Source organism: Dreissena polymorpha, chromosome 12 (assembly GCF_020536995.1).
Source record: "Dreissena polymorpha isolate Duluth1 chromosome 12, UMN_Dpol_1.0, whole genome shotgun sequence".
Lineage (NCBI taxonomy): Eukaryota > Metazoa > Mollusca > Bivalvia > Myida > Dreissenidae > Dreissena > Dreissena polymorpha.
This window is the reverse complement of record NC_068366.1, coordinates 55,511,428-55,583,516: the sequence shown is the minus strand read 5'-3', so window position 1 is coordinate 55,583,516 and position 72,089 is coordinate 55,511,428. Positions and strand designations below refer to the sequence as shown.

At 33.1% G+C, this 72,089-nt stretch overlaps 3 protein-coding genes and 1 long non-coding RNA gene across 10 annotated transcripts; 2 read left to right on the top strand and 2 right to left on the bottom strand.

Annotated features, from left to right (window-relative positions):
• Positions 1-27,211: 27,211 nt before the first annotated feature.
• Positions 27,212-33,652, top strand: LOC127853434 (baculoviral IAP repeat-containing protein 7-B-like). Its single transcript, XM_052387968.1, has 9 exons — positions 27,212-27,311; positions 27,964-29,001; positions 29,161-29,313; positions 29,441-29,519; positions 29,949-30,077; positions 30,373-30,554; positions 30,944-31,085; positions 32,881-32,976; positions 33,225-33,652. Exons 3-9 carry the CDS (start codon positions 29,233-29,235, stop codon positions 33,413-33,415), a joined length of 900 nt encoding a protein of 299 aa, XP_052243928.1. The 5' UTR covers positions 27,212-27,311; positions 27,964-29,001; positions 29,161-29,232; the 3' UTR covers positions 33,416-33,652.
• Positions 33,653-37,271: 3,619 nt separating this feature from the next.
• Positions 37,272-42,393, bottom strand: LOC127852632 (baculoviral IAP repeat-containing protein 3-like). The gene is made up of 8 exons (XM_052386585.1): positions 42,324-42,393; positions 41,302-41,402; positions 40,260-40,407; positions 39,759-39,913; positions 38,941-39,019; positions 38,467-38,586; positions 38,125-38,273; positions 37,272-37,890 (listed from the first exon to the last, which is right to left on the bottom strand). Exons 1-8 carry the CDS (start codon positions 42,391-42,393, stop codon positions 37,870-37,872), a joined length of 843 nt encoding a protein of 280 aa, XP_052242545.1. The 3' UTR covers positions 37,272-37,869.
• A 1,378-nt stretch (positions 42,394-43,771) lies between these two features.
• LOC127853302 (uncharacterized) lies at positions 43,772-51,305 on the bottom strand. 2 transcript variants are annotated; one of them, XR_008036557.1, is made up of 4 exons: positions 51,188-51,305; positions 50,168-50,372; positions 44,143-44,317; positions 43,772-43,917 (listed from the first exon to the last, which is right to left on the bottom strand). It is a non-coding gene; the product is annotated as an uncharacterized LOC127853302 (long non-coding RNA). The 2 variants fall into 2 exon arrangements; XR_008036556.1 differs by lacking the exons at positions 50,168-50,372; positions 51,188-51,305 and adding an exon at positions 46,170-46,624.
• LOC127853301 (baculoviral IAP repeat-containing protein 7-B-like) lies at positions 45,827-71,152 on the top strand. 6 transcript variants are annotated; one of them, XM_052387711.1, is made up of 9 exons: positions 45,827-45,939; positions 49,430-50,088; positions 51,228-51,379; positions 51,654-51,732; positions 52,061-52,189; positions 52,585-52,760; positions 52,969-53,116; positions 53,409-53,510; positions 53,637-54,281. In XM_052387711.1, the coding sequence occupies exons 2-9, from the start codon at positions 49,464-49,466 to the stop codon at positions 53,825-53,827; spliced, it is 1,602 nt and encodes a 533-aa protein (XP_052243671.1). In that variant the 5' UTR covers positions 45,827-45,939; positions 49,430-49,463; the 3' UTR covers positions 53,828-54,281. The 6 variants fall into 6 exon arrangements, 5 of the variants coding, with proteins under 5 accessions (XP_052243671.1, XP_052243670.1, XP_052243669.1 ...); XM_052387710.1 differs by lacking the exon at positions 45,827-45,939 and adding an exon at positions 45,998-46,221; XM_052387709.1 differs by lacking the exon at positions 45,827-45,939 and having other exon boundaries at positions 49,101-50,088; positions 53,640-54,281.
• The last annotated feature ends 937 nt before the right edge of the window (positions 71,153-72,089 follow it).

The window sequence follows — 72,089 nt, the reverse complement described above, 5'->3', positions numbered from 1 at the left end:
TACAAGCACTAAATGAATATTTTATATCAAAGGCGTTTGATAAAAAAACTGTGCGAAAAGAGTCCTTGAATATGGCTACCCGAAATGTTAGACCGCGTCATCTAATTTTGCGATGCTTTTAACAAAAACTTTGAAGCCGCATTAACACTTCGACTTCCGCTTTATCACATGAATACGAATAAATCAAGAAAAAAATTGAAACGAAAGTCATTATTTTGTTGCGTATTGTACTCTTATTATTCGCAAAAGTGGGTGGCAGTTTTAAGTATAACCTATCGTGGTACTTTTCTTTTACGTGCACATAATGTGTGTAATGTGTTTTATTGCCATATTTATTACAATAACATCGTGTCTGATAGCGGATGATTGACAGATGCATAAGCTCATATGATTACCTATATATCTCTGTGTGGTGTATGTGTTATGGGACTGTATGAAACAAGAAATAAGGATTGTTTAAAAAAATGTTTGTGTGCACCCTAAGTGTTGTTTTACAACTACAAATTCAATGAATGCAGGGTGAACTGTGATTCATATGGATAGTTTTTTCAGTGGCAACAATTAAGATTATATTGGCTAAAAAAGTTATTTAGTGGCGACATAATTTTGAACTAGACTAGCTACATTAGGTCGCGAAAGAAAATTAGGCTAAGCTTATTTAACTTGAAATCTAGTTATTGTATCTCGATTACATTGACACCTTAACGCTTAACGCTTATTGTGTGGAGGTTTTAACCTAACACCGGTTTACATCTATTTTTTTATATATGGATATATTGCTACTTGACGTTATATATAGTAATAGATTTCCGGTAGCGTGGGCGAAGTTTAATAACTTATGACATATGGAAATGTCCGAGTAACGCCGCATTAGTAAAAAGTATAAAAGCGCACGTTTTTTTTCACAGAACAGTCAGTTCTGCTCCCGACTTCCTCGAGTACACATCGCTCAATACGCGTTTAAAGGTATTTTTATTATGTTATTAGCATGTATTATTATATTATGTGCCGAGGAACTGCTGGCCGAAGAGTAGGCTGGATTCAGAGTTTGATGGAGCACAGTGGAACAGATCTTTAAGTGCAGAACCACATGCAACATCAACTAGACCTCTTCTACAACTTATTTGGCTTTAAGAAAGCTTTCGACCTCGTGTGTCGTGTGGAATGATGGCATATGACATGTTATGAGAGGATTTAACATTGACGAAGGACTGGTGCAAATAATTCAAGAACTCTACGGGAACGCCAGCAGCGCGGTACTTTTCAACAGACAGCAGGGGGGGGGGATCTTCAGGATATAAGTGGGCGTCCGTCTGGGATGTCAGATCTCTCCCGTCGTGGTCAACATTTTCCTGTTCAACAATTCCCTTGAGAAGATAATGCCTCTCCATGACTACGACACCTTTATCTCCATCGGTGGAGGACCCATCTCACACTTGAGATTTGCTGATGACATTGACTTTATGGGTGGCACCGCAGTGATCTTCAAGATATTACCAACATACTCTATAAAAGAGCAAAAGCATACGGGTTGGAAGTCAACACGGAAAAGTCAAAGATCATGGTGAACAGCACGACCAACACCAGTGCATACATTAAGATTAACGGCAGGAAGCTAGTATAAGTGACAAGCTTTAAGTTCGTGTGCAGAACCCTTTCAAAGGATGCTACCAGTACTGCTGATGTCTGAATAAAAATTGTCATGGCGACCGCAGCGATGGCCAGACTGTGCATGTTGTGGACAAGCAGTTCCATCAGCGTCCCCACCAAGTGAGGCTCTAAACGTGTCTCGTTATCTCCATCCTAGTCTAAAGCTGCGAGACCTGGACGCTTCGCGCGAAAACAAAACGCAGAATACAGGCATTTAAACATAAATGTATCCGAAGACTGCTCCGAATATCATATACAGAGCACAATACCAACGAATACGTCCGGAACATGACTGCCAAACGTGTTTGTCCACAAGAGCCCCTAACGGCGACCGTCAAACGACGACAAGTGGCTTGATTTGGATACGTCTCCAGGCACGACTCTCTGTGCAAGACTGTTCTTCAGCGCATGCTAGCGGGTGGTCGACGTCGAGGCCGTCAGAAGAAAAGCTGTATTGATAATGTAAAAAAATGAACATCCATCCCATGGATAAATTAATCTAAGCAGAGCAGACCTTACTGGAGGAGGATTTCTGTATCGTCGTCTCTCATTACCCCATAACGGCTAAACCAGTCAAGGGTTTGCTGCTGCTGATGATTTACCTAACGTTAGAGACTTGCTATCCTCGTCAAACGTTCTTAAAACCTTGAAGAAGGATTCCTATCCGTCAGTGGCGCAGGTCGCTAATAATTGATGCATGATTTAAGTCACGTACCCTTGTACAAACATTAAAAAACTTTATAAGACTCCGTACCTAGGGTACAATGATCAAATGTGAAGAATGCCGTTTAATTCAATAAAATTCTTCTTCAAAGGCGCATTCTTCGCTGAAATAGAACTAACACGTCTCGTTGGTCATGGCAATAGTGAAGGAATTCCCACCGCATCCGATTAAAAAGTATAACACGTTTATAATTCTTATGAATTCATCAACAACTGATCAGCGATGAGAAAAATGGGAATTTTAAGTGATATGCAATGGGTTGCAATCCTCCTGATTTTACAAGTTGGCATTGGGATAACAATTTCTACCTAAATAGCTTGGGCGCTATAAAGAAATAATTAATATTATAGTAGACATCAGTGCACAGGGTCAAACTCTTATTTTTTCAGTTGGTGTGCTGCTCGACACGTTATTTTCGGTAAGAACAATATTGCATACCGTATTGACTTATACAAAACACCAGGTCACATATAGGGCTCCATACACAGGTATGGGATCAAACAATCATTAAAACCATACTATTAAATTAAGTACATCCGCAAAGCGAAACCAAGTTTAAATGAGTATTTGTAATTTTATTAACAGTTATGATATTGTTTGACATAAGTTCAACAATAGGTACTGTTGATCTTCTTTAGTAAGATCGAGAGAGTTCAGTCAGTTTTTCACTAGTAACTCATGGGCCCTGAGAATCTATCGCTATGAATTTACGAGAATACAGTTATATTTTCCCAATTTAAATCCACCCACTCAATGTAATGGAGATACTTAGATATGCCATTTTGTTCTTATGGTGTTTTGTTTTCAAATATACAGGTACTTAGTTGCACTTTGACATCTGTTTTGTTTTACACGTAATACCTTGCTAGGGTTGGTGGTGTAAATTTAAATTCGGTACTTATTTTTGGGATTTACAACTCCTTAACAAAGCTCAAACACTTCCATAAAGTTTTATTCAAAGAATTATTACTCTAAACTGATTTTAGATTATAAAATTAACCGATCGACAGTTATTGGTCTAATTATCAGAACCATATCTTAATAATTCGGTCGGTGTATCTTTTCTCAAAGCATTTTGTTCTGTATATCTATACAAACACAAATGAATAAAGCGAATGAACTTACAACATATTTAATTGACAATTGGTTGGGTGGTTTAATTATACCCCACAAACGAAGTCTCTATGTCGGTCGGTCTGTATGTCGGTCCGTATTAAGTGCCCGCTCTCTTATTAAAGTTGTTTTCATCCGATCTTCACCAAACCTGGTCAGACAGTGTATCAAGATAATGTCTAAGTCAAGTTCGACTATGGGTCATGTCGGATCAAAAACTAGGTCACGGGATCACTTAGTGCGTTTAAAACATTGAGCATGGTGTCCGCTCTCTAATTCAAGTAGATTTCATCCGAGCTTCACCAAACTTGGTCAGAAGTTGTTTCTAGATGATGTGTAGGTTATGGTCGAACATGGGTCTTGGCAGGTAAACAACTAGGTCACGGGGTCACTTACTGCGTTTTTAACATTGAGCATGGTCTCCGCTGTTTTTGTGTGAAGACAACATGCAAACTATTCTATTTCAATGCGGCATGTGGGGTTATTCGTCACGTCTGTGACTCAGCTCTAGTTTGATTTAATATAATAAGACGACTATATATTATATCTTTTACCAATTCGTAATTTTAACATGTTGAACTTACTTATGCAGTCGGTTCACATTACCTTTGTTACAGTAAAAAGAGCCGTTATTTTAATATGTACATCGATGTCAAACAGACATGGTTTCGTTTAGAAATACGGAGCACAACACAAAAACGAAACGTAGTTACAGAAATATTGTTTATTTGAATGAACGATAGAAACCAACAAAACACTGCATGCACTTTGCTTTTATACTCAGTGGCATGGCAATTATTGTACCTAATACTTTTACAATATTATCCGCACATTACATGTTTATTGGCATATACATACACATACGAGTTAATAAGAAATAACAAGTTTTAAGTATAGTAATTAGTTAATTTGTAGTACTTGGTCAATGTGAAATGGGTGGTTCCGATGCATAAGATAAAGTTTGATAAATACGAATGCCCAATCAAATATATACATTAAATATCGTGTAAATACTCTGCAATACAAATCGCCCATAACAAAAACACGCAAATATTCAATACACGTTCAGCATTTCTGATAGCCTCTGTACATTGTAGATGACTTATATTTGAGCATGCTACTTTAACAGTATATTGGAAAAAATAGTAAATGCTGTTATTATTTTTAATGTTTTAATTGATAAACGATTTCATTGATTTCATATTTAATGATTGTTATTAATAAATGTGCGCAAGGCATTTCCAAGTGTGTCGTCGATTTATGGGATTGGGACTGCAATGTTGCATAATGGACACACAGTTTGAAAGCGAAACCAGCTTTTAAGACAGTCATAATGAAATGCATGTTCACAAGGCAGTTGTTTGAAGACCTCCAGAGGAGTTAAACATACAAAACACACTTCATTCTCGTCGTGCTCTTGAACTTCCGGGAGCGTGTCGATGAATCCTTGTAACTGGTTGCGAACTAAGGAATTCGTCCATTCAGCATAGCACGCGATACTGGTTGTTGATAAAGTGGCAATCACAATCATCAAAAGCCTAATTAAGAAAAATGAGTCCATATTTGGTGCAAAAAAATGCGTATAACAGTGCAACCACATGCATACAAGAACTGTTATGTTTGATATTGCATGCATATAAAAACATGTTATCTGAATGTTCTTGAAAAAAAAGATGGGAATCTAGATGAAAACAAAATTACACTCTTCAAGAAAAGGAAAAACACTTTCGGAAGAACAACGGCGTTTCGGCTCAAAAACAAAAACGTCCATTCGCCAACTCCGGACTTCATAGCTACATGCGATGAAATGTACAGATAAATTGATAAAATGAAGGCTGTGCTAACTAAAACTCGACATAATCTAAACTGTTTGTTCCTTGCTCCGACGTTTATAATTGATAAAATCTCAAATTCGACACTGCCAACGACATGTAACATAACTTGAGAAAGGGCCATCATAAATAGTTTAAGTAAGACATGTTGCCTTGTATTTATATCGAGTGAAAATAAGTTACTGTCTATGTACAGTATCATCATAGTGCTGACGACCTCGATGCGTATAGTATTAGTATTGGGGTTTGAACTTTGAAAAACAAATCTTAACAATAAACAAATAATCTCTTCAAATATGTTAGAAAATAGTGTAGCCAAGCCAAGTCCCGAAATTATATTGAAACAACATATACGGCATAGTAGTAGATGTTTCTTTTAATGTAAATAAATCCAGTTTGTATTTCTACTAAAGCCACAATTATTACCTGGAAGATAAAAAAATATAATGCACTGATTGCTGAAATATGAAACAGCTTTCCGCGAGAACTTTTGATTTGTGTGCATCGTAATTAACATTGAGTATGCTTGGAGTTTTTCGAAACACACGATCCTTAATGTTTCATCTGTTGTAGATCGCATTTGAATATCGATAGCTTTCTTCAATGCGTGTAATCTGCTAATTTCCGCCTTCCTGCAAACTTCGTAGCGACCAAACATGAACAAACAATAAATGTACTGCATACCCCAGTAATCTAGTTGCATGAACAAGTACCACTTTGTTGATATAGACAACAGTGTTATAATTGTAAGAGTAATATTTACCCAAAAAGCTTTCGTTGGTTTGTTTACAAAACGATTTACGAACAACGAACGAAGGACCAAAGCCGATATAAATGTTATTTTGCGGCTTGGGTCCTATCCAAAAATGCAATGACCAGTTTATCTAGAAAGCACGTCGCCCTATTTTTGGCTTGAAGTGTCCAATAAATCGCTTGACAGAGCAACGCAGAAGTAAAACATAAAACAGCGTCTACGTATATTGGAAGCATGGTTTGAAATCCTGCTTGTGCATGTTCCATCCACATTAGCATTCCTGGAAATGACAATGTGTAGGGATACTATTTCCATATCTATGTAAAAATAATCGAAAACAGTATAAACACTGTCACAAAACCTTTTATTGTTCTGATGATTCTTCGAATGTCAGAATAAAACGACATACGCCATCTACTAAAAGCAAAATACAGAATATGCATATATTGTACTACATCAAAAGTTAGCTATTCTTACCTAAGTATCTACAAAGCAAACACGGTATTTCTAACAGACGGCTGTCTGCGGATGGCCCTAGCGTCGCCCACGAAAACAGCATAAAGACAAATGACATTCTGAAAAAACATTCGATGATTGCCTTGCGTTTTCCATGTGTCCTTTCCAAAACATTATCTATTCTAACCCCACACATTTCAATCCAGACTTTTGTTTGATTTGTGACATCGGGTTCTTGTTGTAGATCCTCTTGCGCGTTATCTGCATTGAAAAATACACTCTTGAGATATGCAAAAGCTGAAATCCACCAAGGCAGTTAATTTGTATAATACGAACTTGAAAGTTATACATGAGTTTTTTATGATGTCTATCCCTAAAGCGATTTCGATCAATGAATCAAATTGATCATCCGTAACACGGAACACGCACTCATGTAACGAATATATCATAAAATGATAGCGCAAATGAAAGTCTACTATGTGTGTCTGAATAATATCCTAAAATAATATGCTAGTAAAAATATTTGGAAGAAACACATGTCTTTTATAAAACAGTTAATGAGTATATGTTACAAAATTAAAACCTATTCGAGATACAACAGGAACTTACGCTTTTAATGGATGATAATTGTTGGAGCAGTTCAGGCCTTATAATACTTAAACTTAATGACATTACATGAAAACTCAATACAATAAATGTACGAAATAAACTCTCTATATTATGTTCTTAATACATCACAACAACTTAGATAAATTATTTATTTTAAATTGGGTTTTTTTCAAACTTGACCGGGTACGCAATTATTTTTTTTATTCATTATTGTGTTATGTTTAATATCATTTATATTATACTAGAGCTGCGACACCTTAAGGGTTTCGCGGGATGGAATGAGTGGGGACTAAACAAGAGCACCGCCTTGCGGGTGCAGACCGCTCATCTATTTCGGGGGGAATTCGGAGGGGGGGGGGGTGGGGGGTATTCTTGGGTGCGATGGTTGGACGGTATTTCAAAATTTGGGGGGGTGGAGTGGGGGGTATAGTATAGTGTCAGGGTGTGGTGGTCATTTGTGAGATGATCTTAAAAAAAAATTAAGGGGGGGTGATTCGGGGGGGGGGGGTACAGTAAAGTGTGAGGGTGTGGTGGTCATTTGTGAGATGATCTTAAAAAAAATAGGGGGGGATTCGGGGGGGGGGGGGTTGGGGGTGTATAGTAAAGTGTGAGGGTGTGGTGGTCATTTGTGAGATGATCTTAAAAAAAAAACAAAAAAAAATAGGGGGGGGGGAATTCGGGGGGGGGGGCGAATTCTTGGGTGCGATGGTTGGACGGTATTTCAAACATATAATAATAAAAATAAATATTTGTGTTTTTTAACCGTTTCAAAAATACCAATTTGGCGGGAGTGGGGTGGGGGGGGTATAGTATAGTGTGAGGGTGTGGTGGTCATTTGTGAGATGATCTTAAAAAAAAAATAGGGGGGGGGATTCGGGGGAGGGATTCGGGAGGGGGGGGAGGGTACGGGGGATGGTTTGGGTGGAGTCTATTGTGACGTCAGGTAAGAGTAGTTTGTCAAAGTTTCAATCAAATCTAATCATAAATAAAGAAGTTATGGCATTTTTAGCAAAATTTAATAATTTGACCTTGAGAGTCAAGGTCATTCAAAGGTCAAGGTAAAATTCAACTTGCCAGGTACAGTAACCTCATGATAGCATGAAAGTATTTGAAGTTTGAAAGCAATAGCCTTGATACTTTAGAAGTAAAGTGGATTGAAACACAAAATTTAACCATATATTCAAAGTTACTAAGTCAAAAAAGGGCCATAATTCCGTAAAAATGACAACCAGAGTTATGCAACTTATCCTTTTACTGTACCCTTATGATAGTTTGCGAGTGTTCCAAGTATGAAAGCAATATCTATGATACTTTAGGGGTAAAGTGGACCAAAACACAAAACTTAACAAAATTTTCAATTTTCTAAGTATAAAGGGCTCATAATTCCGCCAGAATGCCAATCAGAGTTATATAACTTTGCCTGCACAGTCCCCTTATGATAGTTAATAAGTGTTGCAAGTATGAAAGCAAAAGCTTTGATACTGTAGGAATAAAGTGGACCTAAACACAAAACTTAACCAAATTTTCAATTTTCTAAGTATAAAAAGGGCACATAATTCTGTCAAAATGCCAGTCAGAGTTACATTACTTTGCCTGCACAGTTCCCTTATGATAGTAAGTAAGTGTTGCAAGTATGAAAGCAATAGCTTTGATACTAAAGGAATAAAATGGACCCAAACACAAAACTTAACCAAAATTTTCAATTTTCTAAGTATAAAAAAAGGGCACATAATTCTGTCAAAATGCACGCCAGAGTTATCTTACTTTGCCTGCCCAGTCCCCTCATGATAGTAAGTAAGTGTACCAAGTTTGAATGCAATAGCATTGAAACTTTCTGAGAAAAGTGGACCTCAACGCAAAACTTAACCGGACGCCGACGCCGACGCCGACGCCAAGGTGATGACAATAGCTCATATTTTTTTTCAAAAAAAGATGAGCTAAAAATGTGGGTTCGAAAAGTTTGGGTAAGAAAAATGTGGGAACGAAAATTTTGGGTACAAAAAAAATGCGGGTAAGAAAATTTTGGTTACAAAAAAATGTGGGTACGAAAATTGTGGGTACGAAAAAGTTATGCCAAAAAAAATTTTGGTAGGAAAAGAAATTTGGCTACGAAAAAAAATTGTGGTAAGAAAAATATGGGTACGAAAAAAAATGTTGGTACCAAAATTTTAGGTACGAACAATTTATGCCAAAAAATAATTTGGGTACGAAAACAAATGTGGGTATGAAAATTTGGGTAATAAAAAAATGTTGGTACAAAAAAATTTGGTACCAACATTTTGGTTCCAAAGGAAACTTGGGTACTTAAACAATTGGGTACGAAAAACAATTAGGTACAAACTGTTTTGGGAAAGATTTTTTATTAGGAAAAAAGGGGTACCTGTAAGTATACCGGGGTACCCAAAAGTATCATTTTAAAATCAGTGTTCGGTGCAGTGTACTTCAAATTATCCGGGGTACGGGGAAGTAGTACCCGGGGAGACCTTGACCCATTAAGCGTTAGTATCCCAACAAGAGGACCATGGGCCCAAAGGTCATCTAAGACCCTAAGGAACTAACCTATTATCACAACAAGAGCACCGCATAACTGATGCCAAAGCTCGGCTGCGGGTGCAGTTTTGTATAAATGAAAGCTTGTCAGATTTGTTTGGAGGTCACAGTGACCTTGACCTTTGACCTAGTGACCCAAAATGGGTGTGGCCTGTAGAACTCATCAAGGTGCATCAACATATGAAGTTTCAAATTTGTAGGTGGAAGTACTTTGATTTTAAAGCTAATGTTAAGATTAAAGCATGGCGGACGGCGAAAAGAAATGACACGACACGACGAGCTGGCTATGACAATACCTCAGGTTTTTTCTGAAAACAGCCGAGCTTAAAAATGAAAGTACTTTATGAAACATTAATGATTAATTTATATGCCCAATGTTAGTTTTGAAGTAAAATATTCATACCGATGATCATGAAGATTAGACAAACAAAGTGACTCCTCTGGTATAAACATGCTTTTTTTATATTTAACATATTGACCAATTTTATTTAGCTCAGATTACCCAAAATTGGCTGAGATTTATTTGATACAAATGCTCTGGACAAATTGCATGAAGATTTACGAATAAATGTGTTAATAAGTGCCTTAACAAGGTTTCACTATATCCCGATAAGAAAAATGCCCCCCACCTGGCAGCCATGTTTTTCAAGGAACCGAAACAGTTTTTGAAATTAAGCCAAGATATCGTTAGAACAAATGACCTGACCAGGTGTCTTGAAGGATGGACAGCAAATGTAATTTCTAGAGTGGTAAAAAGACTTTACTATAGCCATATAAATAAAACTGCCCTGCCCCTGACGGCCATGGTTTTAAGCACACGGAACTATTTTTAAACTCGACCCTGATATCAGAATAAAAGTTATCAAAATATCAATGAAATCCAATTAGGAATTTGTATGACACTGACAGACATTAACATTGTATTCTATTCAAATTCTACAATCGAAAATTAAAGGTTCACGAGAGAATCACAATATAAGCGTTTAATTAATAAAATCATAAATAAATGTGGGTAAAAAATTATTTTTGTTCCCAAAAGCATTAAAATTAAATGTAGCACACAATTGGAATTATTAAAATATTGATTGCAAATGGAACGGTGCTGTACATTAAGATTGTTGACACTATTTCAGCTTTAATAGGAGTCTTAAACAAGATGTGTTTGTGAAACAATATGTCCCCCATATATTGGACCTTCGACCTTGAATGAAGACCTTGACCTTTCAACACTCAAAATGTGCAGCTCCATGAGATACACATGCATGCCAAATATCATGCTGCTATCTTCAATATTGCAAAAGTTATGGCCAATGTTTAAGTTTGATGCAAACCAACAAACAAACAACTTACCAACAAACAAGCAGGGCAAAACCAATATGTTCCCCAGCATAGACTGGGGGGGAAGCATTCTGGGTTGGGGCGTGGGGTATTGTTTGGGTGGAATCAATTGTGGTATTCAGGTAAGTGTTGTTTTGTCAAAGTCCTTATAAAATCTGATCATATATAAGGAAGTTATGGCTATGTAACTAAAGTAATATGCATATTATAATGGAAAAAGGGCAATAATTCTTGCAAAATGCTTGAAACAGCTTTTCTGCTCTTGTTTATAGATTGGGGTTATGTTGGAAAAGAAGTTTGCAAAATATGAAAGCAATATGTCAAGGGACATTGAAAAAATACTTGAGGTGGTACGCAAACTTTAACATAGATTTTTTAATAATATGCATATTCGAAGTGAAAAAAGGGCCATAATTCTTACAAAATGCTTGATACAGTTGTCTACTCTTGTTTGTAGATTGGGGTCATGTTGGTTAAGAAGTTTGCAAAATATGAAAGCAATATGTCAAGGGACATTGAAAATATTTGAGGTGGTACGCAAACTTTAACATAGATTTAGCAATAATATGCATATTCTAAGTGAAAAAGAGCCATAATTCTTACAAAATGCTTGATGCAGTTGTCTGCTCTCGTTTGGATTTTTATTATTCTGAATATCTCGGGGTCTCTGCCACCAAACTGGCTTGGATTTTAATTATGGTTAGAAAGCTCGGGGTCTTTACCACAAAAATTGCTTGGATTTTAATTATGCTGAAAAAGCTCGGGGTCTTGATCACCAAACTGGCTTGGATTTTAATTATACCGAAATAGTTCAGGATATTGACCACTTAACTGACTTGGATTTTAATTATGCTGAAATAGCTCGGGGTCTCCGCCACCAAACTGGCTTGGATTTAAATTATGGTGAGAAAGCTCGGGTATTGACCATAAAAATGGCTTGGATTTTAAATATGCTGAAATAGCTTGGGATCTTTACCACCAAAGTGGGCGGGGCCCTGGGGTGGGTAATGTAGACACTGATGGTCGAGATAGACCGTGTTGTCATAAGAAATCTTTAGTATTAATTTGAAGTCTATTGGTGAAAAATGGTGCGGCAGAGGCCGACGCGTATTCCCACGCCGCATGTTTGACCCAGGGGGCGACCCAGGGTTGGAGAGATTTCGAGTGCTTGACAGTATAATGTAAGCCATCATGGAGAGGAGGGGTTTATTGGGTTGGTGGTAATTGAATAATGAACTTTAAAAAATGGGGGGGGGAGGGATTCTGGGGTGGGGCATGAGGGATAGTTTGGGTGCAGTGCATTGTGGTACCTCTGTATGTCAGGTAAGTGTTGTTTTGTCAAAGTATGAATCAAATGTGATCATAAATAAAGAAGTTATGGAAATTTAAGCAAAATGTTAAATTATCTTAGTATAAATGGGGCCATAATTCTGTCAAAATGCTTGATACAGTTGTCTGCTCTTGTTTATAGGTTGGGGTTATGTTGGTAAATAAGTATGCAAAATATGAAAGCAATATGTCAGGGACATTGAAAATATTTGGTGTAGTTCGCAAACTTTAACATAGATCTATCAATAATATGCATATTCTAAGTGGAAAAAGGACCATAATTATTACAAAATGCTTGATTGAGATGTCTGCTCTTGTTTATAGGTTGGGGTCATGTTGGTTAAGAAGTATGCAAAATATGAAAGCAATATGTCAAGGGACATTGAAAATATTTGTGGTGGTACGCAAATTTTAACATAGATTTATCAATAATAGGCATATTATAAGTATAAAAGGGGCAATAATTCTGTCAAAATGCTGGATACAGTTGTCTGTTCTTGTTTATAGATTGGGGTCATGTTGGTAAAGAAGTATGCAAAATATAAAAGTAATATGTCAAAGGACAAAAAAAATATTTGGGGTGGTACACAAACTTTAACATGTGCACGCTAACGGTAACGCTGACGTGATCAGAATAGCTCCATTATATATATTTCATATATAATAGTCGAGCTAAAAATGAGTGAAAATCTCTGACCCGGCCCCACCCCAACCCCCATAACTTTTGACCCAGGGGTCAGATCAAAATTCCAAATAGTGCAGGGTCGCACATATGCTCATAGCTACCATGTGTTCAAGTTTCAAGGTTCTAGAGCTTATGGTTTAGGAGATAGTGGCTAGGACAGACGGACAGACTGATGGCGGAGATAACCACAATAAACCTGTTAACAGCCAACTAACGCTGCCAACAAAGCACAAGCTTTACGTGTCAGGATGCGGCACTATCAATACAAACTGCATAAGGAATAACAAGACGCTAAGCGTTTGAGGGACACCAAACCTGAATATGAGTCTTCCACACCTTAAGCATCTAGAATATACTTATTTGCTTGTGTACCTGATGGTAAATTATTATTATTACCTGTTTTGGAATCAACAACCTTTATCAATTGGCCCTCAAATTTTCCTGAACATATTCCACTACCTGAAAAAGTTAAAAAACCCAATAGAAATAAATATAAAATATTAAGAAAACAAATGCATTTATGTATTTTAAGTGTATTTTTATGGATAAAAGGAAGTGATAAAGCTTGTTATATTCATAATTTTATGAAATATGCAGGCTGGCTCAATTGAATGCCTGCTGCAATGTCCATATTGTCAAAATGTCGGCCATTCCATGTTGGTGGAATGGAGCTCTGTTTAAATGATCATGCTATACGCACAAGCTATTTTTCCGTTAGTGGCTCACAGAGTCCCTGGTGTCGAAATCCGACTGTAGCACATTAACGCTACACGATCAAACCAATATGCCTTTTGATTTCAAGTCGGAAAGCAATTTAGCCCTTATTCGGCCATAATAGGGTGGAGGATCTATTTAAAATACAACTATTCCAGATACAAAAAAATGAATTCATTTATTTAATGCACTTATTTTCTTCTCTTTTGCTACGAAATGACCATAAACCAGCTTTCCCAGTCATATTTTTTACTAGAAGATGATATTTCATTTTTTTACATATGAAAGGAAAACAGAAATTTAAGCAGCATTTTATAATATAAATTTTAAAATGCACTCAATCATGCACTTAAAAACAATATTATTGTAATTCTGTTATTTATAATCATATTAATAATGCCTCATTTTTCTCAATTTTATGGTTTATTATCTATTTTTCCCAATTTTATGGTTTATCGTGCTTATTTTCAAAAGGCACTGGCTTAAAAAAACTGTCTATGCATGTACATGTATATTGAAATCTCTTTATGAGTGATTATAAATGCATGATAAAAATCTAACATGTTATGTCATAAATCTATATTGTTTGTATTTTTCGTAAACATTATTAGCCACCGTTGTGGTCAAACATATTTTTTTTGTTTTTTTTAATGACGTTGTTTCACACATTACTGTAACGTACAATCTTTATACGGAATGAAGGAGTGTTTATTCACCAGTACACTTTTTGTATTATTTTGATACTTAATTTTTTTTACTGTTAAATAAAATAACGCGTCAGACTAATGTCGTTAAAATCTAGAGTTTAAATCAAATTATGTCACACGATATACGTATTAAAATATTTAACTGCATGTCCGACTTGTCGTCATTAAAATTAAGTCGTCATTAAATTCAAGATTTTAAATGAAAAAACGTCACAAGATATATGTATTTCATACCATACGAGTTTTTTGGAATATTTTTAGATCTGAATACTGGTATTTTACATGTCTTAAACTTTAAATTTAATGTATTGCAGATTCAGAGATGTATGTTTTGTTGTAAAGGTCATTTAACCCAACATATCCCAGACACAAAGAGTGTCCAAATTTGTGCAAACAACTAAATTAAAACTAAGACATTTATCAATTGTCATTACCTGCTGTATAATTTATTTGTGTACTGACATATATTCAATTGTGGTGAAATCAACCGGGATAACCTTTGTGAGAATCTGGTGGAAAAGTCACTGCACTAACCTGAGACATCAGTCTGTCATGATTGATATTGCTCAGTTGTACATATTTTTCTAGTTCTGGCTACCATAACTTTAAAGGCTTTATAAAGGTGAAGATCCGTAATTATTTACCGATTTTTAAATATTTTTTTTCATATTTTATTTATAAAGGTTATCAAAAAACAATATATATATATATGCTATTAGACACTACAATAAAAAATGAGAAATACAACTTGTTTTGAGCTCAAAATAAAGTGTCCTCCAAGTAAATTGTGTTTACAAACAATCAGTTTATTTACATCGCTGTTTACTCGGAAAAGAGAAAGTGAAAGTGACTCAGGTGACCAAAAATATAACGATGATTTTCAACGTTTTCCGGTATCATTCACAAAGTAGGTCTTTTCTAAATGGTTAAAACGTTTGTAGTGATCTAATAAGTTACTTTCTGCTGGTTAAAACATGTTTAAAATACAATCAAAATTTAATTTTCTTTCGGCTATTTTAGCATATGTCACCGCTCTGAGGCTACACATCACGTTAGTTGCAAAAATGTAAACATTTCTTCCAATTATGAAACGGGTTTATCTTCCATAATTCTTGACAAACCTTAGCTGTTTTATTAGCAGTTTTTATGCAAGAGTAACTGAAATCTGGTAAAAATCAGACCAGTTGATATGCGTAATAATTGGATTTGTCACCTTTATAGAGCCTTTAAATGTCGCTTTTTGTGATTTTTGACTGGCGCAACTTTATAGTTATGGACCAACCCCATTAGAAAGGTCAACCAGAAAATCCCGAAAAGTTGACAGTTAACAAAGACCGGTCCAAAACAGCTTTTAAATGCAGTTATTGGCCCAAATCAACCACTTGATTAGAAAGATTGACAATTTTAACATTTAACTGATATATTCTTTCACAAAATACTATCTTAAACATTTAAAATTATCTATTCTGCTCTTACATATCGAGAAAAACAGCGATGTGACAGACTTTCTTGAAATGCGAATCTCCCGAGATTTCACGGTCATATGACGGTATTTCTACTTTAAGTAACTCACCATGTGCTCAAGTGTTTTCAAATTCAGAATGACATTTCCCGGTATTTTAGATTATTCTGGCTTGTTTTGTTAATAAATTGTAGTGTAAATACAAACTCAAAGTAAATATTTAAAAGTACCTGATTCACACTGAAATCAGTTTTATTATCCACTAGACGTATGTTGTTAATCACAAAAAATAGATTTCAGAAAACGAAAGTAATGTTTACAATTTCAGTAAAAAATGACAAGGTCGATCCGAAAGTATCCAAATGAAAACTAGTCACGTGACAAAGCGACAATGGCGTCAAAATTGTGAATTTCAGACTGATGAGAGTTATTTTCATCTATTGTAAGATGCATTTGAAACATTTGAACCTTAAAATATTCTTCGATGCAGTAATTTATATTCATTCACCAATATATGTAGAAATGTATCCAAGAAAATGAGTATTCTTTGATTTATAATATAGCGTGACATAAATATGTTACGACTCTGGTTGACTTTCGATACGGGTTGGCTTCAGCTAATATTTTTCTAATGTTGACAGACCATTGACATTGCTGGGGTTTGTTGAGTTAAAGACTTATTATCATCAGGGGCAGGAAGCCATTATAGACATTAAACAGCGCATCATTACGTAGACAACAGCTGCACAACTGTATCCGTAAAAGGTAAATCAGTATATTAATAATTATGTTGAAAACTAGCTTACGTAGCAACGTCCGAAAATATGAAATATCCGACATCTATTTCAATATTCAAAGATCAAGATATAATGACGACTGAACTGTTTTACTTTAAGGAAAAAACAGTAACACAATGTTTTTAATGAAAATGAAACACAACAAACTAAATACTTATCATGTTAACGGCTAAACGACTAATTATCCCAATATAACAATGTCATTGAATCGCACATTTCAATTAAAATTAATCCCCTTGAAAGTTAATGCATATTGATATTACGAATTCATCAAACGTTATCAAACATTAGTAATTTGAATTGCATCGGATTCGCACAATATTATGTGGATGTAAATCCGATCCGGTTGTTGTTTATGTGTCAAGCTCATTTTGTCAGTGAGATTCTCAAATTTCTTGCGTAGTAAAATCTACTGTAAAGTACACAATGATACTTACATAATTCTGTCGTATCTGTCTGTATAAACATCCGCTGCACAAAATATAGACATTTGTATTGATGATAATTAAACACAATCATATTTTTCTGTGTTTATTGAATTAATAACAATGACTTTCTTTGTTGCGTTACAAGATGGCGGTTAGCTAGCGCTTTTTGTGAAGTGACGTCACAATGTTTATGTGTGCTCGTGCCCTTTCCCATAAAAAAAATTTAAACACAAAATACTCGAAAACTTGATTTTTCCCTGGTATAACGCCTACGCCAACAGGTAGATCGCATTCTGGTCCATATACATGTCAAATTTCAGCAAACGTGTTGGGCCAGTTTTCAAGACTCCCAAATCGCATAGTCTTATTATAAGACGCGCACAGAATTTAGAGATACTTTTTATATGGGCTAAATTCTTTGGAACGTCTTATAGGAGAAAAGTCAAAAATGTGTTGGAAACCAGAAAGTTTAAATTTTCATCAATTTGCGTAAAACTGCAAAATAACATTAACAACTCATTCAGTTTTAGTTCAGAAGTCCATTTTTACCTCAAATATCGTCGAATTGAAGTTGGAAAGGCATAAATTCTTCAGTTAAACTTCTGCTTAAATCGCAAAACAATCACTGACCTGTAGCCATGTCATGAAACTGATTTGAATATGAACCAATCAGAAGAAGGCATTACGGTGTAACGTGTACGCGTAATTTTATTTAACATGAGCTTTGAACACCGACTTTAACCTAACTAGATCTAGTATGCTAATCTTTGTCGATTTAATAAGCATATGTTCAAAACAGATATGGTGCAGTTTCTATTCACTGTTCTAAGTTTCAGCAAGTTTTTATGCATGTCTTTTTCGCACCTCTGTCTGTGTTGTTTTATTTACTTACATTCTACGTTACATAGGAGGACGGTATACTGTACGATCTGTATCAAAATTATTTGTGTACAGTATAAAAATAAAAGATGTAATTTATTTCAGAACTTTTTAATTGTCAATTTAGAAAAAAAAACAATGCTAAATTAATCCAGAAAAGTATAACATCGGTTTACTATGTAACGCTCTGCACCACAACAGACGAACGCAAACTGTATTTTACGCTGTTTATTCTCCCACTTTAAACCAGATGCTTTACATCGAGGTCGTGTTGTCGATTTATATCTACACAGCGAGCGAATCGAGAGATATTGAAAAATTGAATAGTGGTTGGATTTAAATTGATCAGGCGTGCAAAATTCAAAGTGTCATTACATAATTGCTACGGAACATTATCGAGAAATGAATTATCGACACAGTTATGTAAATATTATTGCAATCAGTTGATATTAAGTGTCTGATATTGGTGCATGAATGTTGCGCACAAAATCCTTGCGCAACAATATAGACAAAGAAGAAAAACATTCCAACACATTTTAAATGCTAGCCCGGTTCGACGCTCCAAATATTACCAATATAAAAAGTAGCTTAGTATTTGAGAGCGTCAACAAGTTCGACTACCAAATCGCAGTGATTTGCGCCAGCTTAGCGAAACTTAGCCCCCTTAATCATTCGTTCAATTGAACGTCATCAATGATGACGTCCAATACATCACTCTTTCCATATTTTGAATTGCGAGTGATTTACCGTGTTAATATCGCTTTAAGAAATCAGATTTAGACTGTACTAACTTTGCGACACCTTAAGGGTTTCGCGGGATGGAATGAGTGAGGACTAAAAAATGTGGGTACGAAAATTTAGGGTAAGAAAAATGTGGGTACGAAAATGTTGGTTACGAAAAAAATGTCGGTACTTAAATTTAGGGTACGTAAAAATTATGCCAAATTTTTTTTAGGTATGAATACAAATTTCGGTGCAAAAAAACATGTTGGTAAGAAAAATATTAGTACGAAAACAAAATGTTGGTACGAAAATTTGGGGTACGAAAAATTTATGCCGAAAATAATTTGGTTCGAAAAAAATGAGCTTGGGATCTTGATCACCAAACTGGCATGTAATTTGAAAATGCTGAAATAGCCCGGGGTCTAACGTTAAAGTTACAGACTCATCCGTTGTCTGATCCATTTTATAGAATCGAAAGCGTTCCGCTATCACTAATGGTCTAGGGTTGAAGTATTTCTGCAACAGTTCACATAGTACTTTATAGGTGTTTGTACCTGCTTTGTCTGGGGAAGTCAAATATCTCAAAATCTGGTAAGTTCTTCCACCGACTAATCACAGAAGAGCTAGGCTGAACTAGCACACGCTTTTCATTGGCTATCTCATTAGCAGTAAAATATTCCTCCAATCTTTCACTGTAACAGTTCCACGACTCCGTATTGTCATCGAAAATAGCAATTGTTCGATGAATGTCGCCATTTTTCAGTGAATGTTTCTACCAAGACACCGGTTGACGACAAACGAATCAATTTTTTATACTTGAAAATGCCGAGTTGACGTTCAAAACTGTCAGCCGACGCTCGCCTATCACAGATCCTTGTCGCCAATGTTAATGTAAGGGTTCGCAAGACGATTAAACTATTAATTTAAGGCTGGAATTGCCAAGACAAACTCTTTATTTCCGGTGTGTAACCACCCAGGCTAACAAATACACTTATGCACTAGCACGAATCCCCGATGCCGGACAAAACATCAAGCTAAGTTGTGTAAGAAATAAATGGGTTTACAAACTTTCTCGCATGGTAGGCCTAATGGTATATACAATTCAACTCGTTGGACAAATTCAAGAACACAATTGACACTTACCTAGTTTTCTGTTATGCCTATTTGAACAACGGTACACTGCACAAAGCGCGGGCCTCTGTATTGATGATATTTAAACACAATAATTCCGTCGTTGATTATTTAAATAGAATATACCCTCGAACGGAGTTTGTAGTATAACTAGTTATCAACGAAATGATTAAAACATAAAATAATAATAATCTGGCAAACGCCGCGTGCAAACCATAACATTGTAACGTCACCAGAAGAGGTGTTCACGTCACAAAAAGCGCTTCTTCCGGCCAAGGCGCGTTTTTATAGCGATTGTGCAATAAAAAAACCACTTTTTCGGGATTTAATCAAAAACTGGATTTTTCCCAGATATGACGAATGCGCCATCGTGTAGATCGCGTTCTGGTCCATAAACACGTCAAATTTTAGCAACAGTTATCTGTCAGTTTTCAAGAGACTCAAATCGCGGCTATAACCCGGAGCTTAACGAATTTTAGTCGACATTATCATTCGTTCAATTGAACGTCATCAAAAGATGACGTCCAATATATCACTCATTCCATATTTAGAATAACAGTTGGCGTCAAAATTCACAAAATACATGTTAAAAAGACAATTCCGAAAGATATTACCGTAAGCTGCAACATGCCTGGCATCATTATCTTATACACATTGTTTTGTGAATACTACTTTACCACACTAGCTCTGCGGAGACATGTAATCGATATCAAAATCACATCTCATAATAGAAGTATTAGCTTTTACTGTCGTCCCGATGGGTACATTTAAAACTGTGACGTGTTTGCCACCTATTCAAACTGCCAAACACGCTAAAGTGATATGGTATAACTTTTATTGGCCTGGATCTCTTCTATTAAATTTACATATTAATTCATATACAGTCAGGCGTAAGCATGCTTTTGTTTTGAAAGGGACTGTCAATCGCGATTGACGAAAAAAGAAAAGTTCTAAAATACCGTATTTTTTTTTACAATTATTAGTTTATATTGATAAAAATATAATGTCTGGTATATTACATTACTTGACAAAGTTGTTTAGTTAACTATAAATAACGCAAGAAGATTGATCATCATTGTCACGTGGTAAACTAGAAATGCAAATTGTGCACGCGTGGTGAATTGTATATATTACATGTTTAAAATGATCAATATTCTTGCGTTATTTATAGTGTGTATATCGTTATTTCACCTATTTTCGCGATGTACTTTCGATTTCACATCGCAAAATTATATTACTGAATATACTAAAAATATGAACTTTTTTCAAGTAATGTTATATACCAGTTGTGATATTTTAATCAATAAAAACTGACAATTGTAAAAAAAACGGTATTTTAAAACTTTCTTTTTTTCGTAAATCGCGGTTTACAGTCCCTTTAAACTTCATTTAAAACTAAACTTCATTTTGGCACTTTCGATTGAGTTGTCAATTATGTTTGCTATATTCGCACAATTAACGTTTACTTACACAGAAACAATGTTGAATAGAGATTTGGAAGTTCTCTGTCACTTAATATCCTTATTAAATATAACATTAAATTATCAATACAAACATTTAATCCGACCTACCTACCCATCAAAAGTATCTAGCCACATTACCGCAATTATTATGTACAACTTTATGCATTTGATACTAGTACATTAGGTATGAATACAGATACTATGGCGACATCAACACAACTAGTGCAGTCAGCAAGCCTTTTATATATTTCTATTGCTTTTGATAAAGGATGAAAAAAGATGCGTTTATCTGCCATTATGTTAGAATCGTCGAGGTATCGCACTATAAAACAGAAACGGCGTTTAAAATTATTACGATCCTGTCCTTATCAACCTACAGTTACGAAAGATTAAATGCAAAAACTAATGTACAGCATCCACACACAACAATGATTGTGTTTGAAATCGAACCACCAACTGTTTAGAAGTTTAAAATGACATACCTTACATTTGAATTGTTAATTTATATATCGCCCCATTGGTGCAAACATGTACCATGTGAAATTGAAATTAGGAGGCACATGGTACCTTTTTGCACAAATGGGGTGATATAGGGATATGAAGTGCTTTGGGTAACCTTGATCTGATTTCAATGTTAAAAAAACCCACACACAGGCCACATGTAAATCAGTGTAAAATGACAATTATTAAAGCAGAACATGTTGGTTTACTGCTTCAACCACGCGTTTGAAATATGAAACTTGTACGATAAGATTGTTGTATTTCAGTCGCATTTTATAGACAAAATAACATTTTTAAATTGGGACATATGGGTTACTTTACATCTTGCACAAACGCAAAGAAACTGTTCAGTTCTTATTGGCAGGGCACCAATCCAAACATTGACACATGATTTCAAATGTAACTTCAAACATTCAAAATGGCAGATTTATTATACGCACAGAAAAAAACACAACTACTTGTTGCAAAAAAAAACGTTACACAACACTTCTTTATATCAATCAATTATCAGTTAAAATATTGGCAGAATTTTGTTAACGCTTTAATGAAGCCAGTAATGTTGTGTACATCGACTAGTTCAAAAATGTATTATTTACATAACGTAAACTATCTTGTGAACATAAATTCGGTGTGTATGGAAATTTATGACCTTAGGAGTTTAAATAAACATTTGCAAACTTTACCTATACCTAAGGTCAGTAATACGCCTTTTAACTTAAAGTACAGACTCAGTACAAAACAGTGTTCGTAATTTTTAGTATCATTTGTTTTTGGGAGTCTTTTTACTCACTTCATGGCAAACATATTGTTTTCAAATGTCTAAACAGTTATTTATAACCAAGTCTGGCATGTTGAAATTCAATATTAGGTTGGTAAATTGAGTTCGAATATGCATACCTAATACTATAACTTATGCAACCCTAAAACGATTCGGACAAGCTTAATTGTTTTTAAACATCTTAATTTGAAAATAAATAACAAAGCAATGTGAGCATTTTGTATTTATTATTGCCGCTGTATTCTTAACATACACAACTTCGATGTTTAACTATGTAATGGTATGCCTTTAAAGCTTTTTGTCAAAGGGAAGATGAACTTAATACGTGTGGATTTTTTAGTTTAAATAGTGGTTGTTTTTTTTTTGTCTGTTTTGTATTAAACTATTTGTAATTAACTTGAAATTTATTGTTTTTCATTTCCATTTATCTGAATTGTGAAACCGTTCTGTGATGCTATACTAATTCAAAGGTAACGCTTCTAACTCACTTTTATATACACGTCTATATACTTGTACGACTTAAATTGACCATGAAATATAACATCTTCTGATTATTTATTTTTAATAATTGAAAACAGTTTTAACGCAGGGCTTCGCGATATTAGGTTTATGAATGAGTGAAAAATGTGTGTGCACAAAAAACTGAAGTAACTTTATTTAATTTTAAGAAAAACAAGATGATTTATTATTTGCGTTTATATGTAATGACAAAAGAATGCATTTATATCACATAAATGTGTATCTCTTCATTCTTAGTATACACAGTCGTTTGACCAGGGAGTAACCTACCGAGAGCGCTAAAATGATGTCAATCAACATTATATCTCTGGGAAATTTTCATCAAAAGCTAATTATAGACAATAGTGATCAATTAACCCGGAACAATCAAACGAATGAACAAATCTGTTCATTTATTGGGAATCTTGTACTCCAATTAATACTGTATCAAGTAAAGAGTGAAACATTAAAACTTCTAAATATCTACCAAAGATATATTGATCGAACTTTGATGAAGCATATTCTTATTTAAACACTTACATATCACTAACTATATCTGTCAGAGGCAGCATTGTGATTTAACATTGTCTTTCGAATACGACAAAATGGCCGTCAAACAATACCTAGGAGGTTAAACGAAAATTGAGAAAAAACGCGCTTTCGAGGCTTTAAAAACATTTATTAGTCGCATAGTATCCACCCGTGAACAAATGTAAGATATGTTTTAGTATCCCATTGATTCCCATTCAAAGATGTGTAGCAAATGTTTTGGACGCATTCTCGGATAATCTTATTCAATGTCTGGATGAAGTCATTCGCGTCTTCTGGTGGGAAATTGCTCAATCGAAGCAGGACCACTTGAACGGAACGGATCGCAATCTATTTTCAGCATTCCATCAGATCAGTTGCTATTTTACTTTCTCTGTTTATTAACGTAGTCGACGGGATGTAAACTCACGATATTATCTGCATATATTTGCCGTCGCGCACTAATATAAAGGTCATCGCGCTCGTCTGAAACGACTGAAATGGCGCTAAAAAGGGCGGATTATTATCTATGTAAACCAAGTAAGCAAAGAAGAGTAGCCGCCCTAAATAATAATATATTTGTTATGTATAAGATTATAATTTATTTAGTTGCGACATTAATATAATCAGAAAACGGTAAAGTTTACTTAAAGTAAAAGTTGTGTTTGACTTTTTCAAATGTCAATGAACAGAATATAACAGACTATTTATTAAACTTGAGCATAACAAGTTTATCGTTATACAAATATACAACGTAAAGATACTTAGATTCAGATATGTTAGATTTTAACAAGTAAACTCTTATATAGCGTCCACTGTTTAACTGAACATGCAGTTAGTTACCGTCAGGTCTATTATCTAGACACGAACTAATATTCGTTTTGTTTGCAGTATGGACCAGCAATACACAGTAAGTTACGATTGATTAAAAAATACTACTTTTATGTAATGGTACAGTAGTCAGCATTGAAAGTGATACTTATTTAGTATAAAAAATATACAAATAGATCGATAGACTTATTTACTTCAGACTTCCTATAAGTGAAATTTGAGAATAAGGGATGTAGATGTGTTAAATACATTTCCGAGGAAATATTGATATTGTGAAGTTGCTATCCAGAAATGGCTGACCTGCTTACCACTGGACTCACCAATTGTTGTTTCCGCCTCTGATGTTACTTCGAAATCGTAGCAGTTTTGACGTTATTCATTCTGATAACAGGTTTTATAGTTTTTGACATAAAATGTAACATAACATATTTAAGTGTTTCGTAGTTGGATTTTACTTTAGTTGCATACCATGAGTGCACTTGTTGATTCCCTAATTATTAACAGCAATTAATTCCAGAAACTATATCTGCTGAGAAATTATTTTTTGATCTTCTTTAATTATAGAAGAACAAATATGGAATTATTAAAGCTCGGGTCACCGCCTTGAAATGGTCAATGCACAGCATTAGGGGTCTAAAAATGATTTAGGGCTTGCCGTTCCTTGCACTTTTTCTCGAATTCATCACAAACCAAACGCGCATCTAAAACGATTTTAATCAAATGTACCGAACAGAAAGAAATAAAAACATGAATGCAAAAGCGTGACGCGCGAATCGAATAATTAATACCTATTTTAATTGTATAGTGCCTCAAATATCGATAATCCATCTGTCTTAATTTAAACGATTAGGTAATATGTTTTCAAGGTGTAGAATACCAAGAAATATGGAATATTATACACTAGACTTTAAACTTTAAAGAATTGCATCTTAAGAATGTTGTCAAATACCGTAGGTGTAACAAATATTGTAAATATTTTCCATCCACATAGCAACAATAGATTACTGCTAACAGCCTCTTAGGACTAAAATATGACAACATTGCAGATTTGTACGGGGATACTTTATAACTCATCTACACAGTTCAAATCAAACTGGTGTTGTATTTTTATATAGCACATAACACAGAAACATGAACTACATCATTATTCTAAGGACGAAAATATTAAAATCACAAAATGGTAACGAAGTGCCATGACTTTAAAAAACATCATTAATCAACATAAGTTTAACTGCGCTAAAAATATGAGATGGGAGAAGTATGGATATGTAGAACTGTGAAGGCTTACAACTTACCTTACCGACTTCCTTGGATATTTGGGTGGGGGATATGGTGTGTGTTGTGTAATTGGAGAAATTTGGAAAGATGATAGTGGCTTTGTTTATTTTCTGTTGTCAGGTATGCCGATGGCACACGGTGGCACCGGATAAGTTAAGGATATGATCCGGCATATTTTGTGACAATCTGTATTGGTCCTGAGCTTTCCGTTTAGTATCCGTAGAAAACATAGTGGTAAATTTTCTGACGTATTGCATATTTGATCACGGATCATTTTACTGTAGATTATTCTTACTGAACCACATTATATCTAACTGAAGCGTATTTCTGCCTATTAGACAATGCAAATCCGTAATTTCGTTGGCTTGGATTAAGCATGGATTCCTACGGTCTGTTACTGTCGAATAGTTATTTTTACAGTTTCATCTTGTATTATTTTAGGAAATAATATGGCTTGTTACGGCTTGATCTTGGAACGCGATAATCTTATTATATTGCATTAGGGAAAGGTATGGATAAGCCAGGTTTCTCTGATTCTTTTACGTTTAACCTAATTTGACAAAACCAAAAATCGGATATAATGGTCCATGACTCTGTATTACGAATTGTTGATAGACATATAAAAGATGCCATAATATTGCAACTAGACGGACGGGTATTTAACTTTCACAAACTGACACGCATCTGTTTAAATACAATACTACCTACACCTTTAGAACGCGTATCTTTTTTTAAGGTAGCAATAGCGTACAAAATGATCCTTCATCAATTGGTTAGTTGTTGAGATGCTTGACAATCGTGCACGTGATCTAAGGAAGAGGAGTTGGTGGATTAGGGATGACCTTCTTCGAAGACCCATTAATGGCCAGTAATAAGCTCTACTGGCTTAACCATAGGCAAAAAATCAAACTGCGTTTAAGACTTTCAGACGGATAGACCGACCGATATTCTAAGATCTAGTGTATCTCGTGTGATTTAATCCGTAAGTAACCCGGTGGGTTGTCCGTGAAAAAATCAGTTGGATATCGATGTTTAGACATCATGGGCACGGGGGACTTTAATAAGGAAAGATGAATTTAATAGTTATTTGAGAACCATGTATGGCGTTACAGATACCACAACTCCATGATACGATCTACCGTGCGACCTGTAGTGTTGTTCTAAACACATCGCATAATTATGCACAATTATTCCCAACTTTCAATGATATCTCAAGAATTAGATACGATTTCACAAAACATTGAATGATGAAGATGATAATGCTAAATATTCAATAATTGTATAATCATAAGACAAGGTTACACAAAGCATGGTCAGACTTTTAAACAGTGTATTACACTCATACCACTTGACATGTACTACACTCGTAAGACACGATAAGGCTATATATAGCAGATATTGTTTGCTAGATTATTAACAACGTTTGTGATTGGTTCAGATATGTGTGCTATTTATAGGGTTGTTTTCATCAGTGATACCAATTAGATTGATTACCTGATGATCATATAAGAATACGTTAAATACCGATTGGGAAAGGAGAAATTATTTTTTTTGTAAGTTCATTTTGTTGTTCATTTTTTATAAAAAATAGTATTCTGTATACATAAATAAATACTTTCGATTTTCGTGTATTGGTTGCGTCATTAAATTGTTGTTTCTTTAATGATAGTGATTAGTATATAATAATTGATTGTATGACTTATATTTCTACGGACTTTATTCGGAACTCAAATAATCAATAGGTACAAAACATTGTCTACGGTTCTTGCTCGTTCGTAACACAAATATACGCATATTTACATAAGATTAAATGCAATTTTCTAATCTGAATAGCAATACATAATTGCGCGGATGTAGGCCAGTCTTATTTGTCAAAAACGTAAATAAACGAAAAATCGAGTGTTCACTGATTTCCTAATAATAGCTATATTGATTCCTGATGACCTTTTATTATAATAAAATTGTACATGTATTTTAACTAATTCAACGTAAATTAGTCAACTTTCGATTTCCATTATCGTATCATGTGGAATATATTTTCTTCGATTATAAAATGCCAAAATAAACTTCAGATTGTAAACTTAAAACGACAATAAAATTTAGGAGAAATGGAATTGAAAATACATGTAACTACATATTAGATGACATTTTTCATGTATTAGTAATTTAAGCCTACACTTGAGTCATAGCTATTGTATTTTTTAGACGGGTTCAGAGGAAAACCTGAAAACATGTGGAAATCTTCGCAAAAAACGTTGATTGCTCCCTTTGTTGTCACCCCCTATAATAAAAGAATTAAAAGAAGAAATACAGAGTGGCTTACGTATTCTCACCATGGAACAAACCAGTCGTGCACACATGGCAGCAAAGTTCAGCAGCCATTAACGCGTATTGTTATCATCTTTTCGCAAGGTCAAGTTGTTGGTGTGAAGCGTGCAAAAGCTATTGAACTTATAATGGGTATATTTAAAGACTGTGAAGCAATATTTATGTCCAAGGTTGGTGTGTATTTATTGTTTGACATTCCACAATCCATCAAGGACATGCAAACCAGAGGCCTGTTTAAACAACAAGGACTCTTTGACGATATAAATTCGACAGAGTTTATCATTTGGCGACAAAATGGATCAGGTTGTTTAATTTCTCAAGATAACGCAGACAGTTCTGTTTCATTCAAACGTTTACGAGCATATCTCGGCGATTTTCAAAATTCTATCTGTGTTCAGTTTCACGAATTGAAAAGGGAGGAGCCTATTAAATCGTTAGATGCCGCTCCCGAAATACCGTTGCCGTTGCATCAGCGTCTGTTTCCGAATGAACGAAAACAATACGTTTGGACAACATACCCGGGAATCTCAAAGGAAAGACTTGACAGCGAGAAAGCTGAAATTGTAACATCAGGAAGTAGTTTTGATGCGCGCAAAATACTAGTCAAAAGGGAAGAAGATAACTCGCATAATATCGTTGCTAATTCTCTAGCCGATTCGGCAATTAGCATACCGGAATCTTTATCAGATAACAGAGGTTCTATTAGTAAAGTTATCGTGGGCTCGCCGTCCAATATAAATGTCTCGCGATATGTGTCACATAGTGAACAATGGCTCACACATTCACAGGATGTCAGAAAGCCTCCACGATACCCGCGGTATACTATAGAACGGAATCGGGTTGAGTCTTTCTCCCATTGGCCACATGATAAACCTACGCCAAAGGAATGTGTCGAGTCTGGCTTCTTTTATACTGGTTAGTGTGAACTGGAACCGATCGTACAAATATATTTTTAAGAAAACAAATGTGACAAGTTTTTAAACACAAAGTGTGCGTTTTCCATTTAGTTGAGCTGTTCCTTAACCCTAGTTGCATTCGGCCCATATACTGCAAATAAACATCCTTACATTTCAGGCGATGGTGATATGATAAGGTGTTTCCGAATGCGGCATTGGTCTGAAAGACTTCAGTACTGAGGACAAACCCATGAATGAACACATTAAGCATTCAGGAACGTGTCAATATCTTCTAAATCTGTTTGGAGCGGAGGAGCTAAAATATAAACGGGTATTTAAAGTTATCAATAAATCAATAAAAGTAAATATTTATGGAGACTGTAAATAAGTTAATATATAAGTGTATTGATTGTTCTGAATATTGATTGTTGAGCATTAATAATTATGTATTTTAACAGGATCAATTAGAAACCATCGACCCAGATAATATACGGTGTCGCCAATATGCAGAATTCCAAAGGAATCGAGGAACAGTTTGTATGTTAAAATGTCTGTGTAGATAATAATTTAAATGTTTGCAGGTGTGTTCAGCCCGTTGTGTTATCTGTATTTTTGTTTAACAGTCGCTGTTATCTGCCTACAAATGTGCATGATATAGGTCATGTTTCGTCATGCATAAAAAGTAAATATTTAAAGTGACGTAAGAAGTGCACATATGAGATGGACATATATCATAACGGAACAACTGTTGCATCATTGTCAATAATCTTTTTTGGCTGTATGGTTGTTAGATTGATGCCAGTTATCGATTTCTTAGATATAACGGTGGCATTTTGTAGTGATTAATAATGGCCGACAATTCATGAAGAAACATCTTTACATCAAGTAAATGCAATAATTTTGAGCAAGGTCATGTTTGTTGTAACGTTATTGAATGTACATGCACATGTTTGCCATTTAATACAGCCGGAAATCGGACCGATAGAAATCCTGAGTACAAAACGTTGGAGTCACGAATTGTATCCTATGAGAGCTCCAACTTCCGTTGTGCTAAAAGACCATATCAATTAGCTGAAGCCGGTTTTTTCTACACAGGTGAGGTACTTAAGCGTTGAACACATTACGTTTAAGATTAAAAAATATATGAGCTCAATACTATAGCCATACTATGCATACACAAGCTAACATTGCAAAATGCTTGTTCATTCTTGCAAATTCGTGTATCAGAGAACATGAAGTGTTTGGTTTTGTAAGTCGAAATTATTATCTGTGTACAGATCAGATATAAAGAACAAAGTTTCTTATGGAAAACGTATAACATTATAAACATTTACAATACAGGATTATGTATATGCAATAAAGACAACGGTATTCTTTTTAATGAAACAAGGCGTTGGGGACCACGTTAGGTGTTTTTCTTGTAATGGAGGATTACGAAACTGGGAGATCAATGACGATCCGTGGACTGAACATTGCAAATGGTTTCCTGCGTGCAAATTTGCAAACGAAACTAAAGGGGAGACCTTCATTGCGCACATTCAGCAGATGGACGAACCTGCAATGGCGATGATGGTAACGATAAGTTGTATTATTGGCCAGTGGATTATGCATGTCAATATGTTTTGTTTAACTTTTCTTACATTATCAGGCGGCTAAAATTGTATTGTTTATATTGTCCGTGGTAGGAAACTAAACAAATATTGTATTTTTGCCAACTAAATACATTTAACAAATCAATTCCGTTTGCATTTGTTTCCTTTATACATTGTGTTTACTAATTATTTAGCTTACATGTTTTGCAATAGAAATTGTATTGTGTAAATAGGCCGCTGTTCAGACCACTATACATTCTGTATTTTAACCAATGTAATAAAAAGATATATTTCATGTTTCATCTGACAGGTTAACCGCATGAAAATATAAAGTAATCTTTAAATTGAACGTCTCATGTTTTTTTAAAGAATTCTGCAGCAAGTTCATCCGCTACAACTTACCCCATAAATCGCGATCAGGACCTTGTCGCCATAAAGATCGCGTGCATAGAAGAAATGGGATTCAGCGAAGATGTTTTCGATAAAGCAGTCTATCAATTGAAGCTTGAAGGTCTGTTCTTTGAATGACTTCTTATTTTATTATTTTATATTAATTTCCTGTTAGCAAAAATCAAGATAAAAGTTTAACGATTTACTCGTTTAAATGACATACTAAAATCTGATTAACTAAGTTACAAATGAAAGCATATGTGTTGCGAGCTCCCGGATATAATCAAGTATGCGTATGTTTTTGTGGTCTTTTTCTACTACATTATTGCTACAGTTTTTATAAAACACTCAAACACTGATATATATATATATATATCGCACATTTAAGAAAGGTGCCCATATTATTTTTTAACAAAATTAATGACGCATAATAAGAATTGCAACAGTACCTTTATTGGGGTACATTTTCAATATAAGATCCATGGCTTACGTTAATAAGCCTAGGCCCTTTTTGGCAACGATTTTAGTCGTGCTTGTTTAGTCAGGATTTCTGAACTCCTTAAGACCTTTTTTTATACCTATAACAGATATAAAGCTGCGCTTCTGTTGAATGCGTTTAAGGAACAATGCATCCAAGTCACTTGTAGGAGGTTCTGGAGACAACACAATCCATTTGTCACAGTCAATAAAGTTAACTTTCTCCTTCTTTAGAAATTGGAGGGTAGGTTAGTTTTGATGTACGATTTGAGGCACTGTCCTGATGGAACAACTTCGACTTCCTACCTTCTGGAAAAGTTTTAGAATTGTAATTTCTTAGTAATGTCTGTAATACCTTAGGGATATATAACTTGTTATTAACCTTAGTTCTTTTATTGATATAGCGAGGCTCGGTTTTTGCTCTATAAGAGACAACGGCCCATGCCATGAAGCCTTTTGCGAAAGAGTTGCGCTTAAGGAACTAATGTTTGTAGCTAATTGTTTCGCCTTTCCCGATGAAGCAAACTGTGCGTCGCCCACACGAACAACGAAATAGAACATTGCCTCATCAGAAGTAACAAAGTTGTTCCATCTTGCACCTCTTAACTTTATTTATTACTTCCATGATATAGCCCTCCTTTTCTTTGATTGCGCTAGTTAAAGTGAAGAAGTTTGCCGTTTGAAGTTTAGCTTCCAATGTTTGGTGATAATGTTATATAAGACGACATGTCACATGTGGTTGGTGGATTATATTTGGTGATCATACGATTGATTGTTTGATGACGTAACATTTAGGCAAAAAATTGACGATATCTAAATTTTGCATAGCAAGACCAGAATTCATATTTGGCTTTGATGTCCACTATTATCACGTATTTTCTTGCTGGAATCCAAGAAAATCAAATACATCACTGCTTTCAACTCCTATTGAATATACGTGTGTTTAATCTTCAAAAGTCCCACAGTTTCATTGATTGTTCGACGCACCATGCTATAAATGACGAATAGCAATTTTCAAGAGTATGATTGTACATGATAAAGGGTTTGTAAGTGTTTTTCACGCGGCACTGTCATAACGTGTATGCAGATATTGTTCTAATATAATCTTGGCGCCTCTCGTATAAGTTATATATTCAGTTTTTACAATATTTCTACCCTTAACTAACTGAAATTTAAATTACCAAATGAGTAAGCAAATTATATCGTATTGCCTATTTTTATGAATCCCTTCATACTTCACCTTGCAAAATAGAACTTTAATTTTAATTTGTTAACTCCTGCTATATGACGTCAAACAACGAAGTGAGTGAACGTGTGACGTCGCGCAAAATAAATATGACACGCCTGTAAACAATATAACAAAAATTAATACTAACAGTATTAAGCAAACTACGAAATTCCTATATACCAATGTGGATAAAGTACATGTAATTTTACAGGATATAATCATCCTCAAATAGATGACGTCATTAATCGTATTGCTTTGATTCAAACTGAAATGAACCAGACTGTTGCTGAAAGTTTGAATACATCCGGTAAATGTAACATTTAATTGTTTTATATTGTTTTCAGGTTTTTAAATTCCTTTAAATGCTCATTATTATTTCTTAGTAATAAGTGTGTGTATACATTTTTAACATCCGGTTGATTTAACCTGCTTTCAAATTATATTCACAAACATAGAATAGTTTTGCACACATATATATATTTATTAAAGATATTTTGTTATTCATTTCTTTCATTGCCATGCTCTTAAAGACTCGAATTATGTTTATCTTTTTAGAGGCAATACAAGAAGAAAATCAACGTCTAAAGAGCATGCTGATATGCTGCAAATGTTCCACAAGAAACACCAATGCGTTGTTTCTCCCATGCGCCCATCACGTGATGTGCATGGAATGTGCAAGTGATGTGATCAGATGTCCTGTTTGTAATAGGGGCGTCAGTGATACCGTCAAGACCTACATGGGATAAACGTAATGATTTTTATTCGACAAATAGTCGTCCAATCGGATCAATATATTTTGATCGAAAACCCACCTTGGACTTTATTAATCAAAGCACTCAGCATTAGGCTTCGTCACATTAAATTTGTTAACAGTATCTACAAGATTTTAAAAATAAGTTGCATTCGGATTTTAAAAATATGTAATTATCCCTTACATGAAAAATTATATTGTAGTATAATAAAAACGACCATGTCGATAACGATGCAATGTTTTTTATATTAAGTGTATTTTTTATCTCACTATTTTGTTTTATAAACCCTTAAGCATGGAATTGATAATACGAAATCGATCATAGTTAATCTGGTATTATGCGGCTTGTTTTGAAGATTAGAGTATATGGCTTCACTAAGTCGCGTTTACTGCCAATAAACAAACCTAACTGATAATGAGATCAACTCATTCATCCTTAGACAATCATTCGAAGCGATGTATTATTAACAAACAACTCTTCGAAACAACTTCGTTTTTGTCTATAAATGGGTACACATATATAATATGCAGACATTTATCCAAACGAATAATGATACCAAACACACTATCGCCCAAAAAGCAGTTGTTGTAACTTATCATTATTGCTAGTTTGACTGAAGAAGTTTGAGTTGCAGAAATGTGTATTCCTACTGATTTCCGTTCATTTCAATGAACGCCTTAATATACGGATAATTGTTTTAAAGTATAAAATCCATAATATTGTTCTGAATGACATCTTTTACAGCTGACGTTTTGTTGAATCTAACGAATATACTTAAATTGATAATTTCAGAACTCAAAATCATGTAAGTGTATGTACCTTCAACGTTATTTCTAAAATATGTTGCACACATTGCGTTTGATTAAAGAGGTTGTAATCTTATAAAAATATGTAATATAAAACATACAAACATAATTCAAATAAACAAATTTCAAATAATAAGCATACATGGATGTTCTACTGAGCACAATGTGATTTTTGAAAACGTTCAAAAAGTAAATTAATTTAATAAAGTGATTGCTATTTTCATTGATGTTTGAAAACTATTTAGCTTGTAAATATACACTCTTCCACTGTTTACAACACGATTGGGTTTGAAATTTTCGTAACATGACGTACGCTTGTTAAAGATTCTGGTTTGTATAACAACTCTTTAACCCATTAATTATGTATGTACCAGCAAATAAAGACTTTTTCAAAAGCAATCGTCAGTTTTGTTTGTATGCACTTTTCCGGTAATGTATATGCACAATAACGAGACACGATGTTAGAATATATGTATACTGTTCATGTAATCGTATGGTACTTTATGTATGCCTTCATTGATGAGACACGCGTAAATATTTGTGTGTTAACTGTTTTCCAACGATGTTCAAACACAATATAACAAAGTCTACCGATACCATGTGTCAACGTTCATTGTAATGAAGGGCTGCACGCATACACATATTTTAATCTTTTTTTTTTCAGAAAAAAATAAAATCATTCCTCACAACATCAATTGCTTATTCAACTAATGCTAAAATGATATACTTATATGCATTCGTATCATATAAATACTCATAGTATACTATTCAATACACCAATTAATCGTACAAATGGTGTGGTCGGTCGGTAAAACGAAAATGGTTCAACAATAAGTATTGAAAATGAAAAATAGATCAGAACCATAACAATACATACTTGTGTGCAATTACCAAGACACCTAAGCCCTTTAGAATGTAGTCGGGCTGACAATTTAAGCTCTTTATTAAGGAAGTGCGAGAATGTGAAAGAGCAGCCACATTCAATACACACACACGTAACAATAAACGTGAAGTAAAATATATGAAATGTATTAATTACATTAATCAACAGTATTTGCACGCATGATTATGAATCTTTGCTACAGTGCACAGATTCAGTAGTTTTAATGCTATGCTCCATTGTATTTTTGTGTACGTTTACCCCACCGCGTCATCACGCCATGTCTTGTTCGTTATGTTCATAAAGCGCTACATTATTTGTATTCTAAATTGCTGCGTGATTGGATAACTACTTACTTGCAGTTTTATAATTTTGCTATTCAATTCATGTAATATAAATGTTCACCTGTTGTCAAATGTACTCTTACCGAATACATAGTACGAATATTTGTATAATACATTTATATCAAATATTTTGATAATGATGTGCACTTTCATGATTATCTTTAATAAATACATTTTCTCGCAATTATTATTCTTGTTCATTAAGACTGAGTTAAAAAAATAACTTTCAAGCCATTTCTTTCATTTATGTATACTCATAAAACGATTTATAATGTCAGGCTAGTGACCATTCCAAAACACCGCATAACACAATACAGCTACGAAAAAACACGTATAAATCACACAACACGCATAATAACATACGGCTAAAATTAAACAATCGACACATGTATAACAATATCAATAATCGAACATTCTTTCGTTCAGTTTTATTATAATATAACATATTAATGATTTGATGCCCACAAGACGTTCAATATAACAAAAATGAAACAACATTATAAAGAAAATTAAGGTAAAATAACCAGAATATTTTTGTTTTAACTTTAAAACATAAACATTAATGGTATTTTGTTTACGTTTGTTAAAATATATTAATTTTGAAAACAAACGTGTCATTACAGCATAATATACCCTTATACAAAGTATTTTAAATGTTATGTACGTTTAAATAATGTTATATAGCCCTGCAAGGCTTTGTGTAGATTTGTATAAGACACATTCAATGTAAATATTTCCACTGTGTACCGGCACCCTGCTGTGTTCATATTTAAACCAATACATCGCTAAGATCGACACAATACCCTAAACCGTTTCTTAGACAGCTATGAAACAATATAGCAGAATGCAGGAACATAGCCGATTTTAAAGTTGATATGAGAAGCAGAAATGTCAGACATTCCTCTAATAGGCATTTAATTTTACTCTAACTTCAACATATAATTAAATAATTAAAAGACTGTGTTTTCAAAACTGTAACAGTCAGTTTAGATTGTAAGCTGAATAGTACATAGAACATGTTTATCAAACATTTTAATCGTATTAAGCTAAACAGTGCATTCTGCTTCATATTTAACTCTTTTTTTAATCCTTACTTTTGCATTTTAAACAAATATTAAGTCCGTTGAAACGATGTAAACAACACTTTCAAAATCTTTAAACTTAAATAACTTATTAAGAGGGAACCTTTCTGATAAAACTATTTGATTGATCTTAACTTCATATAATACAACGAAAGATACAGTCGAGTACTTTTTATTCTACTCATGTTAACTAAAGTCCTTAACATACTAACCGGGTTATAATTTTATAAACAAAATCACATCAACAAAAAGCATTAAAAATAGCCGGTTAATATATTTTAGCGTAATAATTACGTTGGTTTCAAAAAAGCATCCACCTGATTTTAAATCCCTCGAATAACATACAGATGAGTAAGCATGTTTTCCTTATCATTTCGCCTTGTTATCACGAAGGATTCATATAGTAAATATAAAGTGTAAAATAAAATAAATGAAAATTTAAGCTTGACTAATAAATGAACGTGAACTTCAAGGTGAGAAAATATTGAAAAGAATATAAAAAGATGCATAAAAACAGTTGATTCATTCTTTTGCTTACCTTTAAAATCAAGATATAAAATAATATCAATACAACGACTAATACTCATCAAAATATCAAATAACATAAACATAGATTTAAATTAACGACCCGTATCAGATTCAATACATTTTTCAAAAGCATATTATTTACATCAATAAAGAATCAAAATAAAGTTCTAACTCAATATTATTGATCTAATTTTGGTCCTCGTTTTTCGCAAATAAACAAAAAATGTTTAAGTAAAAAACCGTGCAAAATCGACATTTTCTTCCTTAAAAGATGAATATAGGCTACTTATGCGCAAATCGGAACTCCTGATACAACATATACATGCTGTCAGTTTCATAATAAACACCTATTGTTGAGTTTATTAGACATATACTTAATAAACCACATGTTCAATATTTTGGTGTGGTATCAAACTATAGATATATATGTAGGCAATACGAAAAAAAACCTTTGTTGAAGTTGCGTTTAATTTCGCATAGTCTGGCGTATGCATTCATGCTTAACAACAACGACACCATGTCGGCAAAGATGTCGGTGTACTATATTATTATATCATCAGAGCTAAAACATAAACAGTGTTAGCGGTAAATGCCTTATCCATACGTACATTTCTCGTCACACAAACGTATTAACTCATAAATGTTTTGATAATATCGCTAACTTCACATTTGCAGATCTGGCATTTTTTACAACTCTGTGCACACTCAAAGCATAAAGTGTGATGAGCACATGGAAGGAACATAGCGTTTGTATTGTTGAGTTTACACTTCTGGCAGAACAGCTGTTTCTTTAAACGTCCATTTTCTTTTAAAATATATCCTTCAGATGCTGAAACCAGATAATACGATGTTATTTGACACAACTTATCGTGCATAATGTATGACGTTTTCAATATGTACTGCACTAAAAAAAAGAAAGAAAAAAAAACGTGATCATACATTTTCTGATGAATATTACACATTTTCTTTCATAGAATTAATCGTCGAAATATTGAGCGTACAAAAAATAAAGTACGGATTTGTTTTATTGTTTTTACTGCTTAAAAATCGTCGAAACACATACGCATGAGTACAGCTGGAAACACGTCTTCAACTTTCTTTTTGCAGACTGGACATGTCTTTTTATTTGATGCACATCGTTTGCACAGAACCCAGTGTTTACACGGTAATAAAATGCTTGGCACGTGATCATTTCCTTTAGATGTATATTCTCTGTAATAATGTTAAAGAAAAAATGACACACACAACACAATTAAATCCGAAATTGTAAACGCTTATTTAACGTTTGCGATAATGTGTTGTTAAAAATACAGTAGAATAAAAGTAAATCAACAGCAGAATATTGTCCAATCTAAAGATTGGGACGATTCGACTGGAAAGAAATAACATTGTGAAAACCCAATACCTGCTATGATTGCATTTATTTGGCTCATACTTTCTATTGAATCATGCAAAAGTGTTTTTTCTCCAGTTTGAGTGCACCTGATAACGTCACAAATGGCATCACCTGGACCTTGAGCTTCGCCTGTACATCAGGAAAATGCTATCATGTATATCATGTCAACACAACGTGCATTCACCATAACTCATGCAAAACTGAATAATTTATGTCACCTTTAGCACAAAATTATACCGCATTTGAGTATTCTTCCGCTTTAAAGTGCCACATTTCCTTTATCATTACATATCGAAATATCAAAAAAAAAGCATTTTCTGAAATCAAAATACTAACCCTACATTAGCAGTTGGAATAGTTATTTTAATAATTATTTTACTCATTATATTTACTCATCCTTACTGATATGCAGTGCACGATGTCCGTTGCAACTGATAAGGTGGAAATATTATACAGTCTATAAACAATAGTTTTTTTACAAACCATTTAACTCCAATCTTGGATCATCTTCATTCGTCTGTGTGTTTCTGAACGTGACAACAGATTCTTCAGTAACGGCTTTCTACAAAACGTTTCTAAATATTTATGCATTTATGTGTGTATATCATTGCATTTTTTTATGAACTCGGATGTCCATAAACTACAGTTTTTTCTTTCATTCAGAATGGTTTAACGTATTGTTATGTTAAATTAGTATTGTCATTTATATTTGTATATCATGCATTCCTTTTGAGATTGGATGTCTTTTAACTACATTAATTGCTTTCATTTAGAATAATAAATCGTATTGTTGTATTTATTTAGGAGTGTGATTTAAATACTGGCTAGAATTGTATCACATTCGAAATGTTCTCCGCCTTGTTGGAAATTCATGGTCCAGGTTTATTGAATCAAATAAAAATGTGTATGAATCAAACATACCCAATATTGGAGAACGGAAGCAGAATCTTGAAAGCGTTCAAAGGACATATAAAGTTACAGGATTTTTTAATTAAATGCAGTAAAATCTAATATATATATGCCAAGAATTGTTGTACAAGAAAAACGTTAACGTCTTAATTTTGCAATATTAAATATTATTAGAGCTACATCTTAAAAACTCTTAAAGGTATTTGATTGGATGTCAAACTTGGCCCTTTTATTATGCCCACCTTAATTGCCTGTAAACAAAAAAAAGATCCGTTATACATGTGTTGGACCTTCAAAATGACCGACCCAAATAAGCTAAAGTGGCCTTTTCGATAGGATATACAATAGTAAACAACAGCAGCAGTGTATAATCAGTTATTAATTACATTTACTTGAAACAAGTTCGATGTAGCGTATTCTCCAATCAAGTCTGTTAAGAATATGCATGTTGTGGACCATTTAATATGTTCAATTAGGGGATCACTATCATCTTTCCAGTTTCTAAGTCCTAGGCCACACGCAAAGCACCTTACGTAATCTCGAACACCTGTAAAAGAGGTAAACTTTTTAAGCTTTCACAGGGCATTTCATAACATTTTACAACAAGCCAAAATTAAAGCATAATCCTTCGTTTTTAAAAACATATTTTTAAAATTGTATTTATTGACATGTAAGTTAATTATTATTTTGAAAACAAAATATCTCTTAATAAAAAGGTGTGCTAAAGAAATCAATGTATTTGTATTTTGTATTTATTTTTTATCAAGAGGATATTTTGAACGGAGCGGAGTCGTCGTTTTGCTTACTAGGTGGCAATATAATAATACAATGAGAGGAGGATTAGACAGTGACTTTTTATAATATAAAACGTATATAAGCATACGTAAGCCAACCTGTGTAAAATAGACCTGCTTGAGCAAGGTCGTCCACGTTGATTGGGAATCTAATTTGGAAATTGTCAAATGTTTCCAGTCTAGCCTCTGTTTCGGACTGTACAGGATATCTGTATTGCTGGTTTGAAGTTTCAGTCAGCTGGTTTTGCTGAAAATATAAAGTTAGTAATACCAAGACTAAATTGTTTTGTGTCTACCAACTAAACGTATATTTTAACTATATATATATATATATATATCTATCTATATATATATATATATATATATATATGATAGAATATAGCGGAAAGTACCAATAATTATTTCATTAGTAGTGTTATCCATCAATTGTGCGTAGCATCTTATAACGGAAGTAGGATTTTTGTTAACAAATCATGAAAACCATCGTTAAACTAAAACAAAAGAAACTTTTTTAAAATTTTACAATTATTTGTACAATTAATGAACGCGTATTTTCACCAATGTGGTGACATAGTAAAGTATGCTTATGTTTTTTTATACCAAAGCAGCAGATGATATGTCAGGCAATCAAAATGAAAAACGCAGTATATTCACACTGTCAAAAGGCGAATGAAAATATTGTCCTGCGTTCATAATTTTTTATTTCAAGATTTCCTTTATAATATATATATATATATATATATATATATATATATATATATATATATATATATATATATATATATATATATATATATATATATATATATATATATATATATATATATATATATATATATATATATATATATGTGTGTGTGTGTATGAAATGAAGAACCATATACTATTTATACGAGGAAGGAATCTATTAATATATATAAAAGGATTTCTAACTGAATAATACAGAATTATACTTTATATCATTTACTCACATGGCCATATTAACTGGGGTATTGTAATAGTTTGGTATTAGTTTTAATTAGTATATCAACATATGATATATGTGTCTTCTTATTTTAACAGGTTTTAAAACCCACGTGTCTTACTTGCTGCTGAATGTTCTCAATAAAACCGTCCCCTTTGACTTCTCTTGCAAACCTACAGGATGGATACCACCTGCAGTGCGCTGTCCAGGGATCATCGTGCACTTCCCAGTTACGCAATCCTCCATCGCAGGCAAACACCGCACAAGGTCACCCTCTCCTGTAAAAACAAAACAAAAATACCCATCCTTGTTATTTCAAACAAGCTAAATTAAATTCAAATATTTCAATCTCCCTGCAAGCAACATGCATTGTTGATATATATTTAGACAGTGTATCCGCACCAAAGATTATTAACTTAAACTATCAAATGAATTCCTTCACAATAATAACACTGCGACGATCGACTGAATTTTTTTGCTATATTTCGTAATGAAATTAAGTGTTCGCTTATTTTCCAAAGAATAATAAACGCTCCATAAACCATAATAATACAAACATAAGTGCACATATCACACTAAACACATGCAAATATAGTCTACGTAAATACATATCCCTTCGATTATAATCATTGCTATGTAAAAATGCATTTCAAAAGAATACAATTAGCATACTAAAATAAATCTTATATACAGTTTGATATTTACAACAGAATGTTACGCAGTTAATTACAACGTTCGGCTGTTTTTCTCTTATTTCATTGACCGCTATCATTATTCCACATTTTAAACAACCAGCGGTCAAATAACAGTGCTCTCAAATAAAATTATAATTTCTGATGTACAACGACAATTTTACGGTTAATGGGACTGTGCCTTATTTAGCCGTATAGACTCAAATCCATTCCACGATGAATGCCGACATTACAAACATCGAAAAATAACGCCTCAATTTATACCTTATGCTAATTATTTATATTTCATTAAAGTGTTAATCAATTAGTTAAAATCATGGATACCATGGGCGACGACCTTGTATCGGAAATACGTATCTAATCATAATGACAGTGCTACATATAGAAATAAATCAGATATTCTTAATTGTTAAACGATGTGTTATGGTGTCATTTGTTGTTTGATGCAAATATCTGAATGACTATAATTATACAAACATTGTTTTGAATAATCAGTGCATGGCAGACCGACAGCTGAACACATCGTGGCAAAGTTACTATCTTGTATCTTGGTGTGGCCTCTAATGTCGTAATGCATTTCTGGATTATGTTTAAGGCTTCAAATGGTTCATATTACCTGTATAATATAGGCCGGCATCTGCGAGTTGTTCAGGCGATATAACCGATTGAAAGTTTGCATTTTGAAAGGTTTCCAAACGTTTGTCAATCGTTGATTTGTCTGGATGTCGATAAGGCTTGACATTAACTGAAACAGAAATGCGATTTGCGGATTCATTTTAATTTGAAAAAAAAACATCAGATGTCCGTAAAAATATATTTTAACATTACATATAAGAATATGAACTTTTGTATCACATTTATAACTTTATTGAACTGCTTATTATATGAGTGCTTAGGAGACTGATGATAACAATTTACGAACCACCAAACAACGTATTATTTATAAATAGTCTATAAACATAGCATGCTTTAAAAGAGAGAAATCCAATTTTAATTTATGTTAACCTTGGTTCCGCTTCAACTCCGTGTACTGAGGATGCAATACTACTTGATCAACGGAGGGAATCTGTAATTAAAACAACGACACGCATTTGAAACTAATGTAAACAACAATATTGCAAAGCGATACAACAGAAACTGATGGTTATCAAGACAATCAATCGATATATTATATTTGACATTGAAAAAGGAAGATATTGCCAGCGTGCGATTTCAATTTATTTCTCATTTGTGTTAGCAGCAAGACATCGTTGTTACTTCAACGAGCGAGGCCCAAGGTACAAGCTCATTCATCCCATGATGTGTCATTGTCTTCACTAATTGTGATTTACATGATGTTTATAGACAAAAAGTTGTGTATTCTTTTTGTGCTACGTTTTGAATGAATTTTATTAAATTGATATGATATGAGTAATTGAAGGCTTATTCGTTAATTATTTGTATATAATATTATTTATATATTTATTTTACATCTTGAAAGTACAATTACACACTTGCAACCTATGTTTATGTCCTAGCATTACTTAATATCACTTTTAATGAGCATATGTTTAGAATTATGTACATGCAAACATTGTGTGTAAGAAAACCAGTTGCTTATTGTCTTGATTAAATCTTATCTTCAGCATTTAAATAATTAATACCAGTATTGTATGTATACACCCTATTTCTGTCGAATTCAAAACCAATGCTTTAAAAATAACTTGCATTTTATTTTATTTTCAAACGTATGGCCATTAACTGGTTCACATTTACTGTATAATTGAATTCATGTTAAATAGCTGTTTCATTATCAGAATATGTAACAGTGTGGCGCATAATAATGTATTAATCAAAATTTTAAATATTAGAAATGCTTCAGCTGTAAAGACTCACGTGCATGTTTTTTTAATGTGTTGTACTAAATGGCCATGTATAGTTTCCATAACATAGTCGTAATAAATAATTACATGTATTAGTTTAGGCTCTTGAGATGCATATAGCAACTTCAGATATGGGCATGTTGATGAGTGTTTTATGTGCTCGTGCAGAGGATTATCGGATTCAGTGAAATCCTTGAGTCCTATTCCACAACAGAAGCATCGCACAAGGTCGCCCGGACCTAGCAAAATAATAATTAGTACAAATGATAATTACATATATGATTAGTTTAGCGCTCGTTTAAACATACAATACATATTCTATTAAGTACACTATTTAAGTGAATGCTTTAAAACTGTAATAAAGATCTTAATAACAATTAATCCCGATCGATCCTATCAGTTCCTTTATTCATTGTTGCATATATGCTTTTCTAAACGTAAACTGTGAACCAATGTTAGCTTACCTTTGAAGAAAAAGCCAGCGTTTACACATTCGTCGTTGCTAGGTTTTCTATACGGCCATGCCCAAAATGTCTTGAGTCTGTCAGACGGAGAACTATATTGCGGGTAACAAGGTGACAATTCTTCCAACCTAGGCATGTCTTTTCATTTGATTTAGAAACAGCAAAATCGTGACCGCTGTAAAATAAAAAATAAAACAATAACAAGAGAGCCATGATGGGCGAAAGTCCTCACCTATGTTTGATGTACACTAATTGTCGACGACCTGATCCAGTGACCAAGTTTTTTACCCCAATTGTCCCAGACTCGATCTTGATATTGATATTGTCAAAATAATCATTTTGACCGTTACGATCGAATGATAAACGTAGCTGTTATAGTGGTAACAATGTTTTTGACATCTTGAACGAGAGTAGTACACTTCATGAACCGAATTCAAACGTGCCAAAGATCTGCTGACCTAGTTTTTGACAACGCTTGTCATGCTTTAAGATGCACAATATGATCAAGTGTCATAAAATTGTGTCACAACTGTGCCTCCTAAGTGGTTTCGAGCTTTTTCAAAGTTTAACTTGGACACACTTATCCCAGATTTGAGAAAAACATTCTGACACGGTAACACCAAGATTGAATGAATAATACGGCATCTCTAAAGGTGCAACGAGCAAACAAATCTACTACACAACGCCCGTGACGGTGGACGCTAAACATAGACTTATCACGTGCAGCTCATCTTGAGGACGTCTTGCCCAGGTGAGCTTAAATACGCCTGACGCAAATTAGCGAAATTACGATGCATAAACACAATCGAACTATGTATCTGATCGCAAACATTAAAGGGCATAATGGGTTTAATACATTTGCACGGATTACATCGCTATCTGACAAATTTAATTTAATGGAGTTTACATTTTAAACAACAACATCCAAATAGCTTTGCCAAACGTAGTCTGGATTTCCTGCCCCTGACACTAGGTGGATGGGTAAGACGACAAAAATACGTGTCTACAACAACCTGTCATTTAGTCTGGTAGCTTATGTTAATAAACGTGTGTATGAAATAAAAGTAAATTAATCAAACCGAATATATTTTAGTACATTTCTTTTATTTTAATTTAATTACATGTGCAACTGTAACATGAATTGACAGATGTAACACGCTTCATCTAGCAAATAAATAAGATTTACTTGTTTAGATGCATTATTTTTGTATTGAAACTATTTTAATGTTTTTACGCACTAATGTCAAAATTTTTATTACATTACATGGTAATCAAATAAGCGTTAGCCCGTAAATTAGGTAGAACCTATTATTACATTATGGATATTTATTTGTATATGAACGCCTGCTTTGTCAAAATAACATAAGGTAAATAAGGCAAGCCTTCAAGTCCGAGATTATTGAGGTTTGTGAAAGGCTTACTACCTGACTACGAGCAGGAATTTTATGTCGGAGTTTAACCATTTTCATTGCATTTTTACTATAGTCTCTCATTTTATCATATTCAAGGACTTAAAAGTGAACACTATGCGTGTAATTTGAATTGGTCCAAAAGTTTAAATCAGAACAACCGTTTAACGCGTAAAACATGAATTCGAGTAAAATGTGATGTTTTAAGAAAGTTCAGCCACTTTATGACTCGATAATTAAGTATAATGTAACCTTCAAAGAAGCAGGGGAGACAACCAGACGGAATGTTTGGTTTCGAATTCGAAAGTGGCTTCCTAAATTTAATTAATGAGAAATAAAGGCTGATTAAGAAATCTGACCGACTTTACGCAATATCTTATGTTGATAGGTTTAAAATATGTATTTAATTAATTTCATTCAATGTGTGTGTCGTGTGTAATGTGGAGATGCTGATAATCATTATATTTCGCTTGTAGACCTACGTTGCATTTGCAAATACGGCCGATGTCAGTGAATCTTGACCATTTAATGTGTGATTATGTTTACTGACTGCTGACCGCTGCAATATGACTGACATATGTCGAACAACATGCAAACAAATAACATAAATTCATTTACCTTCATTTGTATAACATCCGTAAATCAGTCAATTGAAGACGCATACAAGCGGGTAACACTTTTTGACTTTTAGCAAAATGTGGTTTCGTTTGTTTACGGTATCGAATTACCGTTGAAACACTGCAAAGATTTATATTTGTGTCGAATAATCATTAAATCACTATACATATAAATGTTTGTTAATCTATCGATAAATCACTCATGGATAATTGTGTGATTGTGTGTATGATTATGGGTGTTTACACTAACTTAATTTGGGATACCAATTTCACGGATTTGGGTTCCAAATTATCTAAATATACATTTTTGGAATTTCCAAACATATGACTTTGCAAAATACTATTTTTCAAACGATCTTGAATACAGGATATACCACGATGCCTTGTTTTTTTTAAAACTATATTTTACCCAAACGAGTGCATGAATAGTGGCTATGATTATGATAGCGCCTCATGTATAAAATGTAAAAGATTTTATTATAAAGAGACATTATATCAATCCAATGAATTAGGTTTGTTGATTTTTTCCATAGGACACTACTTTATTTCATTCAAAGTTTCATAAACTTACCATCGAGTATTAAAAATATATGATATCAATTATTTTTTATTATGTAATAATGAAATTGCTGAGATACCACAGTGAGAATATATCATATTATCGTCCACCAAACTTTTATTTATATTTAAAGATTTTCACCACACAGGTTAAACCCTCTACAGAATGATCGAACTTGGGCATCACGTGAATACTAAGCAATGCGTTGTTTAAAGCTCACGAGCCTATAGTTTAGTCTAGAATTATAAATAATGATTTTATGTGTAACTAAACCTTAACCTCGATGCATTGAATTTTAAATTTAATGTTAATGTAAGGCATTATATCAATCTACAACTGGATTACGATTTAATTAATAAATAATATAACTGTTTAAGGCTAAACAACTGTCCAACTTTCTTATGCATGATATAGGTTAATGAGTCATTTTGTGGTTAAGCAATATATTTCTATATCTTTAATGATTTATAAGTACAAATAAGTGTTACGTGATATGTTATGAAATAAAGTTAAGTATAAAGTCCACTACTCAAGGTAAAGTGCACTGAATTATGTTTACACACTGCGTTGCGTCACGGGACTTACATGATTTGAATTCCAGTCAGTCATACAACACAAATAGTTTATTGTAAATTACAAAAATTATGGTTCTGTAGAAACTATTATTTATATTTCGTTCTTACGACTTATTTGTAAATGATGATAATTTATCTTATATATTGTATATCATGCAACTTTCTGTTTAATGCATACCTACATGTGTATTAAATGTCGATTTGTATTACAGGGGTACTCGTATCAATTCCTAAAGATAACATAATATACAATACGTCTTACGCTATCACAACATTATAGACAATTTAGTTGTAAATTGTGGCTGAATGGGCATCGTGCCTGTAACCCTTAGTACTAACAAAGAATCCGCTTAGGCGTAGAAATCTATGGTGCCTTTAAATAGACAACTACTTTTACCGTAAACAACCAGTTAATGGGACTTATGGGGTGTTGTAAATAGCCAAGGCCAGACGTGATGCAATGATGCTATTTAAATAGCCAGCTTCACCGCATCGACTGCGTGATTTATTAAGATATCATGCGAAGTTGTTTTTGTATTGATATGAATGTATAAATAGCAGGCGTAGTAGATATGGTGTCCACATTGCAAGCGGGAGGTCAAGGGTTCGATTCCCACTGTGGGATCGTTCTTTAGATCTCCCCCAGCGACGCCAAGTACTGGTTATAGTCCCATTTAACGAACTCGAGAGCGTTTCAAATAAGCATTTGACTTTCTATGCAATGGAGCTAAAATAAATAGGTTTTAACTAAACTTTACATTGAATAAAAGTACATTCTTTATTCAAGATCAAACACCAGTGACTATCAGTGAAGTGATGTACGTCTTGCGATTTCCATAAAATCCTCTTTGGCTCGCTTTTGGACTTGATAATTATCTCGTCTATGAAAGAGTCCGTATTTTCGAATTCATTATGTGACATGAGACTTTCACATACATTGACACAATCACATGCAAATATATTAAAACAGCAAAATAAAATCCCTTGATTGTATTTTGAAACATAAACTATACCTTGAAACATGTCAAGGTTTGGCATGCTTATAGTTCCATGTTAGTTGTGGTTTCGATATAATGTGTTAAATTTAAAAATTGACAGCTTAGCAACATGCATGAAGCATAAAGCGGTTTGTAAATACATCATGCACTATGCGGTTAACAAATTGCGATTTAAAAATAACAACGTAAATGTACATTACTTAAAACACGAACTGACAATGTTGTTTGACATCTAAGTTAAACGAATATGAATTACAATATTAAATAAATTGAATCAGAACAACAATTTTTAACCTTGCACTGCTACATAGAAAACGAACATCAGTAGGAAGTGTGTTGAAGCAAATTAATAATGTATAAGGATGTGACTATGTTCTTTCTCACAACGAATTAATTTTAAGGAAGGCTTCACATTTCCGTTTACTTCACTCTTAACTTTATATTCAATTTGTACATTCAGTATTTCGCTTGATATCAATATAAATTGACGTGATTCGCTGTCGAAACATTATATCAACAGAGATGAATAATATACTCATGTATATTTGTAAAATACATATACATAGGGTTTTCAAAGAATTTTCTATGTTTAATTTAACTGTATTCTTATATTTTTAAACAGGCGATAAATGATGAGTAATATGATTTATGTGATTTTGCTTACGACTTTATTTCTCATCCACATATGAGTATTCAACCTATTTTTTTTATCTTTTATCGCGAATATTTATTTGGGATCCCAGTTAAAAAAAACAACTGGAAAACCAACGCCTGTGGTATTTACGATCTCCTGATTCAGAAAAGCGCACTTCATGTGACCATATTGTGCCGTGTACATGTGATAATCACATGACTACTACACTCATTTTATTCCATATAATTTTATTATTGAATTATGATTTGAAAATATTTTGTTATTTTAAATAAATTTTTAAAAAACAAATGAGGATCACCTTTAAATGAACAGATCGGAAGATATATCATAATTTAAAATGAGACAAAAGAAACCCGACTTAAAAGGAGTGGCTGTACGATTTCCTAAAGCGTTTAGGATAGATGGCGATGTGATAATACGTAATGTTTTAACATTTCTAACTTTAAAATTTACTACCAAATACGTTTATTTCAGAAATAACAATGGAAGTTGTTCATGTTACGTATTTATGGAAACGCCAGATGAAATTACACAGATGAAAGAAAAGGGACAATTTACACAATTATGGCGCGTCTCAAATATTGCCAATCACTATGAATTTGTTCTATATAAATCGACCGACGACTGCAATTGGATTGCTAGGAAAACTGCGGACAATTCACAAGTGTTTGGAAGGCTTGAAACAGAAACCCGGCAACCAGTGCATGTTATCAGCTATGAATCTATCTTCAAGGATGTGTTTGAAGGTCCGAGAGCAAATAACGCTACTACTACTTCTTTCAAAGCAACACGAAAGAACAAAAATAGCGTCGACCAAAACGTTATTTCACTGGGACAAAAACATAAGCAGAGTGTATGCGTGTGCCCTAATGAAAAGAACACGCATTCGCTAAAAGCTAATTATTCAACCGATGAGAGTGAGAGTAAACCTGTACAGGAAACAAATGTTCAACAGACCACTTTGTTAAATAGTGCACAATCTAGTGTTCAAGCGGACGTGTGCCTACCGTCAAACATAAAATGTCGATACCCATCATACAACACCCAAGGTAGCAGAATCGAGACTTATAAAACATGGCCTCACATAAAACCAACGTCAGCAGACTGTACAATGGCTGGATTCTTTTATAAAGGTCAGTATACTTATCTACGAATTGTAAAATAAAATTTCATACCGACGATTTACTTTCAAGAAAAATAAATAAATCTTACCTTGCAAAACTGTATAAGTTTGGTGTTAAATATCTGGTATCCCAATGATTAAAAAAAATGGGTTGGTTTCCCTACAAACTTTTCATAATTATTATTAGCGCGTACACGCAGTTTATCCTTATTTTACACGCATTTTACATAATTTGTCAGTTCAATGTCTAATGTCAATATTTCATCTTTATGTCTGTAATCTTTCATCATATGGCTGAAATGGAAGAGATACTTTGAATAAAATAACGAATAAAACGCCATCAATGTTTGTACATGGGTGCAACAACAATTCGTAATTTGGAATAAAGTACTGCACTAAAATAATTAATATTGATACATACACACATACAGTTTTACACTGCATATTATATCATAAAACCGCTTAAAACAGTCAGCTGTATTTTCTGTCCTACATACTTATTATATAGTTTCACGGCGACTCGGCATAACAAATATCTTTTTTTCATGGTGTTTATTTGCATGTGTTTTTTTTCATAGTTGACATGAATTGCAAAATCGCATTGATTTTAAACGTGCTATACCGTGACCTAAATATCTTTTTAAAATATATGCATGTGGAAATTGAAAAGTTTGGTTTATGTCAGGCTTTATGTGTTGTTAATAATATTTTTTTGCATTTTTTTACACATCAAAGGTTGTATAGTAACTATGACCTTAGCGAAGATTACAAAGGTCCCATGATACAATTAAACCATTTACCATTCTACATCATTCATATAAAAACTAAGTACCTTATACACCATGTATGTTCCTCTAAAAATTAGCAATAATGAAAAGGTTATTAAAATAGCTGCAATTCAATAATATTTTGTCTCTAAAGTGAACTCACTCGCAAATATTTGCGCGCTTCAACACTACAATCAATATATTTGCTCGTAAATCGCCTGGGGAACAGCTTTCAATAATTATGAACTTATATATGTTACAGAGCTTTGATATAAATGAGCATATATTATAAATCAATATGTTGTTGTTTTTTAAATTAAATATCATACCGTATTAGCTTACACGCAACTTGTTTGTTGTTATCGCCTGTTATTATTAACAGGCCCTGGAGACCTCGTGCGATGCTTCTGTTGTGGGATCGGATTCAAAGATTTCTCTGAGGTCGACATCCCTCTACATGAACATATAAAATATTCCCCAAAATGCGCTTATCTGGAACACATTTTAGGAACCGAGGAGCTAAATCACAGAATGGTAGACCTTTGTTTACATAACATTTTTGTACCAATTGAAAATAAGTGTTATTTCTTTTTATTTGACATAACATCAATACATTGAATAGCTTTATAACAAGTCCAAAACTTACTTTGTAATTGCCAAAAGGTGATTTACAAGCTATTTTCTTTTTTTGCTTATAACGCATAGTTATAATTCGGTAATATATATATATATTTATTTTAATTAGCCTATATACATATATCCATGAATATGTTTATCACATATTTTGATAGATATAATGTGTTTTCAGCATGAGTTAAAATCAACTGACCCGGAGAACATTCGCCAAAAGCAGTATGAGGAGTTCAAAACAAACAGAGATAATGAGTGTACGTAGACAATTTGATAATGTATTGGTAAGAGCAGAGTGTTTCATACAATTATTGCGCTTGATAAATATTAACTTCGATTAAAAATAATATATTTATTCACACCACTTGCGTTGGTTGTTATTGATTTTGTTTTAAATGTTGTTCAGGTGCATTCTAACTTTATACAATCACTTTTGTCTACAATTTTCTATTAGTTTGACATTAATATAAACACTCACAAATTATTGTATTCATGCTGAATTCCTCAAATTTAAAGTAACCGATAACGCAAACATGTATGTGTAGCTTGAACAAGCATTCTGAAAAACGATAATTCTATTTTCAGGTAAGACCAAACCATACCGACATCCGGAAAAGTCCACTTCGGAAATGCGTATGATAACGTTTTTAAACCCAAACTTTCGTTCGGTTATTTCGCCTAAAGAATTGGCAGATGCTGGTCTTTTCTACACAGGTATGTACACAAGTATGTAAACAGCGATTGATTTATATCAACATTTCGAACTATAAATTGTGGGTACAACACACGCAACCTCAAGCATGCATCTAGCATTTAGACTTAGATTTACTCCATAAGCACATAGATGAATTAAAACAATCGTTTATCATTCATCATATCATATCATATGTAAAACTTTGCGAATCGATCTAACAACTTCTCAACCTATAACTTTGTTTCAAAAACATGTCAAAAACATGACAACAAATTATACCGTTATTGAATTTATCAATCAAACTTATATTATTATGGATTTGTTTATACATATTTGAGATAAAAAATAAATCATAGTAATCTAATTTTTTTAGTGTAAGTATTGCTAAATGATCAAAGCGCACGTTTATGTACAGGAGAGAACGATCTCGTGCGTTGTTTCGCCTGCGATGGAGGATTCCGCAACTGGGACGTAAACGATGATCCCTGGACGGAACACTGCAGGTGGTTTCCGTCCTGCAGGTTTGCAAGAGAAGTCAAAGGGGACACTTTCATCGAGAACATTCAACAGCAAACGACTCGGTCTCGTCATGTAAGACAACATTGTAGGATAGGATTCGCTTTACAAACGTATTTTATCTACATTTATTGAAAGATAAATAAACCGCGTGTTTCTGAAGCAATAGCTTTATGTTATTATGATACCGTTTACTAGCATAGTTTACATCAAAATATAAATTAGTTTTCTGAAAAAAATGAATTAGACATACTGATAATTTACTGTTTCTTTCACACAAAAGACCGATACAAACACAGAGCCAGCAAGTAGACATAAGAATGACATTACGCTTGACAGCGACCTTGAGATGTTACGTGTCATTGTTGTCGACGAAATGGGATTCAGCGGTGACACATTCAAAACAGCGCTTAAGCGACTGAAGAAAATCGGTACCATTTATGTTTGTACCATTGCACATGATATAAAGTTGAATTTCAAAATACGTGTTTAATGTTTGTCTCAAGAAAAAAATAATAAGAGAAGTTAGATAAATAATTGTAAGTTTTTTCCATGAACTACACGAATCTTTCATGACATCATATATCTTTGAAATTGTATATTACTAGTATTCTTTTCTCAGCAACATATATAAAGAAAACCATATTATGTTGTTGTTTTTGTGTTTATTATCATTATTACTTTTATCATAATTATAATATTATTATTCATTGTCATTTCCAGGAACTGTACCGAGCATTGATGACGTCATCGCTTACATCGAAAGCATGCACATTCAAGGAACTGACGCAGATAGTGACACGTTCAGTCAAGATTTCTTTCATGGTAAGGATTTGAATGATATTTGCTTGAAATGACCAATGCAGCATAACAGTTAGCATAGGAATTTCATTATTGATATGCGTAAATAATTACATCTACTGGACTGTAAAATATGTTGTTATATTTCAGAAGACCCACTTACAGAAAACAAGCGACTTAAAAACTTACTTCTGTGCATGAGATGTGAGTCAAACGACGCCAATGTCCTGTTCCTACCATGTGCCCACCATCGGATGTGCACGGACTGCGCACGTGGAATCAAAACATGTCCGGTCTGTCAGGAGACGATACAAACAAGCGTCCAGACATTCCTATCCTAGATTGTTCTGAAATACACAGAGACATTAAAGGTTTTACTTAAATAATATAAAAGAAGAATGTCAAGTAAAAGTGTATTTATTCGACATTTCGATTTGTATGTCTCTTATTCTGGAATTCCAACGGTGCAAACCCCTGACGAATCGAAATAGAAATATCCAACTTTCAGTTTTAGTGCCAGTTTGCCTTTGACAAAAATACTGAAACAAATTTGGTTGCATATCATTAATAGAGAAATGCTTTGATACCGTACTTTTCATGTTATATTTTCCACCTGTATAATGCCTTAATTACAATATTATCTGCAAACAGGAATACAATTGTTATAATACTGCGAATAAACGTTATCTGTTACCGCTATTTAAAATAAAGGTTACAAATGCAACTGTTATATATGACTGTGTAAGCTAAATGAAGTTGTGGCGTGCCTTTGTGCCGATTAAACACTTAATGCTATGTCTGATCGCCCATAGGGTTCATCACAGTTGTATTTCTTGTGTTTTGACTTTTGTTCGGGTTGAATTTTTTATATTGTCTTTTGACTTATAGGCAGTTGGCTAATTGCTTTAAATATACGATTAACCTAAAATAAATTTAGGTAAAGTGTCGCAATTGATATAAACGTAGAAGACATATTAACTGAACAGGATTTGTATTTGTATGACGACGGGAAAATTAAAATCTGCAGTCCCACTAGTGTAAGCCCCAACGCTCACTATTTAAAGGGAATTAACAAGACGCTTATAGTTTGGACACAAACTTGTGCGTGTTTAATTTTGTTATACATATGTATTGTATTGTCATCTTCCAAACACTTACAAGATGTAACGAATGTTGGAGGGACAAGAAGCTATTCAAATGGCAATTTACATATATATACAGACACCATTTCGTATGTTATGATTTTGTTCAATGTAATGAAATTTTATACTGCATCTTATTCTGAAGACAATTACAAGAAGTTCGATACCTGAAGGGTTTCGCGGGATGTAAAGACTGGGGGATTTATTTTATTTATTAATTTGATAACCATTTCTTTTTGCGCATTTGATGATGAAAACCATAGTTATCGCAGCGATTTTAATATTCGTGTCAATAGTTCAATGTGTGCTTTTAAGACATGTTTTAAACAATTACAATGTTGTATTATATTGATTGACTGAAAATTACATCAAATGAATAATTAAATTGGTCTATTACATGTCCAATAAAACAAAAGCGTTTTCGCTTGATTTAATTGAGAACATTGAGCTTATTGAATTAATCAAGCCGAGAGCCATTATGCCGTTAGTGCCGATTATGGACGTCCTGCAAAGCTCTTGCGTGTTATCGTTTATATTACATATCATCATATTATGTTTCTTCTTTTTTAAATATACTACCTAAACAGGGAACCGCTTCAACAAGACCTCGTAAGCTCGTTAGTATGTTATAAATAGTTTACTGTTGAAACTTAAGTAATCGTCTTACTGTTTGCTTAAAAAGCAATCAATACAAACAAATATTATAAATAAAATACAAATGTTGAAAATAACCGAACAGTGTGCTGGCAATGGACTTGAAAACACATCATAGGTTGTGTATCTTTTTTAAATGACCATTTAAATATTTAAATTAAATGTTATTCTATTAATTGAAAGTAAAACGTTGACGGGTAAAACGGAATAATAAACCAACAAAAACTCAAACGTATCTTTACATTCATTATTATTAAGACAAAAAAATGTGCATTTGTTAAAAGTAAAGCAAATTCTAATTTTAATTGTGAACTTCATAAATATAATTATATATTAAAACCATTATATATTTGTTCGGTATAATCACGTTATGGTAGTCCATAAAACTGCACTGTCGCAATAATGAAGGCGGTGAATAGACAATCTGCTGGCAAGCTATATGTGATTATATTATGCGTACATATTATATTCCCCATGGTTATACTGGCATATATATTTTAAATCGATACACAGGTGTGATACACATTTATGAAATCATAGATGGTAACATCTTTAAATAATTCTGATAAAAGTCGTTAGTACAATACAAATTAATTCTTTGCGTAGAAGTAACGAACAAACGTAAAATTAAAAATAAATGCAAATGCAGAAACATGTAGTGTGGCCGTTTAAAAACAAAACTCAGTTTTTTTCAGTATAATACACATATTTGAATGTGTTATTCAATATTTTGCTACGACATAAATGCGTATGTATATGTAACGGAACGATGGACATCCCATCAGGTTTTCCGCACATGATCGTATATATACAACATACGTTCTTCATTTCAAAATGTCAATTTGATAGTGCTTGGGTTTCCACGAAACATCAATACAGCATATGATTATCATTTCGAAATGTCAATTTTAGTACACTACACACAGTACATATATGTAAAGGTCGAAGATACGCATCCGGGCTGTAAACATATAACATATCTTAAATGGTCCACAAAATATATAACAATCTTAAAACAAAAGTCCTTCATGATGTCATGTTTGAAAATAAATTCAGTTAATTTTCGCCAAACTACCAACGTGGAGGTTCAATAGATAAGGACACAATTGTTTAACTATGTGTTTTCAAACAAATTCAGTCTTGATAAATGTGCAACATCCCCTGAATCTCGGATGCACACTGTTTATAAGAAACAATGTAATCGTTCAAAGATGTTATCGGGGAGTGTACTAGTAGTAGAAGTAGTAGTAGAAGTAGACGTAGTAGTAGACGTAGTAGTAGTAGTAGTAGTAGTAGTAGTAGTAGTAGTAGTAGTAGTAGAAGTAGTAGTAGTAGTAGTAGTAGTAGTAGTAGTAGTAATAGTAGTAGTAGTAGAAGTAGTAGAAGTAGTAGTAGTAGTAGTAGTAGTAGTAGTTGTAGTAGTAGTAGTCGTAGTCGTAGTAGAATAGTAGTAGTAGTAGTAGTAGTAGTAGTGTAGTAGTAGTAGTAGTAGTAGTAGTAGTAGTAGTAGTAGTAGTAGTAGTAGTAGTAGTAGTGTAGTAGTAGTAGTAGTAGTAGTAGTAGTGTAGTAGTAGTAGTAGTAGTAGTAGTAGTAGTAGTAGTAGTAGTAGTAGTAGTAGTAGTAGTAGTAGTAGTAGAAGTTGAATCCGAATATCAATTAGATCTAACTTGCTTAATCTATAAAGATCTACGAACAACTAACTGTATTCGACCCAACTGCAAACATTGACTAACATTTAAACGCATACTGTTTTGTCAAAGTACTATAGTCATTCACAATGTTACCGGATTCATAATTGATGACACTGAACCCTGTGAGGAAAAAAGTATTAATTGCTTCTTAAATACATATTGCATTGGGCAGAAATATACTACCTATTTATAACTTGTTTTCTCTTACCGTTTGATTGTAATACATACACGTTAATATATGATGTTCATTGTAGTTTATGTCTTTTAACATGAATGCATTTGTATTGTAATGATGCACTTGGACTATATTTTATTTGCTTGTATGTTAATGGTCAAAGGCGTTTTCCGATATTTAAATTAAAACATGAACTACTGCAATGTTAAAGTTATCTTTTTTTGTAATTTGTACATTGTAATTTGTAAAGTAAATGTATTAAGATACTGAAACATGTGTAGGTATGTATTTTATCACAAAAAACAACGATTTTAAATAAAAGTACAAGTTAATCTTAAAGACATTTTTCTATTGGCATACAGCCATAAAATTATTCCTACATGGGTTCGTTGTTCGCTTCCGATATCGGAAATGGTCACGCAAATTGAAATTAACATTATTTCGAAAAGAATGACAAAACACGTTTTGCATCTTGTTCATTCTAGACAACGTAAGACAACAATCGTATGACGTTACTCAACGATACTTGTCGATGCTAAATACATGCATTAATCATGAATTGAAAACAATTGCCTTATTCAAATTTCCGTCTTACAAATAAAATGTTGCCAACTCAATCTTAATTGTATGTTTTGATTACTCGCAGCTTAATACTGCATTTCAATTATCGCTGTAAAAACGTTGAAATGGCTTGACTCGGCGGGAGTAAGTGCAAACACAATCAAGATTTAGCTTGAGGTTATTCAATACAAACTCGATTGTGCGTAGATGATAATAACACATCTAAAACAAATTAATACATACTTTACTTTATATTAAAAATGTATGAATAAACATAATAGTGCATATGCTGGAGATATGGTTATGCATATAATTAGAGTACCACGAACATAACATCGTCTATTTCGATGTAAATTACTGTATTTAAAACCGACATTTAAGTAACATGTATGTGCTCCGCTGTATATAACGGTCCATGTCACTGCATAATCACACAAACTCAAGATCAGTATATTTGCAACCAGGTAGAAAAGAAGTGCTCACGCTATAATTATAATGTTAACTAGACGCATGTAAAACATACGCCAAACGTGATCATTCTGCTTATAAAATGGTTCCCCTGAGCCTGCCTCACCTAATTGTTCATCACCTCTCATGTTACATGCTCACCATGAGGAGACGGCGTGGTTCGTGAATAACTCGTCTACAAACCTGAAAGGGCAAGGTCACACAAATAGATCTGAAGTATAATATTGGCCTTAAAACAGCCTTAACACGCGTAAAGCTTTAAGACAAATGTGGGGGAATATGTGTACTATTGACATAACATGATACAATTTAATACGATACCAAAACGCTATATTTTTTCTTCAATGGCTTCAATATTGTTACAATCTATAAACATCGAATTAGTAAATATACACACGCTGTCGATGGATCTGTATTATGTTTTTATAAAAAGTAGTGAAGTAATTTCTATCAAAGTAAACTGGTCAATGAAGTAGTCAAAGTTTGACGGTAAAATATTAATTACTTTGTATGACAATCTATGAAACGATACAGATAATAAATGTTATATTATTTAATATAGGTATAATAAAACACAAAAATATATTATCAGGAGTGAAATGTCCTTTTTTAAATTATTGACCAGTAATTAATTGTTTATACAATACGGGACCATTTATAGAACAAAACACGAAATATAAATAGGATTATGCTGAGGGAATCCTACCGGACGTGTTAATGAAACCATCCATGGCTTTGACCTGTTAAAGGCTAGTCAAACCTGACATTGTGTTCATCATACAACACAAGTATATCATATGTGCGTACGCAATATGCAAAGGCAAAACGAAGTTTTGTTTTATAGAGTTAATAACATACGTAATAAACTTTCGTATGACCAGTGTATGCGTTGTATATATATATATCGTCGAAGTCATTGGTGTGATTACGAATTGCGTTGTTAAACCCACAAATGTACGACGTACGTTGACAGATGTACATAAGTGGGTATGATGTTGTTCTTTTATACGCGCATTCAATCGGTAATTTCTATGTCTGATATTCAGCAATGTACCAATGATTGAACAATTATATTAACTCTGAAAATCTATCAAAAATAGTCGTATTATATCGAAGGCAATAACTCAAAATACACATTTACAAGTAAATGATGTTCCATATTATTAGAATACATGTATTGCACAATATCCTTTCTGATACAAACAGAAGGAGTGTACTAACACTCGATAAAACTAGCTATTTCTTGGTATGTGTCGATCAGGCGATATCAGTTTACTTAAAAGAGTACATTATAGTATGTCAGGTGTAAACGGGTTTTGGATTGGGAATGCAAATTTTGGTACACATGTATAAATTTCAGTCCTAACGAAATTAAATAAAACGTGAATTTAAGGAATTCCAAAAAAAACATGGATTTTCAGACATCACCATACTTGGGAATCTATCTGACTTAACAACATTGTGTTTGTGAGAACAACATTATTTCATGGTTTACATATGTTTTAAACTATAATTTGTGCAGTAAGGGCTTTATATATAACTTGAATAAAGTCGTCATTGTAAAAATATGTATCATAGTTCATGTTAACGTCTGATGTTTCATTTTACTTGTTAGCCAAAATGTAGTCACCTTTCCATACATATACAAAACGTGTAGATAAGTTTAAACTTTTTTTCTATTTAATGCAGATTTTTTTTAAGTTAATGCTGCAAATACATGTTTGTTTAAATAGTTTGAAAGGAGATAAATAGGTATTTAAACATATACAATTACCCCAGTTGTCAGAGCAATTATTAATACAACTCTCAAACGTAACGAAATATTAAAAGTCGAATGAGGATTTCAATATAGAAAAGCTAACAAGATTTATCCCTACGTATCTAAAAAGGGCTAAGACGGTTCATGATAACTGATTGGCCGTGGAGATTTTCGAACCCAGGGTCATGATTTGAAATATCTTTGTAAAGGACTACTATTTGACGTCACATGCCAAAGTTCACAACGGGTGTTTTATTATTTTCAGAAAATGTATCATGCTTTATAAATACTTTAAACACGTTTTAACACGCCCCCCCCCCCTCCCAGACAAGACCAACTTCAACCCCAGGGCTATATTTTGAACGGATGTAGTAGGGGATCACAATATGATGTTACATGCGACATATAAAACATAATGGTACTGTTGTTTTCAAAGCTCTTGGACTTAAAAGAGAGAAGCTTTAATGAGTGTTCAATATATATAGGATCTGGCACGAGTTGTCATATCATACCATATTTTATTAATCGAGTTCAGGACTTTTGTTAGTAAGCGAGCCTTTGGCGAGCTTACTAACGAATTTCCTGGACGAGTTTAATAAAATATGGTATGATATGACAACGAGTGTCAGATCTTTTTTATCACATGCTTTTAAATGAGAAAATTAAATAAATATTCACGCAAACATAATGATAAATCCCGAATGTTGTTTACATTTCATGACGTCATTTGACGTTGCAACGTCATTTTAGCAAAATAACAAAATGCGATTGGTCAATAAACGAAAACTAAGCCAATGAAAACGCTTAAAAATGTTGTATTACACATGTGTTATATAAAAAAAATATGTAATGGTTGTATTATATGGGAAACAGGGTATAGCATGTGATAAATAAATCTTCATTAATCATGTGTCCACTTGGACTATGTCAATTTGGAACACAGGGCGTTTTTGAACAAACCGAGTTAAATACCCCTATACAACGTTATACACCAAATATGTTAACTCTTACGTTTTACTAAATAAGACTATATTAATCATACGACCCCTGGGGCGTGGCCAGTTTTACCCAAGATGCATGCTTTGAACATATTAGTAGAGTAAAACTATGCGACGTTACACTCCAAATAGTATATACATTAAATTTGCGGTTTTAGAGAATATTTTGAAAGCATGGCCAGTTGTAACTCAAAGAGACGTCACTTGAACAAACTAAGTAGAATCTACTATGCGATGTTACGTAGCAAATATGAGTTGTTTAAGTGTATTCTTATAAATCTACTTTTATCTCTGTTGAGCTACATACGCAGCAGACCGGAACGATTTGAACAACTTTGAAAGAGGATTATTTTTGTGAAGTGTCGTTAAAATCTGGCGATCCCTAAAGTTTAAATAGACACGTTAAAATACATATGTTTTGGTGACGTTTAATAGACATTCGTTACGCCTCTATCATAAAACAGGCAAACATGCGATTTAAAGTATCTTGGGAACGTGTTCTTTTTTAATATTACTAAAAGGCATGCTTACAAAGTTATTCGCTTGTGAAAATAACGCAAGTTTAGTGATGGGTATTGAATTTTATATGTTCGTTTGATAAGATTGAAAAATGGCCCCAAAGTAATAAGGTTGAGGTTTAAAACATGTTTCATATACTACTTGTACTTATGATTTTTCTACACTATATACAACGCTTCCTCACGCTTTAATAAAATCCAAACTTGTTTCTTTGATTGAAAACACTTTTGCTAGAGAGAAGTGTTTGTATCTAGCTTTAAACACTAAAACAGCTTTTTTTACTAATCAGATATTAGATAATTACATCATTTGGACTGGTCTTGACTTTTGTGCAGCACTTACTTTTCTTTTGGATAACTTGTTTGTTGAATTTAATGGTAAAATATTTAAACAAATTATTGGCGTTCCTATGGGTACTAATTGTGCGCCACTTATAGCTGACCTTTTTTTATATTGTTATGAAAGCGAATTTATGTTAGAATTATCTAAAACTAAGCAAGTAGATTTGATTAATTGTTTTAACCTTACTAGTAGGTACATTGATGACATACTTAATTTAGATAATCCATTATTTGAACAATATATTCACAAAATCTACCCAAAAGAACTAGTCTTAAATAGATCGTGTATATCCAATACAGACGCTGCGTATTTAGACTTACATTTAACTATTAATAATAATTTGATCAAAACTAGTTTATACGACAAACGGGACGATTTTAACTTTGAAATTGTGAATTTTCCGTTTCTAGATGGCAACATCCCTACAGGACCTTCCTATGGTATTTACATTTCGCAGTTGGTACGTTATGCCAGAGCATGTTCGTGTATTAAAGATTTTAATGATCGTAATCTAATATTAACTAAAAAATTGCTAATACAAGGCTTTTTATATCATAACCTAAGAAATAAACTTGCTAGATTTTACTCTAAGTATGGTGATTTAATTTCAAAATATAATGTTTCTTTAAAATGGCATTTAAATAATGGAATCTCCCATCCATCATTTTACGGAGATGTTTTGAAGCGTGTCCGCAAATTAAAATATGTTAAACCAAATGTTCATATTAAACTTTTCAATTTAATTAACTTGTTTTTATCAAAAGTATACGATGCTTATGTACTTAAAAATACGTGCTTGATGGTTTTCGATTCACTATATCTTTCTTCCCTTAAAATTTGGAATCATTAGTAATATTATAGGCATTTTTCACTGTTGAATAAAATTGTGTCATTGTGTCGTATGAACAAATCTGCATGAAAACTACATTATAGGCATTTTTCACTGTTTAATAAAATTGTGTCATTGTGTCGTACGAACAAATCTGCATGAAAACTACATTTGGACTCAAATCGTACATCAAATCATTTCTGTCTTCAGTTGTCAAAACACCTATATACTGTTTGATTCCAATAATGTCGCTTTAATGGAATTACCATTTTTATTCATTTGCTTCTTAATATTAAATCACCTAAACTTGTTTTATTAGTAGCACAGCCCCATTAATATTTTTATTTAGTACTGCCCCTGGAATTTGTTAACGTCATTATGTCATTATGGATTTTTGTGATGTCATACGACCGACTTTCCCAGTTGTAATCTACATGCATAGGTCATTGGGTTTATAACGTTCCATTTTATTTATATTTTCTCTCTGATAGGCGTTTCTTGTTTGATTTAATTATTTTTTATTTTTTTTAAGCAGTCACATAAACAACCAAGCTATGTAATATGGAATTTTTACACCCATTATTGCTGCTTCTTCCTGTGTTTGCGCGATGATTATCTGAGATATTAACTCCATGAAACTATATTTTCAAATCTTTTTCTATAAAGAAGGAATGTAGTTGACAATTGTTAATAGTTTTATTTGATCGTTCGTCAAAAAGTTGTAACTCTGTTACTCTTGTATCTTCAATGCAATTGAGTAATTAAATAGTAATTAAATTGAATGCGTTTTAATTCCCTTTTATTATTGTTTAATTTGAGTTACAATGCTATGACGTTAAATTTTATTTACACTTAAATGTATTATGAATATTGCTGGGCCAGGTGTGAGGTTGAGCGCTCTATAACCAGGTTTAAACCCCCATTGCTTTGCATTCACCGTTCCAAGGCGGTGACTCCAGCTTTATTCATATTTTGTGTTTATGTTGGTTTGTATTGTGCTGTATTGTGCTGTTTTGTACTGTTTGGGCAATCGGTTACTTGCCTTAAATAAAGGACCAACTAATTGTTTTTAATGAAAATTCAATACTGCTCCAGCAGCTGGAGTTTCACTTCTTTATATTGTAATCCAAGTGTTTATACAAACATTGCATACGTTTATAGATGATTTGTTACTCCAAAACAATTTCAATTACAATAGGTCATTATTGTTAAAGTTTTAAGATCAAGCGGCTCATCTTTATACAGACACAGGCAGCAATAAGTATTTGTCCACACAAGCAATACTATACCGAAAACCTGTCCTTTCCATGTATTTCAGCGTACTTTCCGGATGTTAATTTAATGTTCTCGAAAGACGAATTAAACTTACAAAAATGCCTGACAGTAATTGATTAATAATTGTATACGTAACAAGATCAGAGGTTAACACAGTAAACAACAGACATCACTTTTTATTTTCTTTGTAAAAAGTGTCTTGATACTATAATTTGTTTTGGTTTCAATAAGTGTATCTGTCACAGTAATTTGCACATATTTACACTCCAAATGTCCACGTATGTTATTCTAACGTTCAAAATCCGTATGTTATTTCAAGTCGTTTTTTTCATTTACGATTAAATGAGACCTTTTGAATCTTTGGTGCCTGATCGAACTCGCAACAATTTTTGGCATTTAGGACGTTTTAACATTTGGACGCCGGATTTTTTAATTTGGGACCTTTTCAAGATGTTTGGCAAACCACTTGCGAAAAAGTTTTGAAACGCATCGATATTGGTTCGGAATCTTCAGAAAGCCTTCTGACAATGTGATTTAAGATTTACCCTTCACGATCGGTCCCTGCATGATGCAGAACGATACACAATTTCCCATGAAAATGACGAGTGGACGCTTTTAAAATTATTAATTAAAATTAAAAAAAAAATCGACTTCCCGCTGTTTAAGTTACAATAAGTTTACATGTTACAGATATGTGTCAATACATTTTTTTTATTTTCACTCTTAACTTTCAAAGTCAATATTTCTACTGTTGTGAGTTAGCGCTGTATTTCAAGACCTGATCAATACTAAAACATAGTGTAACTTACATGAACAATTCGGTTATTGAATTTCACTATAAAACTAGAAACAATGCAAGTCTTTATTTATGTACGTTTTCGAAGTACTTACCTAAAAAGATATATTTTTAGCTTGATATGTTTTTTGATGATGACAAGTGCAACGCGTGCTAAATGGAAAACATGAAACAAAACACAGAACGTATCTCTATGTTTTAACAAGACGTGAAACATACGTACAAGTTAATGAAGGCAAGCTTTTGACTCACAGAAAACAGTAACGAATAGAAGCAAATAACGTTCTTTTACTTACGTATAAGAGTAAAAAGCGAAAAAAAAAACAGGTCGATATCATAATTGAAGGCGATATTTAATAAACTTCATTAAAACACATCGTTTTTTATCGGCTAACACATACCCAAACATATCACAAACTATAAATTTAAGAATCCCCATGCAACGCTAACTACATATATATAGCAAGACATCGTTGTTACTTCAACGAGGCCTTGTATTCCAAGGTACAAGCTCATTCATTCCTGGAAACTTACGCTTTAATCACGTGTCAGTGTCTTCACTTACAAAAAAAGAAATAAAAAATGTTACAGTAATTTATTTTGGAATCCGTAAGGGATCTTGACAGGCAGAATGACTGAGATCATTGCCATTTACTTGATGTTTATAGAACAAATGTTGTTTATTGGTTATGTGCTATGTTTTGAATGAATTGTTTTATATTTGATATAATATGAATAATTGTAGGCTTATTCGTTAATTATTTGCATATAATAGTATTTATATATTTTTGTTACATATTAAAACTGCAATTACACACTTCGAGCCAATTTTTTTGTACTAGAGTTATATAATATAACTTTAAATGATTATATGATTAGAATTGTGAACATGCAAACATTGTGTGTAAGAAAATTTAGTGATTGAAAAGTGTAATTTATTCGTTATCACAATTAAACGCAATTATGTTAAATCAACCGGTCCTATCAGTTTCTTTAATCATTGTGGTATATATGCTTCTCTTACCGTAAATTGTTACAATAGGTTAGCTCACTTTGAAGAAAAAGCCAGCGTTTACACATTCGTGGTTGCTAGGTTCTCTATACGGCAATGCCCCAAATGTTTTGAGTTTGTCAGACCGAGAACTATATTGCGGGTAACGAGCTGACAATTGTTAGAAGCTAGGCATGTCTTTTCTTTTGATTTAGAAAGAGCAAAATCGTGACTGCTGTAAAAAAAACAACAACAAGAAGATAGCCACGATGGTCTAAAGAGCTCACCTGTGTTAAATGTACACATATTATCGTCGACCTGACCATGTGACCAGGTTTATGACCCTAATTGACAAAGACTCGATCATGATATTGAAATTGTCGATATAATAATTTTGACCGTGTTTTGTTAAATTGAATAATAATCTAAGCTGTTATGGTGGTGTTTCGACATTGTGAATGAGAGTTGTACCATTTATGACCCGAATTCAAACGTGCGTAGGACCTCGTGTCCGCTTGATCATCATTTGAAAAATATCATAGCTATTTTAAAGATGCACACTACTATCAAGTGTCATACAAGTGTGCAACAAATATGCCTTTTAAGTGGTAACAAGTTTTTTCCAAGTTTAACTTGGACACACTTATCTCAGATTCAAGAAAATCATTCTAGCAAGGTTACGCCAAGATTGAGTGAAAAATGCGGCCTCTCTTAAGGTGTAAGGCGCTAACAAATCGACTACGTAAAGTTCACGACGATGGACGCTTAACATAGACTGCGCCTGAAGCAAATAAGCGAGCGTACGGTGCACACATACAATCGACCTTTGTATCTGATCGCAAATATTTAAAGGGACTGTCAACCACGACGACGAAGAAAAGAAAAGTTGTAAAATACCGTATTTTTTTACAATTATAAGTTTATATTGATTAAAATATCACGACTGGTATATTACATTACTTGAAAAAAACTTGTTTAGTTTTCATATTTTCTGTATATTTGGTAATACATTTTACTGTGTATGTCTACCAGGTAACTATCAGTCAACTATAAATAACGACAGTAGATTGATCATCATTGACACGTGGAAAACCTAGAAATGCTAACTGTGCATGCGTAGTGAATTGTGTATATTTTATATATAAAATTATCAATCTACTTGCGTCATTTATAGTGTGTAAATCGTTATGCCACCTATTTTCGCGATGTACTTTCGATTTCACATCGCAAAATTTTATTACCGAATATACTGAAAATATGAACTTTTGTTAAGTAATGTAATATACCAGTCGTTATATTTGAATCAATATAAACTAACAATTGTAAAAAATACGGTACTTTAGAACTTTTCTTTTTTCGTCATTCGTGGTTAACAGTCCCTTAAATAGCACATTTGATTTAATACATATGCACTGGTAACTTCTCTATCCGACAAATTTAATTTAATGGAGTTTACGATTTAAGCAACGAGAGCCAAAAAGCTTTGTCAAATGAAGTCTTGATTACCCGCCCTGACGCTACGTGTATGAGTCAGACACAGACGAATATTCGCTGCTTCAACATCATGTTATTGGGTATTTAAGCTTATGTTTATAACCGTGTGTTTGACCTAATCGTAAATTAATCCCACCGAATATAATTTAGTACATATATTTTAAGTTAATATAATGAAATGTGCAATTTGTGCAATGTTGCATGTTTTAAAACAAACAACTCTTAAAGGGGCCTTTTCACAGATTTTGGCATTTTTTTTAACTTATTCATTAAATGCTTTATATTGATAAATGTAAACATTGGATCGTAAAAGCTCCCGTAAAAAATCAAGAAAAAAATTAAAAAAAGGAAAAGAACATTGCCCGGAGCAGGTTTCGAACCAGTGACCCCTGGAGTCCTGCCAGAGTCCTGAAGTAAAAACGCTTTAACCTACTGAGCTATTCCGCCAAGTACACATTCTTGACGTATTTTATACCTCATATAAGCAATCTTCGTAGTTTCACAAAATTTAACGACAAAAACAGAACTTTCCAAATAATTCAATCGTTTCGCGTTGCAACGCTTTATAATTTTTAGGTTTTAAAATCGTCAAAAGATGCATATAATGGCTATATTAGAGCATGGTTAATGTTCAGTATTACTGTTTCCTCACAAATATCATAACTAAAACGAAAACTTACGAATCTGAAACAATTTTTTTCAATTTTGTCAATTTACCAAAGCGTGAAAAGATCCCTTTAAGGTAAGAATTCGATTGCAGTCACACAAACACATTGCGTTTGAATACACATGTTATACGCGGAACGGGCATTATAGTAAATTTATTAGTTTGTGTCAGTGTTATAGTATATACTATATTTTAATACGTTACATGTTAGTCATTGATTTGTATATACAGCATTGCAATCATTTTCTTTTTATGACAATGAATGTAGGGCAAGTTTAAAGACACGTATAACGCTTAAAAGTACACGTTTTTAACGTAATAAATCATATGATAAACTGAACATTCATAAAATGACAGTTCATAGCAGTTTAACTTGCATTTCTTTATGCTGTTCTGTTAAATTAAAATTGTGATATTTGGGACACCTTGCGTAGTAGTTACTAAATTATAAAAACATGCTTTAACAATACTGACATCAATATTTGCAAAAAGCCAAAATGTTGTAATAATTTTAATAAGAGTTGCGTATAGTAGATTTATTAAACCTTTGTTAAAATTAAACACTTTTTTAACCATGATGTGGTTAAATGTGCTTTATTATCAAGATATCAATAAGATCATAATGTGGAATCACCTGACCATGTAAGATAGTGGTTTAATACTTAATACTGAAAGCGAGTTGATTAAGACTTGTCAAATATTTATTAATTTATATAACATGTGTAAACCGTCTAATATGACTTCGAGTAATTGTGATGATTGTTTTTAGAGAGTTGAGCCACTATAATACTCGATTGTTAAGTATAATGTAACCTACAGCAGGGGAGACAACCAGAAGGCATATTAGTTGTTGTAGTTTCGAAATCGAAAGTGGCTTCCTAAATTAAATTAATGAAAAATAAGGGCGGTTAAAGAAATTTTACCGACTTTAAGCAATATCTTTTGTTAATAGCTTTAAAAAAACGTATTTAAATAATTTAATTTAATGTGTGTGCCGCATGTAATGTGGAGCTGCTGATAATCATTATATCTCGTTTTTAGACCTACGTTGCACTTGCAAGTTGCAAATACGACCGACGTCAGAAAATCTTGACCAGTAAAAGTGTGAGTAGGTTTACTTACTGCAATGTAACTGACATATGTCGAACAACCTGCAAACAAATAACATAGATTCATTTACCTTTATTGTTATAACTTCCGTTAATTAGTCTGTTGAAGACGCATACAAGCGGGTAACACTTCATCTTTTATTTAAATGTGGTTTCGTTCATAAACGGTATCGAAATATCGTTGAAACACTGCACAGATTAATGTTTTAGTCGAATAATGATTACATCACTATACATATAAATGTTTGTCAATCTATCGATAAATCACGCACGGATAATCGTTTGATTATGGGTGTTGATACTATTTAAATCGGGATACCAAATTATCTAAATATAAACATCACGTCAATACTAAGCAATGTGTTATTTAAAGCTCACCGAACCTATAGTTTAGTCTGGAATTAGTAATAATAGTTGTATACGTAGCTAAACCTGAACATCGTTGCGTTGAATTTTAAATGTAATGTCAATATAAGAAAATATCAACCTACAACTGAATTAGAATTACAATTTAATTAATACATGATATAACTGTTTAAGGCTAAACACCTGTCCAACTTTCTGATGCGTGATATAGGTTAATAAGCCATTTGGTTGTTAAGCAATATTTCTATATCTATAGTGATTTATAAGTACAAATATTAAGTGTTCATTGATATGTTATGAAATAAAGTTAAGTATTAAGTCCATTACTCAAGGTCAAGTGCACCGAATTGTATTTACACACTGGGTTGCGTCACGGGACTTTCATGGTTAAAATTCCAGTCAATCGTACAACACGAATAGTGTATTGTTAATTATAAAAATTATGATTCTGTACAATAATTTTATTTATTTAAAAAGGCCATAAGGTCATTACGATTTATTTGTAAATGGTTATCATATATCTTATAATCTTTTATATTGTTACACACAGCATGCGAATTTCTTTTTTAATGCATACATTCATGTGTATAAAATGTTGCTTTTTACTGCAGGGATACTCTTATCAATTAGTTAAAAAAAAACATTATATAAAAAACGTCGCACACGATCACGTTTAAAGTCAAAATATTTGTTTAACGTTTTTCTCAAGAAAAATCACAAGATAGGTTAGATAAACTGCTGTAAGTCTTTTCCAGAAACTATACGGAGCTTTTATGACATCATATATCTTTGAAATTGTATATAAAATAGTATTTGTTTACTTTGTCCTCAGCAACACATCAACACGAACACCATATGTTGTTGTTTTGTGTTTATTATTAAAATAATTATTATAATGATTATTCATTGTAATTTCCAGGAACTATACCAATCATTAATGACGTCATCGCTTCAATCGAAATCATGAAAATTCAAGGTACTGACGCAGATAGTGACCAGATCAGTCAAGATTGCTTTCATGTTAACGGTTTTGATTGTATTTGAAATGATTAATGCACCAAGTGACCATTACAGTTAGCATAGGAAATTCATAATTGAGCTGCGTAAATAATTACATCTATTTGACTGCAAAATCTGTAGTAATATTTCAGAAGACCCAATTACAGAAAACCAGCGACTGAAGAGCTTACTTCTGTGCATGAGATGCAAGTCCAACGACGCCAATGTCCTGTTCCTACCATGCGCCCACCATCGGATGTGCACGGACTGTGCACGTGGAATCGCAAAATGTCCTGTCTGCCAGCAGACTATACAAACAAGCGTCCAGACATTCCTAACGTAGATTGTTCTGAAATACACCAAGACATTAAGGTCCCTTGCAAACTATCTAAAACTTAACAGACTGGTTTCACAACAAATTTTCTCAAATAATTCAACCAAAATTCCTTTCGAGACAGGCGTTAACTGTTTAATAAATGTTATTTCAGTTTCTGCATAACACGTAAATGTACAACTGATTGATGCATACAATGTAAGTACATCTAATGAAAAATGCAAACGCAATATTATATATATATAACAATCCTCAGTATCGATAAAAACATAGTAACGCGTGTCTGGTTATGATCTTATCATGAAAAGAGATGTACTTTTATATCAAATCATAATTTAAGTGCGACATTGTATTAATACATGTTCTTTCAATTACGTTCATGTTGTGCGTGTGATTGCTTTGATTGTAAAATGAAAACAATTTAATATGTTGTGTTCCTTTATGTTATAGCACACAATCATATAACATGTTTTATAAAATAAACGTATAATGCTTTTGTGTTTGAAGTGCATAAATATTTTAAAAGCTGATGTATAGAAAGAAAATGATGAAAACACATTGCGTTGTAAGGGATGATGGACATGATACTTCACGATTAGTATCCGTCTCCGCATGCACATATGCTGGGTAGACTATTGTTTTATAATTACGCTAAGGTACATGAAGGTAGCTTAAGGTTTCACTTTACAAAATGGTATTTTCCGGCAAGGAATCAAAATATTTTTGAATTCTAGTAAACGAAAACATTTCAATATTGATGTTAGTCGGCAAAGATGTCAAGTCTGTTGTCGAAAATGGAAGTCGTATTTAGAGAGTTTGCCCATTATAATATACATGTACCATGGCTCCGCGTCAACTCCGTGTACTGGTTATGAGTGACACGTATATTCTCATCCTTGGAGAGTATCTGTATCTTAAAACAATTAATGATAAAACGAAATGTAAAGCATAACAAGACACACAAAAATACTAGGGTACTAGGTGAAAATGCTAGTCAATACGACAAACCTTACATAAAGGTTAATTTTGGCGAACGAGCGATTCGAAAGATATTGCATTAAATTAATATGAATTTATTGTTTGTGTGCGCAGAAAGGCATCGTTGTAATTTCGATGATGATGACATGACGTGTTTAGTTACATTAACCAATACGTAAATAAAACATTAATTTAGGAAATAAGCAATTATTGCTCACTATTATTACCACTTGAAATTCATAGCTTAAGTTGTTAAAACGTTGTATGATGTGTATTTTGACTGCATTTATATTTGATCCTATGATGAATTATTTGGTAATTAGTTTAATACTTGTAAATAATGTATTATTCTTGTTTATTATTTATGAATGTGTACTTGCCTAAGCAGTAGGTGTACGCTTACATGTCTTTGACACTTTCCGCTTAAACTAGATTTTCGGTAAAAAGGGACTTCC

Coding starts and splice junctions, on each gene's coding strand:
- LOC127853434 (XM_052387968.1), top strand. CDS start 29,233: ATGAATGAACACATTAAGCATTCAGGAACGTGTCAATATCTTCTAAAT. Junction 29,314..29,440: donor AGGAGCTAAAATATAAACGG/GTATTTAAAGTT, acceptor GTATTTTAACAG/GATCAATTAGAAACCATCGA. Junction 30,555..30,943: donor AACCTGCAATGGCGATGATG/GTAACGATAAGT, acceptor GTTTTTTTAAAG/AATTCTGCAGCAAGTTCATC.
- LOC127853301 (XM_052387708.1), top strand. CDS start 49,293: ATGAGACAAAAGAAACCCGACTTAAAAGGAGTGGCTGTACGATTTCCT. Junction 53,117..53,408: donor TAAGCGACTGAAGAAAATCG/GTACCATTTATG, acceptor TGTCATTTCCAG/GAACTGTACCGAGCATTGAT. Junction 53,511..70,474: donor CAGTCAAGATTTCTTTCATG/GTAAGGATTTGA, acceptor GTAATATTTCAG/AAGACCCAATTACAGAAAAC.
- LOC127852632 (XM_052386585.1), bottom strand. CDS start 42,393: ATGCATTACGACATTAGAGGCCACACCAAGATACAAGATAGTAACTTT. Junction 39,914..40,259: donor AGCAGGTCTATTTTACACAG/GTTGGCTTACGT, acceptor CCTCTTTTACAG/GTGTTCGAGATTACGTAAGG. Junction 38,274..38,466: donor AATAAATGCAATCATAGCAG/GTATTGGGTTTT, acceptor ACATTATTACAG/AGAATATACATCTAAAGGAA.